At 38.3% G+C, this 65,786-nt stretch overlaps 2 protein-coding genes and 1 pseudogene across 2 annotated transcripts; all 3 read right to left on the bottom strand.

Annotated features, from left to right (window-relative positions):
* Positions 1-11,860: 11,860 nt before the first annotated feature.
* Positions 11,861-14,040, bottom strand: LOC132066674 (metalloendoproteinase 5-MMP-like). Its single transcript, XM_059459925.1, has 3 exons — positions 13,474-14,040; positions 12,781-12,858; positions 11,861-12,440 (listed from the first exon to the last, which is right to left on the bottom strand). The coding sequence occupies exons 1-3, from the start codon at positions 13,969-13,971 to the stop codon at positions 11,916-11,918; spliced, it is 1,101 nt and encodes a 366-aa protein (XP_059315908.1). The 5' UTR covers positions 13,972-14,040; the 3' UTR covers positions 11,861-11,915.
* A 1,620-nt stretch (positions 14,041-15,660) lies between these two features.
* LOC132066092 (metalloendoproteinase 3-MMP-like) lies at positions 15,661-16,256 on the bottom strand (annotated as a pseudogene).
* Positions 16,257-38,424: 22,168 nt separating this feature from the next.
* LOC132066091 (uncharacterized) lies at positions 38,425-39,009 on the bottom strand. Its single transcript, XM_059459478.1, has one exon. It carries the CDS (start codon positions 39,007-39,009, stop codon positions 38,425-38,427), a length of 585 nt encoding a protein of 194 aa, XP_059315461.1.
* Between the last annotated feature and the right edge of the window lie 26,777 nt (positions 39,010-65,786).

Raw genomic sequence — 65,786 nt, 5'->3', positions numbered from 1 at the left:
CCCTTCCCCAATATCTTTGTTTAAGGATAAATCGGTTTAACCGGAATTAGTTCTAGTTCCTTTCAAACTGGATCTTATTCTCTCAATTTGAGGTCGTGCCTTAAGAAATCTGCTAATGATTGGTCGTTTACGTTTTTTTGCTTTGATCCCGTAGTAATCCTTTGTTTCTAAAAATAGTGAATGGTTATTTTGTCCCTTTGTTATACGAAAATGATTAATTTTATCCGTTCTCCCCAATTTTATACGAAAAGGATAAACACCTTGGTGTTATTCATGTGACTCAAATATACCCCTCTCCGTTATATATATATTCAAGGTGGACATTCAATTTCATGTGCCACTGACATTTTGGTGAAATAAAACTTCCGTATCCTCAACGCTTCAACAAAAATATAGTTTATTTTCTATTATGTTTCTCCTGAAATTTAAGGCCAATAAACTAAATAGCTCAAATTTGCACGATTGCCGTTATTCAAGGGTGGTTTTTAATATTTGCCCCTCAAATTGCTGGTCTTTAATTTTTGATCTTCGCCTAATACCCCAAGTTATGGATTCAAACCCCGGATCAGTAAAAAAAAAAATCGCAAAGTAGAGTTTTGTATCAAAATTAGACTTATTCGGGCAAAAGTTAGGCCTTAAAGCAAAGGTTTGCCTTAAGACAAACTTTTGGCCAAAATTAGGCCTCGGCAGAGGTTAGGGCAATTCGCAGGAATGCCCCTTATTCGATGTGGTCTTTAATTTTTGTCCCTCAAATTGCTGGTCTTTAATTCTTGCCCTTCGCCTAGAATACCATGAGGTTTTGGGTTCGAACCCCGGCTCAGGCATAAAAAAAAAAAAAAATCTCAAGGCAAGACTTTTGGAAAAGTATGCCTTGTGCGGCATAGGTTGCCTTAAGGCATAAGTAAAGTTCTGCTGGATCCGGTAGAGGTTGCCTTATAAGGCAGACTTTTAGTTATGCCTTAAAGCAACCTTTGTCGGATGTCATACCCTATTTTAACCGGGGTCAAAATAGTTTATAACATCCGGGTAATTCCGGGGTTAATTAAAGTTAAGAGTCGCCACCTAATTAATTACGGTGAATTAGGGCACCTAAAGTTAATTACAATTATTATCTAAAGTTGATTTGTTTTAAAAGTCTACGAAACCAAAATTCTGAGTAAGGGTTCAACTAACCTAGAGGGAAGGTATTAGGCATCCTCAAGGTTCCATTAATAATGGTTAATCCGACCGGACTTAATAGTTAATTAGGCTAAAAGAATACAAATATAATATTTTAAGTGTTTGGAAGATAGTTTTGTAAATGTTGCTAAAGTTATAAATAGAAATATAATAATGCTGTTTAAAGTAGGATTTGTAGAAAAAAAAGATAGTAGTTTGTGTAAAAAGACATGAGTTATAAATAAACCAAGGAAAGTATGGATTTGTACAACATGTTATAAATATTTAGGGAAAGTAGGTTATGCCGACTAACAAATTTAAAAGCGTTATCGTAAGATTAATATCGGTAAAGTTTAAAGTTTTTTTATAGAAAAGACTATTAGTTTAATATAGATTATGTAAAGATTGTTTTGACAAATATATGTTTCAAATGTCGAAAAAGAGCTAAAGTGAAAGAATCATCCGTTAAACTAGTTTACCTTTTTATTTCTCAGAAATTTGTGATGTTTTAAATTTCTAAGACAGCGAGAGTGAAAAGGGATTCGTTTAACCCAAAAATATGTAGGCATACTATTTGAAAATCAATTACTCAAATAAAATATTGTAGATACTATAAATGGTTTAACATAAAAAGGAGGAGTGAAACCTATGAACTAATTGTTAGTTTCTCTTTTAAATTAACTACCCATCGTACTAAAACCAACCCATTACTCCCACTAAGGTTTATTCTAGCTAAGAAAGACAAACAAGCAAAGTACTAGTTGTATAATTTAAAGGCACAAAAGAAGGATCAAATATAATTAAATGGGCTAAACCCATTTCTGGAACTGCCACGATCTGTTCACTGTTGGGCTTCGGCCCAACAACTTTAATGTATTGCTTCGGGTGGCTGATGGGCTGACTCGAGAGAGATTTCGTTGGGCTTTGCCCAACACCGAATGCGGGAGATGACGAGTCCCTCGGACTCGTGTGCGGTGGTCATGCAAAAAGAAAAAGGATTAGTACATGATCAATGTATAAAATATAAACTCAAACAAATTAGCGGATCGTGTATATTCTATGTATATTTGAAGTATCTCTCATGTATACATAGGTATACAATCTCACTGCCTTAACAACATTAAAGCCTTTATAACGTACTGAGGCATACATATCTGCCCAGCAATGGCAGTGTACATTGCAAGAAAATTATATAATATGCTAAGGCAAACGGCATCGACACAGCGATAGCAATGAATATTGCAAGAAAACTGCCCAATACTAGCAGTAACAAAGGTCTGTAGATTTTGAGATGATTCACGATTCATATAATGCAACAACAGACAAGCGAGGCAGGATTCTAAATCCTTATGACAGCCAGCCGCACAAAGTTAGGCAAAGATGAAACTAAATTTTGTTCGTATGTGATAGAAAACAGTGAGTTTGATGTCTATGGGTTGGTACCTTAGTTATTTGACAGAAATCAAAGCAATAATAAAGTAGCAATCCGTTGGACCTTTTAATATCTCACTCAATTTTTTAACACAATCTGTTAGAGCACCACCTCCCAAAAACACATCAACTAACCTCTCAAAATGCCTCAGTTATTATATTCAAACAACAACTGAGCAACCAGCCAAATAGGGCAGTTTGAAGTTTTAAATAAAACAGCAATGTGGCAAAAATCGTTCTAAGAACACAGCTGGTTTTCTTGTTCCAAATTCATTCTAGGACCACAAACAGTAAAGCTAGCTTAAACAGCCTTAGTCACATGCAAGCAACACATTTTGCAATAAGGTATTTAACAACATTAATAAGCAAGAATTTGACCAAAACAGGATTTGAAGCTATTGCTACTGTACATTGTCATAACAGGAACTGATTCCTTAAACAGAATTGCAGAGAAGTGCCACCACACGTAGTTTGAGTTCAATATACACCAAAATAGGTTTTAGGCAGAGGGGAAATATACCAAACATAGAATGAATGAGAAAATGTTATTAAGAAGGTTTTAAAACAGATTTGAAAAGATCATATTAGCAACGACTATGTTATCGACCACTAAACTACAACATTTCACGGATCAAGGTAAGGCAGCAAACTGGCTAGAACGCAGCGGCGAGGTTGAACTAAAGCCAAGCCCATTCCTTTACTCGTCTAACATATAGGCCTTATGTGTTACTACTGGTTTTAACCATATATACAATATACCTAAGATATACACACCACGATGTGTATATCAGATGTATATCGACTGTATATACTATGTATATTCAGCTTTAAATAGGTTCTAGGTCCAGGAAATTCGGTCTACGCAGCCAAACCATAGTATACATTTATTCAAATTCGTCTTAGCAACCAGTAATCCATCCTAACAGCTAACTATCGCACAAATGAAGCACATCGACATATGAAACAAACAGGAAAGTACTTGAACTACTAATAAACAGATGATGAAGAGATATTTGCGGCTTCGTTTGTGGTAAAGGAAGCGATTTGCCGACGATCTCGGATCTACGCTCAAATTCGAACGAACCCGAACCCGATTAAAGTAACTAAAGTTTTAAAATCGGAAAGTAAAAATAGAGTAATATGTGACTGTTGTTTTTAGAGTGAGGGTATCCCTTTTTTGATCCTCCTCCCTTTCGGCTGAAGGTTTAAGATCCTATTTATAGGTAAAAGCTAGGGTTTTGATTTGGGCGGGACTTGAAGTTGAATTCAAATCGAGTCAAACGGACCGTTCAAATCCGAACGTTGAAAGTATTTTGGGCAGATTTCACGTGATTTGATTCGGGTATTACCAAAAATGGTTCGACCACACCTGAATCTTGAAGATCGATTCGTATTTGGAGCAAGAAAGGGAGAGTTTCTCCTGTCAACGACAGAAAGTTCAGTAAAAGCAAACATAGGGACAATTCGTGTATGGAAATGGGTAGACAAAGGCTCTCACGGCTGAAGGGTCACTGTGATTTCACTGAAAATGGAAGGGAGAGAGAGTGGGAACAGAGGGTGCGACAAGGAGAAGGCGTGAAGAGAGAGGATTGCACGAAAATGGGTCTTTAAGACCTGCCATTGTCGAAGGAAGGTCAGGGTTTTGCTACAAAAGGGGAGGGATGAGAGTGGAGAGAGTGAAGAGGGAGCGTAGAGAGAGACGAGAGAGAGGTGAGAGAAAGAAAAGAGAGAGGCGGCTGAAAGTTTTAGGGGTGGGATATTGGGCCGGTCGGGTCGGATCGGTTGAGTAGAAAAATATGGGCGATCTCTTAAGTGGGTAGTGTAGACTAATGGGCTGAATTTTGGTCCGAAAATGGCCGCATTGTTGAGTATTTTCTTCCCTATTTAATTATTTTGGGCTTCTAATTTGATAATTAGTACAAAATATATTATGATAATTAAAATATGTAGAAAATAAAGGACTTGATAAAGTATAATTAACTCAACGAAAATAAAGTAACGAAGAACCTTTTTGAAATTTGTGATGAAGTAATACTAGTAATGTTTATAGTAAAATAGTGAAAATGACAGTAATGACATTAATAGTAGTAGAAATAATAGTGAAAAATAAAATATTTAGGTTTAATTAATTTTAATAAGAAACCCAAGGAAATAAAGCGAAATAAAGGAGGGACAAAATTGGGTGTCAACATCGGAGACAACATAGGTTGTCTTAAGGCATAACTTTGCCGGATCCAGCATAGGTTGCCTTATAAGATAAACTTTTAATTATGTCTTAAGGCAACATATGCCAGATCCAGCGTAACTTTAGTTATGCCTTAATGCAACCTATGCCGTATAAGGCAGACTTTTCTTAAAGCCTTGCCTTGTGAAATTATTTTTATTTTTATGCCTGTGCGGGGATTCGAACCGTAACCTCGCATATTTTCGGCCACCTCTTCAAGCGAAGGGCAAAACTTAAAGACGACCAATTTGAGGGGCAAAATTTAAAGACCACCCCAAAGGAAGGGATATCCGCGAAAAAAAATATTTACCTTAAGACAAATTTTTGCCCAAAATTAGACCTTAAGGCAAACCTCTGCCTCAAGGTCTAACTTTTGCCCGAATAGGCCTAATTTTGGGTAAATGTTAGGCCTTAAGGCAGAGGTTTCGCGAAAGTCTTGCCTTGCGAATTTTTTTTTTTTTTATTTTTTATTTTTTTATTACTGAGCAGGGATTCGAACCCAAAACCTCGGGACATTTTCGGCCACTTTTTAAAACGAAAGGTAAAAATTAAAGACCAGCAATTTGAGCGGCAAAAATTAATGACCAGTGCGTTTGAAGGGCAATCCGCACAAAAAAAAAGCCTGCTGTAAGAATTCATGAAACGCGATAGCACTCTTGAAATCCATTTTCGTGGGTGTATAACGCAATCAAATCGTTGGCATTATAGTACCCTAGGGCCAATTTGCGTCAGAACTCCTCATGCACTAGTTAAAATCATAGGAACGAAATTCAAGTTTAAGTAAAGAGATATTGTAACTCGCCTTAAAACCATCTTTCTTTAATTCTATATTTCTGTCTTCGTCTATTAATTTCTTGAAATCACAATTTCATTCAAGATCATATCCGGGCCTAATTCTGCAGATTGTAAGTTTTAGGCTACCATTCTATTTCTTTGGCTTATTTCTTGCCAATGTGAAACTAATTTATGAGATCAAAACTGCTGGAACGCCATGCAGAACAAAAAAGAAAGACAAGCTTTCATCGTTCTATCGCTTCTTTCGTAGACTAACATTCAACCGTCCTCAATATAAGAGGAAAGAATCTTAATTTGCTCTATTTGGATCAAAAGCCAATGTACAGTGCATTACTTGAATTTCAATCTCACCATTGAGACAATTGACTACATACTATCATTAATAAAGTCGTATATATTATGACAGAGTCAGGTACCAGTTTAGTTAAGGAGAAATCACTAATTTCATATTTCAAATATTGAAGAAGGACTAGTCTACTAATCCAAAGAAACATTAACAAGTGTACATAATAAGGCTTTATTCAACTCTTAACTCATGTTATAATAATATATGTAGTAACCATAACAAGCTCCAAAATTTGGCTCGGATCGTAACTTGCATACATATAATGTGTTCCACCAGCATATGTATCTGAGTAGTTAGATAGAAGAACCCTTGCACAGCTGAAATCTGACCAACTTCCAGGTTTTATGGAAAAATTACTCGGCTGTATATTGTAAATTTAAATTTCGTCAACAGCGTTGTTGTTAAGCAAAAAATAAAATAATCAAATGTGTGTTCTAATTAAGCCAATAACTATTGGAACTACAAGCTAATTTGATGAGTGCCTTGTATTGTAGTTGTGGTTGATTCGAGGATCTCAAAGACTTTCAAGGCATAGCGACAATACATGTAACAGCTGCATTTATAATGCTTGGTGCATTTTCTTTTCGGGCCTTTCAGCTCGTCCAATAGGACCTACAAATTCATAAGTGCATGAACCTTCTAATAATGTGTACTCAAATACAGTTTCAAAGAACTCTTCAATTTCTAAACTGCTTTTGTAGAAATTAATTTAGAGTAATAGAAAAGAAACTTGGAAGGAGAGTGAATGATAAGACTCAAGGGACGAAGTAATATAGAAACTCCAAGTAATTTTGTAAATATATCAATGCGACCTTCTAACAAAAGATGTTATACAACTATTGGTACATTATTTCGAAAAAAAAAAATGTTATGCTGTTTCAAGTATATATAGGCACATTAATAAGTTTCAAATTACTCAAAGTAAACACCAACATAATTTTGATACCTTTAATTCAGCTGCATTGGTTGCCAAGGAGAAGGTCAAATTTTCAGCAAAAGTTCTCAACTGAAGCCTATCGGTTGCATGAACGTACTTCAATCCAATTTCAGTTTCCACTAGGCTTGAACCAACCATTGGACACGATTTTGGGACTTTTTTAGTATCTATTAGCTTGAATGAACATAATTTGGGAGTAACAATGATAGCATCATCCAAGTCAACCATGTTACTTAAGGTCAAATTCTCCAGTGCATGACTCAAAAGTTTGACTTTTTTAAATCTTTTGCATTAACGAAGAAACAAGGATTTAAGACACATGAATGCTGAGGAGATATCTTCAGGAAAACCGATGGGAACATATTCAGAATCTATTTTCAGGACTTGTAGCTTAGTACACGCGCACAAATTAAGTTTCAGTGCTGATGTTGAACTACACAACTGAAACACGTGCAGGTTTCGAGCTTGTATTTCTATTTTATCTATATCATTTGCCACAACTCACTTGAACCTTTTTCAGTTGATTCAGATGAGGCACTGAGATGGAATAAAGGTAGCAATAATTTATCAAAGTTAACTCAACAATAGAAGGGCTGTTGTTGATAAGGTTGGAGAAAGTTGTGGAAGTAATAGAAACATGATCAAAATAGATCTCTTTCAAACAAGGAAGTGTTGGGTTTAATTGATAGGTTGAATGGGAAATGGAGGGAAAAGAAGTGGAGGGAAAAATGAGTTGTTCCCTCTTGCTTTATGAAATAAGCATTTGTCCCTTATAGGTGGTGGAAAGAAAAGTTTTCCTACTTAAAAGTAGAAGCACTCCTTTGTGTTTCTAAAGGGTCAAGAAAAGGGTCTCCCCTCGCGCCGTTGTCGTCGCTCGGCTCGGCTCGGCTTTGGCTTTGGCTTTGGTCAAATGATCTGATTGATTGATAATCTTTTTAGAACAAATTTCATTTAATTAAATAATAATTAATTAATTAATTAAAGATCCTGACTTTTCTGACTTTCTTCTATTCTTCTACTCTCTTAAAAGTTTGCTTCTATTCTTCTACTCTCTTAAAAAAATTGGCCCATCATTTTATTCTAGTTGAGTGTACATTGAAAGACTCGTGGTGGTTCATTGTATCTTGAGATTAGGATATCACTTTGCGATTTCACGTTATAACGGAAATCTACTCCAAAAACAACACATTTTTTAGAGTGCATCATATAGGTTTTTTCACATCCTAAAATTTATCTTTTCTTTTATTATTAATTATTGCATCTTGCATGTTTGTGAAGTGTTTTCAAGTTTGTTCTTCCATCTTTGATATTTTCCCAGTAATTTCAGAGTATATGATTTTCCATTGAATTCCTTTCCAAGTTTGACAATACATGTTGAATATAATTTTTCATTGTCAATGAAGGAGGTGAAATTTCATGCGGGCAATCATGGAAGCAACGGCATTCGACCACTTTGTATCAACCACATAAATTTGGAAATACACTTTTCCTGGGTACCAAGATATGGATTTTTAATTGATGAATTGTTTAGTTACTTTCATCCACAGACCTTGCTCGTGAGAGTGAATTTAGATGCCTTAAAACAAAACTTTATACAGGTATTCTGCATATTATAACTTCATTCTTCAACTTAATATTTTCCCATCTTTACCTCACTTTCTCCCTTTTTCTCGTTGTACTCATAATGTTATAAATAAGTAGGTCCTATTGGATGAACTGAAAGGCCTAGGAAAATGCAGCAAGTGGTATAAATTCTTGAAAGGTTTGTAGGTCCTATTGGATGAACTGAAAGGCCTAGGAAAATGCAGCAAGTGGTATAAATTCTTGAAAGGTTTCAAGATCATCAAATCAACTACAAAACAAGATCAAATTAGCTTGGAGTTAGAATGGTAATTGCCTCATAGCACACATCTGGTTTTCTATATCTATTTAGCAAACAACTGTAATGAAATTAAAATTTACAATAAACAGTGTAGTATTTTCTTATAAAACCTTTATAAGTTGGGTCATAATTTTTCATAGTTGAAGTGATCAGTGAACTATAATTGTATTGCAGGTTTGAATGAATCAGACTCACAACTATTGAAGAGTACTTCTATTTTTCGACTCAAATACAAATGTTGATGGAACGTGGCAGTATTTAGGTGTGTAAGTTGCAAACTACACAAAATTTGGAGGGGGATCCCTTATTATTAATTTATAATTTCTTATTAACCAATGATAAGCCTTATTCTGTGCTTTTGTACACGTTTTTTCTGTTTCCTTGGATCAAATATTATGATGTACTACTTTGAATATCTGAAATTAGTGAATCTATTTAGTAATGGTTTATCATTCAATTTTTTCAATGGTGAAAACTGAAAATTAATTGATGCATTTTACTTTGGCTTTGTGCTAAAGAGAGCAATGGATTCTCTTCTTTGGATGGTATAATATGCTGAACTCAACTTAAATTTTTTGATAATTTTCGTTGTTACTTCCAAGTGATCTTAAATTATCAGGGGAGAAAGAAAATGAGACCGTCAATGTTGAATTTAGACCTATTCTAATACTCCCTCCGTCCCAAAAAGATTGTCCTCTTTTGACTTGACACAAAGTGATACGAATCGATTTGGGGATGAAGCCAAATCAATCCAAGAATGCGGAAAATTAAAGATAGGAAGAAAAGAGATGAGGAATAGAGATAAATACTTGACCCGAATGGTAGAATTCTATAAACAAACCTAGGTATACGAAACCTAAATCCTTCTAATATGAACTCGAATCCACAAGAACAAAAGCAATATGAATCAAGGCAAGAAGTTCACTTGAAATCCACAAATGAACAATCTTCATGAATTCATTGGAAATAAAAGGTTCACAAACCAACAATGGAATCCACCATCCTATGACTAAACTAACACTAGATTCTACCTAACAATCTATCACTCAAAATATGAGTATCTCTCAAATATTCATCATCAAAAACTAGGTAATGAAATGCAAGACGAGCTATATATATAAGCTAAGTAAAGAAGACTAATAGGCAATTACAATGCTACCCTTAATGAAGTAAGAGCCTTGTTTGGCTAGCTTTCTTATTGTAGTCTTCAATTCAAGAATTGACCTTCAATAGCTAAACACGCCCCTCCTTGCATAGATGGCCCTCTAATCAACCTTGCATGCATGGCCTTCTTGCAAGCATAACCTTCTTTGCACAAATAGCCAACTCCCGATCTTGTCCAAGTTTGCAAGTGTAGCCAATTTGCAGAAATATCCCTGTTTGCACGTTTGGTCACTTTGCGCATTTGGTCCCCTTTCTAGTAGCTTCTTCGTCAATCAACTCCCAAGCCACCTTCCACACATCACAAGCCATCTTGTGTGGCTTGTAGGACCCTCCAAAGGCCTCAAACGACTTCCTCATCTTTCATGTAGCTTGTAGAGCTTGAAGTCTCATATCTCGTCCTTGAATGTACATCTTGAAATGAAGTGTGCTAAGTAGGATCATATCACAAAGTTTAAGAAATAAAGGAAGACTTTTGAAATGTGTGGTCCAAAACAAGCCTTAGATATTTGTGTGGCTATAAATTATCTCATAAAGTTAAATTGTTTCTAAATATAAAAAGGGGACAATCTTTTTGGGATAGACTAAAAAGGAAAGGAGGACAATCTTTTTGGGACAGAGGGAGTAGTATATTTCTTTGTTTGTTCACCTAATTAGTTTAAGAAACAACTTAAATGTCTAGATAAAATTTTTTTGAGAAATAATGCAGAAATAATACGAACTAGTTATTAGTATTTCAAATCAGCAATCCGATGATTCTACTTGAGAGGAGGAATCTTAACTCATTTAGTCATTTCTGGCCTAGCTATTGAATTTCTTCGAGGGTTTGGCAAAAGTCTGTTGTACAAGACAAGTATTTTTGTTTATCTCTCTTGTTTGAATGGTGTTATTTTACATGGTTTATGTCCTAATTACAATTGTTTAGGGTACTTATATTAAATTACAAATTATAGCAAAATAATAGAAAAATTAAGGGGTTAGACTCCAATCTTCCCCATTTCAGGCTCTAATCTTCCCTCATTTTCTCTCCTCTCTCTTTCTCTCTTCCACTACACACTCAAAGCTGTAACTCTATTAATAGTCTCCATTGACTGCCATTAAAAAAATTTGAAGCTTTGAATTCAAAAATTGGGTTTTCCGAAATTATGATTTGTTTGGATTGGGTGTTGCAAACGATTGAGAATATCCTTTAGAGTTTATATGCCAATTTTGAGGCAGTTTGGTGAAGATTAGAGTTAGTTTTAGTTGGAAGTTTTAGATTGAAACTCAAAAAGGAAGAAGATAATAAACTGTTGTATTTTGTTGTCGGGTGTATGTTACTTGTATGTACAATGACATACATACGAAATATAAAATACATACGACAACATAATAGTAGGGGCGGAGCCAGTAATCCGAACGCCTTACGGTGAAAAAAAACTACACTGTATGTATGAGGTTAAAATTATTTTTTTATGTTTATATAGTAAATGTTGAGGCCCCTTGACTTCTTTGTGAGTTATTTCTTTATATTTTTGAACTCTCTTAGTAAAAATCCTGACTCGGCCATTGCATAATATTATGTCTTTTGTATGTCAATTATATATTTTTACCAAATAATATATATTTTGTAAAAAAAATTACTATTACTTTTTGAAAAATAGATTTATCTGCGAAACTGTGTTTTGGGCCTCGATTCATAGTCAACTTAGCTAAGCATATAGTGATGCAAATATAATCCTGGAGGTCGGTGATCGTGAACTTTAATTTGACCGTGCTTGCTCCATAGTCAAAACTTCAAGTTTAACAAATTTTAACTTTGACCTTGAAGTTTCCCCCTGAGTCAAGTGAGAATTAGAAGTTCAAAACCACCCATTTTGAAGATCATTGGATTTTTGCACAAAGAAGACATAACTCAAATATTGTATGGAGTGTATTATTCACCAATATTTCAAAAATAATCAAATCATACGACTAAAAATGATACATACTACAGCAAAATTCAAAGCACAAATGGTAAGAAGAATCCAATAATCCATGAAAACCAATGAGGGCACAATGAACCAAAAGTGGAAGCTCCACCGGTATCATTCTCTTGACTTGGTGTGTAAACAGTACTTGATCCATTATTATTATTCGGGTTTGACCCATATAACATTTGGACTCCCTTAATATCATCACTCGACAGTTCCACTTTCCTCACTCCAGCACCAAGTGTAGGAAACATAATTGCTTCATTTTTGGATGAATGATCCAAACCCAATAAATGCCCGATTTCATGAACTGCAACAGAGTCAAGATCCACTGCAGATATTCTCGACATCCCTTCTTTCAAATATTCGCCGTTGACCACCCAATTTTCGTCGCCGTCTAGGTGGAAAAATCCTATTGGCGGTGAAAACGCGTGTGCCAAAATCTTCATAGGTCCATCAAACGGGTTACCATCTCCATGGTCCCCTGCAAAAAACCCGATCCGAATATCCGCTGATCTATAAGAATCCGTCTCTGTGAAAGTTAACGGCGTTATCTGTTGGGATCGAAATAACGAGGAGTCACGCGGAAGCTAATAATTGTACCCCTTTAATGACAACAAATCAGAAAAAAAAAATAATATAATAAGCATAATATTTAATATGTTTTGGTCAAGTGACCTATGAAAAAACTAATATAAAAAATATAAAACCTACTTAGAGAATAATTTATCTCTACGACTTTAATGACCTATCTCATCTTTATTCTTTGAAAATTCGCTTCAAGAAAAATGATAGATATGAAAGAGTCCTTTTCAAAAAAAAAAAAAAAAAGCAAAACACAATTAAGTTAGAATCCAAATAATATAGGAAACTCACGATAGACCCTAACATTACCTCCCTCCACCTATCAAACGCCCGTCCAAACGCTACCTTAACAGAATCCGTTAATTGATTCTCCGGTAGAAATGCATAAATTTAGTCTTACTCGAAGATCAACGTGATTTGTCCTTCAAAGAACGAGAAATGAGCCACTATATGCATCGTCAGAGACTTCCGGAGTTCATACTAGTAGTGCCATTTACTATATCTGGATTTCAATCTCGGTTTCATCATATGTTGAAGGGTGAGCATGTCGAATTTTAGAGTACAAGGGCAAATCTGACCCTTTTCCGTAATATTTAATATGGTTTGGTCAAGTAGCCTACATATATATTGTAAAAACCTAATATAAAAAGCATAAAACCTATTTAGAGAAAAATCTCTCTCCAAATAAGACTATCTAATTACTACATTGTGAATGTTATTACATTGTGTATGAGAAGAAAAGATCTTCTATTTATAGAAGTTCAAAGTTTTTCCTCCAAGAAAATTATACATATGAAAGAATACTTTTCCAAAAAAAAAAGTCCAAGAAAACTTTTTTGAAGCAAAACAATTAAGATAGAATCCATATAATGTATGAAACTCAGGAAAACCCCCAACATTACCTCCGTCCACTTATCAAATGCCCGTCCAAACACGACCTTAACAGAATCCGTTAACTGATTCTCAGGTAGAAATGCGTATTTTAATTTAGTCTAATGCGTACTTTAATTTAGTCTTACTCGATTGCCAACGTGGCCGTCCTTCAAAAAAAGAGAAATGAGCCACCGTATGCATCGTCAGAGACTTGCCGGAGTTCCTACTAGTAGTGCCATTTACTATATCTGGATTTCCGCATCTCGGTTTCATCATATGTTGAAGAGTGAGCATGTCGAATTCTCCGGTGGTGTTAAGATTAAAGTTAAGCTGATAAGTCTTAAGAGCTGAAAAAAGAACATCATCAAATTCATCACTGAAATTTTTGCTTAAAGAATTAATATATCCAAAATGTTGGAAATACTGTTTGATTTTAGCCAAGCCTTTGATTCTTTGGCCAATGTGGCAACCCAAATATTTGTTGAAATGGTTCCATGTAGAATTAATAGGAATTAAAGAACGTGGAATTGTAGAAATATTATGGTAAAAATAAGCAGAAACAGGAACAGAAGCAGTAATGATTATTAAAGCAACAATATTAATGAGGCTGAATAAAAGAATTTTCATTTCGAGTTTTCTAAATGAGTAGGAATGAATTTTGTTGATGTTTTCTTTTGTGGAAAGGGGAAAGGAAAAATGTATTTATGTCTTGCCTTTAAACTCAATTAGAAGGTTTTCGTTACATGTATTTGTGGAGTTGTTTCTTTGAGGAAAACAAGAAATGCCGGCATCGCATCGTGTTGAGAACTTTGTAAAATCAGTTGGAATGGTTCTTTGTAAAATCACGCGGAAGCTAATAATTGCGAACTTTTAAGGACGATAAAAAAAAAAAAACTATAATATAAGGAGCATAATATTTACGAAAAAGGATTAGATTTGCCCCTGTACTCTCACAAATAAGCTATATTTGTTCTTTGTTGTACTTTTTTAATATATTGGTTTGTCATCCAACTTTCGGGCCATATTTTCCCTTATACTCTCAAAAAAGGTGATATTTATCCCTATTCCGTTAAATCTCCATTGTCGCACCTTAATTTTCTCTCATTGTTTGCTCAAATTCTCCAAGTTTTATTTTTTTATTTTTTTATTTTTTTTATCGTTATTCTGTATTTCTGTACAGTTTCATTTTGGTGACAATACATTTACCTACCAAGAAATAAAGTACTACTTATCATTTTTTTTTCTGTCCATACAGGATTGATTCTTCATCTATGTAAGAGTTCAGTAATTTCTCTCAATAAAGCCATTACAACAATTAGACATTGCAAATTTCCTGTTCATTGAAAACAAAATCCAACGGGAAATAAAAGAAGCAATTCTACCTTTTAATTGATGTTTCAGGCGTCTTTTTTCTATGGAAATCATATTTAGAGTAATTTTTTCCTGGTATTTTATTTGTTAATCACTCAATAAAATTTATCTTTTAGAGTAAGGTCAAATGTAACCCACCTGCTGTTCTCGGGGATTGTGTAGTAGTGATAATATAGCGCGGTTCAAGTTGCAGTGTCATTAATTTCTTAGTGGTCTGATAATACAATTTGAATCATGTGGTTCGAACAATTTAAAAAGGAAAAATGAAGACTGGAAGTGGACTGTGGACTAATAATAGCTCGGAGGTTGAGTTTTGGGGTGGGGTTGGTGGATCAAGAACATAGTCAAACTAGACTGTAATTAATAAAATGGATTAACCTCTCAGTATAAAATTTTGAGTTAAAAGTTAAAGAATCCTAATTTTATTATTACAGTGCAAAATCTGACATTAGGAAAATTAAGGTGGACGGGGGATTTAACGGAGTAGGGATAAATATGACCTTTTTAAAGAGCACAAGGGCACATATGACCTTAAAATTGGATGGTAAGGGCAAATATGTTGAAAAAGTATAACGAAAGATAAATATTGCATATTTTTTAGAGTACAAGGGCAAATCTGACCCTTTTCCGTAATATTTAATATGGGTTGGTCACAAGCCAACATATATATTGTAAAAACCTAATATAAAAAACATAAAACCTATTTAGAGAAAAATCTCTCTCCAAACAGAACTATTTAATTACTACATTGTAGATGTTATTGCATTGTGCATGAGAAGAAAAGATCTTCTATTTATAGAAATCCAAGTTTTTCCTCCAAGAAAATAATAGATATGAAACAATCCTTTTCCACAAAAAAAAAAAAAAAAAAAAAACCTTTTTCGACCGAGAAAACTTTTTTGAAGCAAAACACAATTAAGGTAGAATCCAGATAATGTATGAAACTCAGGACAACCCCAACATTACCTCCGTCCACTTATCAAACGCCCGTCCAAATGCTGCCTTAACAGAATCTGTTAACTGATTCTCCGGTAGAAATGCGTAGTTTAATTTAGTCTTACTTGATGGCCAACGTGGCTGTCCTTCAAAAAACGAGAAATGAGCCACCGTGTGCATTCCCGGGGACTTGCCGGAGTTCATACTAGTAGTGCCATTTACTATATCTGGATTTCCGCATCTCGGTTTCATCATATGTTGAAGAGTGAGCGTGTCAAATTCTCCGATTGGTGTTAAGATTAAAGTTAATTTGATAAGTCTTAAGTCCGAAAAAAGAACATCATCAAATTCATCACCGAAATTTTTGCTTAAAGAATTAATATATCCAAAATGTTGGAAATACTGTTTGATTTTAGCCAAGCCTTTGATTTTTTGGCCAATGTGGCAACCCAAATATTTGTTGAAATGGTTCCATGTAGAATTAATAGGAATTAAAGAACGTGGAATTTATCAATATTATGGTAAAAATGAGCAGAAACAGGAACAGAAGCAGTAATGATTATTAAAGCAACAATATTAATGAGGCTGAATAAAAGAATTTTCATTTCGAGTTTGCTAAATGAGTAGGAATGAATTTTGTTGATGTTTTCTTTTGTGGAAAGGGGAAAGGAAAAATGTATTTATGTCTTGCCCTTAAACTCAATTAGAAGGTTTTCGTTACATGTATTTGTGGAGTTGTTTCTTTGAGGCAAACAAGAAATGCCGGCATCGCATCGTCTTGAGAACTTCGTAAAATCAGTTGGAATGGTTCTTTGAGAGTTTTTTTAAGCAAAATTGAACCATTTAGTATTATTTAAAGTTTACTGATTTTTTTTTTTCAATCGAAGTTCACTGATTTGATTAGTTTATAAATTCGTATATACTGAAAAGGTAAAATACATCAGATTAAGAAGATCCTTACCCAATATCGTTGTTTAAGGATAAATCGGTTTAATCGGAATTAGTTCTAGTTCCTTTCAAACTGGATCTTATTCTCTCAATTTGAGGTCGTGCCTTAAGAAATCTGCCAATGATTGCTCGTTTACGTTTTTTTGCTTTGATCCCGTAGTAATCATTTGTTCCTAAAATAGTGAATGGTTATTTTGTCCCTTTGTTATACGAAAATAATCAATTTTATCCGTTCTCCCCAATTTTATACGAAAAGGATAAACACCTTGGTGTTATTCAAGTGACTCAAATATACCCCTCTCCGTTAGGGATATTCAAGGTGAACATTCAATTTCATGTGCCACTGACATTTTGGTGAAATAAAACTTCCGTATCCTCAACGCTTCAACAAAAATGTAGTTTATTTTCTATTATGTTTCTCCTGAAATTTAAGGCCAATAAACTAAATAGCTCAAATTTGCACGATTGCCATTATTCAGGGGTAGTGTTTAATATTTGCCCCTCAAATTCTTTGGTCTTTAATTTTTGCTCTTCGCCTAATACCCTAAGTTCTGGATACAAACCCCGGCTCAGTAAAAAAAAAAATCGCAAAGTAGAGTTTTGTAGCAAAATTAGACCTATTCGGGCAAAAGTTAGGCCTTAAAGCAGAGGTTTGCCTTAAGACAAACTTTTGGCCAAAATTAGGCCTATTCAGCCAAAAGTTAGGTCTTAAAGCAGAGGTTAGGGCAATTCGCAGGAATGCCCCTTATTCGGTGTGGTCTTTAATTTTTGTCTCTCAAATTCCTGGTCTTTAATTCTTGCCCTTCGCCTAGAATACCATGAGGTTTTCGGTTCGAACTCCGGCTCAGGCATAAAAATTAAAAAAAAAATCGCAAGGCAAGACTTTTGGAAAAGTATGCCTTGTGCGGCATAGGTTGCCTTAAGGCATAAGTAAAGTTCTGCTAGATCCGGTAGAGGTTGCCTTATAAGGCAGACTTTTAGTTATGCCTTAAGGCAACCTTTGTCGGAGACAACATAGGTTGTCTTAAGGCATAACTTTGCCGGATCCAGCATAGGTTGCCTTATAAGATAAACTTTTAGTTATGTCTTAAGGCAACATATGCCAGATCCAGCATAACTTTAGTTATGCCTTAATGCAACCTATGTCGCAATAAGTCAGACTTTTCTTAAAGCCTTGCCTTGTGAAATTATTTTTATTTTTATGCCTGTGCGGGGATTCGAACCCAGAACCTCGCATTTTATTTTCGGCCACCTTTTCAAGCGAAGGGCAAAACTTAAAGACCACCAATTTGAGGGGCAAAATTTAAAGACCACCCCAAAAGAAGGGATATCCGCGCAAAAAAATATTTACCTTAAGACAAATTTTTGCCCAAAATTAGGCCTTAAGGCAAACCTCTGCCTCAAGGTCTAACTTTTGCCCGAATAGGCCTAATTTTGGGCAGATGTTAGGCCTTAAGGCAGAGGTTTCGCGAAAGTCTTGCCTTGCGAATTTTTTTTTTTTTTTTTTTTTTTACTGAGCATGAATTCGAACCCAAAACCTCGGGGTATTTTCGGCCACTTTTTAAAACGAAAGGCAAAAATTAAAGACCATCAATTTGAGCGGCAAAAATTAATGACCAGTGCGTTTGAAGGGCAATCCGCACAAACAAAAAAGCCTGCTGTAAGAATTCATGAAACGCGATAGCACTCTTGAAATCCATTTTCGTGAGTGTATAACGCAATCAAATCGTTGGCATTATAGTACCCTAGGGTCAATTTGCATCAGAACTCCTTATGCACTAGTTAATATGATAGGAACGAAATTCAAGTTTAAGTAAAGAGATATTGTAACTCGCCTTAAAACCATGTTTCTTTAACATCTCTCCAACTTCTGAAGCTTTATGCCTTCATTACCACTCTCGCATAGAAAGAAGCTAATGGTGTGTGGATTCTCATATGGCTACTAGCCGTGGGCTAGTAATAGAAAGGCACGTAAATAACAAATGCTCGTGCTTCAGCTATGAATGGTTCCTCTAATTCTATATTTCTGTCTTCGTCTATTAATTTCTTGAAATCACAATTTCATTCAAGATCATATCCGGGCCTAATTCTGCAGATTGTAAGTTTTAGGCTACCAGCCTACCATTCTATTTCTTTGGCTTATTTCTTGCCAATGTGAAACTAATTTATGAGATCAAAACTGCTGGAACGCCATGCAGAACAAAAAAGAAAGACAAGCTTTCATCGTTCTATTGCTTCTTTCGTAGACTAACATTCAACCGTCCTCAATATAAGAGGAAAGAATCTTAATTTGCTCTATTTGGATCAAAAGCCAATGTACAGTGCATTACTTGAATTTCAATCTCACCATTGAGACAATGACTACATACTATCATTAATAAAGTATCGTATATATTATGACAGAGTCAGGTACCAGTTTAGTTAAGGAGAAATCACTAATTTCATATTTCAAATATTGAAGAAGGACTAATCTACTAATCCAAAGAAACATTAACAAGTGTACATAATAAGGCTTTATTCAACTCTTAACTCATGTTATAATAATATATGTAGTAACCATAACAAGCTCCAAAATTTGGCTCGGATCGTAACTTGCATACATATAATGTGTTCCACCAGCATATGTATCTGAGTAGTTAGATAGAAGAACCCTTGCACAGCTGAAATCTGACCAACTTCCAGGTTTTATGGAAAAATTACTAAGCTGTATATTGTAAATTTAAATTTCGTCAACAGCGTTGTTGTTAAGCAAAAAATAAAATGATCAAATGTGTGTTCTAATTAAGCCAATAACTATTGGAACTTCAAGCTAATTTGATGAGCGCCTTGTATTGTAGTTGCGGTTGATCCGAGGATCTCAAAGACTTTCAAGGCATAGCGACAATACATGTAACAGCTGCATTTATAATGCTTGGTGCATTTTCTTTTCGGGCCTTTCAGCTCGTCCAATAGGACCTACAAATTCATAAGTGCATGAACCTTCTAATAATGTGTACTCAAATACAGTTTCAAAGAACTCTTCAATTTCTAAACTGCTTTTGTAGAAATTAATTTAGAGTAATAGAAAAGAAACTTGGAAGGAGAGTGAATGATAAGACTCAAGGGACGAAGTAATATAGAAACTCCAAGTAATTTTGTAAATAAATCAATGCGACCTTCTAACAAAAGATGTTATACAACTATTGGTACATTATTTCGAAAAAAAAAAATGTTATGCTGTTTCAACTATATATAGGCACATTAATAAGTTTCAAATTACTCAAAGCAAACACCAACATAATTTTGATACCTTTAATTCAGCTGCATTGGTTGCCAAGGAGAAGGTCAAATTTTCAGCAAAAGTTCTCAACTGAAGCCTATCGGTTGCATGAACGTACTTCAATCCAATTTCAGTTTCCACTAGGCTCGAACCAACCATTGGACACGATTTTGGGACTTTTTTAGTATCTATTAGCTTGAATGAACGTAATTTGGGAGTAACAATGATAGCATCATCCAAGTCAACCATGTTACTTAAGGTCAAATTCTCCAGTGCCTGACTCAAAAGTTTGACTTTTTTAAATCTTTTGCATTAACGAAGAAACAAGGATTTAAGACACGGGAATGCTGAGGAGATATCTTCAGGAAAACCGATGGGAACATATTCAGAATCTATTTTCAGGATTTGTAGCTTAGTACAGGCGCACATATTAAGTTTCAGTGCTGATGTTGAACTACACAACTGAAACACGTGCAGGTTTCGAGCTTGTATTTCTATTTTGTCTATATCATTTGCCACAACTCACTTGAACCTTTTTCAGTTGATTCAGATGAGGCACTGAGATGGAATAAAGGTAGCAACAATTTATCAAAGTTAAATCAACAATAGAAGGGCTGTTGTTGATAAGGTTGGAGAAAGTTGTGGAAGTAATAGAAACATGATCAAAATAGATCTCTTTCAAACAAGGAAGCTCCTTAAAGTTTTTTTCATCAATTTGGCAATTTTTTAACTGCAGAACAGTTAACAATCTCTACTCGAAAATTGCGGGGCTAAATATGAAGAAAGCCTCTGAACGTGGTACAAACAAATAGAATTCCGTTAAAGTAGTGTTGTCCGCAGCAAGTTTGATGACAGGGAGGAGGGTAGAGCAGTTTCTACATATGTATGGGAGCTTGTATTGATTGCAGTATTCACAGTACACGTTTGTAGGATGTTTTTGTACAAATTTGTGGTCGTCCAATGATGTTATCATGTGACGCCACTTCCTGGAAACAAGGGAACCTATTGCTCTTTGTTTCAGAGTTAGAGAACAGAGGATTTTCTGGCGGATATCATCTGGTAAGACAGAAAATAAATCAACAATAGAGGCCATGAATTTGTGCTAATATCAAACTCTGTTGAGTTTTATTTGATGTTTGTAGGGTTGGCCGTATATATAAGGATTTCTTTCCTAACCAATTAAGAATAGCAATTTCTACAATTTATATAGGGAAAATTTCATAAATATACAATTTGCTCACTTACATTGCAAAAAAATAGCTCAAAACTTATATTGCAAATCTTTAACCCACACCTATATACATATACACGTATATACACCCATATACAATATTATAATATATATCCATATATACCCATATACAATATTATAACATATATTCATATACACCTATATACAATATTATAACATATATCTATATACACCCATATACAATCCTACACAATGTTATACAATATTATACACCCATAATATTATAAAATAGTATACACCCATATACAATATTGTACGCCCATGTACAATATTATACATCCATATACAACAACCACAACGCCGCCGCCACTGCTCCATCTCCGGCCAAACGACCTGGACCAAACACAACGTCGGCGGAATAGATCTAGGGTTCGGTAGCAGTAGGAGGCGGGGGAGAGAGAGGCGAACTAGATCTAGGGTTTCGCCGGCATTTTTGGCCACCGCCGCGAACTAGATCTAGGGTTTTATGGAGGAGAGAGAGCGAGAGAGAAGGATTTCCATGGCAGCGGTTGCGATGTGTAGTGGCCACCGCCTCGAGCTAGATCTAGGGTTTGGGGAGGAGAGAGAGCGAGAGAAAAGGACTTCTTCGGCACCGGCGCCGACGGCGATTTGCAGTGGTGGGTGGCAGCGCCGGAGGTAGAGAGAGGGGAGAAGAGAGAGAAGGCTGGGTCATTTTTTGACAAGTAATTTTTGTTTAAACTGAAGATGGGCTACTGTGGGCAAGAAACTCAAATATGGGCTAAATTTGGTAGCATTGGTACCCCAATTGATACTGAGTGAAATTATCCCATTTATATATCTCTAATTCTGATTTTCTATTATTTTGTAGGGAAATAAACAAATTTTAGTCCTTGCATATTGCATTATTCCAATTATAGTCCTTGTATTATTCAGGGTAGAAAATTTTACCTTCAATTAAATCATATGTGCGAGTTAATCCTAAAGCTAACTGAAGTTATATGGTTATTGACAATTACTCCCTCCGTCACAATTTATATTAGAGTTTTACTATTTGGGGAGTCAAATAGCTCTTTCTTTTACTACGATTTTTTCTCCAACTCTTTCATATATTATGAATTACTAATTATGCAGATAGTACTTTATGTAGTTTTCAAATATGTTAATTTTAATTATAAAATACTCAAAAAATCTATGTTTGAAATTGAGTCAGATTAACTGCATTGACCCTTGTACTCCGAACCCCCTCATATAAATTGGGACAGAGGCGGTAGAAAAGTATCCACTACAAAGTACAATCCCATGTTTATTTGGTTTAAAAATGGAAAACAAATTTGAAATTTCTTAAAAAACAACAACTAAAAAGACCTAAACGGCAAACCATCATGTTGCTCTTTCCACAACCATTACCCAACTCACGGCCTCACCTGCATTTAAGAAAGGACCATGCCTCCAGCTTTCCCCTCTAAGAAATTCTCTTCTCTCCCTCTCGTCTTTCTCTTCTACCATTGCTTTACTTGATAATCATTTAGCTTCTTTGCTATTTGACAATAAGAGTCTTGGCGTAACTGGTAAAGTTATTGTCATGTGATCAGGAGGTCACTGTGGAAACAACCACTTGCAGAAATACAGGGTAAGACTGCGTACAATAGACCTAGCGGGAGTTTAGTGCACCGGGCTGCCCTTTTTTGCTATTTGACAATAAGACCTTATGTATCTCTTTCACAAAACTGATAGAAACTAAGAGTCCACCAAAAGTACAGATAAGGGACCAGGTTCCTTATCTGTTCCCTCAAGCAAAAACATAAAGTAAATGAGACACAATATTTATGTGAAAAACTCCTTGCTCAAGGGATTAAAAACTACAAACTACACCAGTAGGGTTTTCAACTTCACTAACTGAGCAATGTTTTTAGATTACAAGCCTTTTGCAACCAAAGAATTAGCCCACTAATCCTTCCGCTTATAATAACTCTATTGCAAGCACTCTCTTGACTAACTCTAGCCAAGAACCAACTGATTCAACTAAACCTAGCTGAACCTCAACTCACTATAACTAACTATAGTCAGGCGTTCACACAAAAAGCTTAATAAACCAAACACCTACAAAAACCCTTCTTAAAAGAGGTGTAGGTTTACAATATTTAGACCAAGAAGACAAAAACTAAACAACCTAGGACTTAAGATATCTTCAGTCTTGGGATCTGGTCTTTGGAGTTATTTAGTCTTGATCTTGTAAGCTAGAGAAAACAATGGCAGCTGCTCTTTTCAACAATGAGAATAACATGATTTGAAGTGCTAGGTTAAACAAATGCCAACATGTTATTTATATAGGGAACCAATGAGAGCATGTGAGGTTCATGCATGTGAGTGGCATGAGATATAGATAGAGACGTTACAATGATCCTTGTCTTTTAGCCGACATGCAGCTACTGTTCCGCTGTGGCTCTGCAAGTCAGAACAGTGCCACAGCTTTACAGCTGTCACGTTCGTACAGTGCCCAAGGGACCTGATCAAGGACCTGGTCCTTGGTGTATATGTTGATCATCAAAACTATGAAATTTCATAACTCATCAATTTCCCCCTTTTTAATGATGACAAACTCGTAAGTGATGTTCCCCCTGAGGACCAGGTTCCCTCTGCAGATTTGACCTCAACAATATGTAGCATATAACATTCTAATTTTCATTCAAATAACCTGTTTCCTCTTGCGAATCTTTCCCTCAGCAACATGCTAACATTTTCCATCTTACCACACCTGTGCAACATTACTTAAGGATAAACACTTGTTAAAGAAAAAGAATCAGACCACTACACTTCCCCCTTTTGGCATCATTGAAAAGAGACATTAGTTGGCACAAGCTTTAAGAAGTTCAGAAATATTAACTCAAGCCACTTGGGCAACTCAGCATGAGTACCAACAGAAGCAACAAAGCAGCATGAAGGAAAACATATGCAGAAATCAGAGAAATTTCCAATCAGAATAATATTTTAGTACAAAAACATAGTAATCAATTCAACACAAACATACTAAATTAATTGTCAAAATTCCAATATCACCAATAGAGAAAAACAACAAAGAAAAACTAAGGACAGGTTTTAAGAATCGGGCTAAAAGAAAGGTCAGGGTTTAGCAGGGTTGGATAGGTTGACAGGATTGAAAGCTTTGAACATCATGTCCAGTCTAGCATCTGCAGCTTTATGATTAGCCAAGATTTGCTCCTGGAGCTTTGCAATTTTCTGTGTGAGACTAGAATTCTCCTCTCTCAACTTTGCTATTTCATTCGCTGTATCACCACTGGGACCACGTCCCTCCACTTTCAGTCTGGTGATTTCAGCCTTTAGCAATGTGTTCTCAACTTGCAACCTCTCAACTTTAGCCAAGATTTTCTCATTTGCCTCAATCAGACTCGAGATAGTAGATGTGGTTCCTGCTCCTCCCTTCTTTGGAACAAATTCACACTCCTTCAGTGTGGACATAGAGAACATTCGCTTCTTGGTCCCTTTGGAGGCTTTTCCAGTAGGTACTTTGAAATGCTCAAACACTTTGGTAAGGAGAAAGCCATAGGGAAGACCATGCTTACCATCGTTGACATCCTCCACCTTTATCACGTGTTGCAACATTATGCCAGGCAGACTAATCAAGTGTCCACCATCCAGAATTTCCTTAAGGACCAAGTTCGTCTTGGAAGCAATATACCTTTTCTCAGTCCGAGGGAGTATGACCTTGTTTACAAACTCAAAGAGCAACTGTTACGAGACTTCATTTGTTTCTTACAGATAGTCTCAGTGGTCACTTGCTCTCCTCTTTTTACTATATGAAGCTTGAAGTCTGTAGTAGCCTTGTCTCCTTCCTCTAATCTACTTACTCCATTAGTTGGAACACCAAGAAATGTTCCCAACTGCTCTTCGTCAAGGTTGAACTCCATTGTACCAACTTTGCAAACCAATTAGTGATCATCAGTGTACCTAAGGTTTACAAAGAAGTCGGCTACTTCTTTATCATAAGCCATTGCAAAACCTTCCATCTAGTGCTCCCATTTTTTAGATTTGAGCACTTCTATTAATTCCTCCAACGCTTTGTGCCCAACAATCTCTGGGTCAATCACTCTACCCAGCAAAACCTTCTGCCCTTTTAGATTATTTTGTCTTTCCTCCTCCAGTTCTTGCTTTCCTTTCTTTGGGGAACCAGGTCCCTCTGTACTAACTCTTCTTCTTTTGAAGGAACCTACCTCCTCACTAATTGCGCTTTTTCTCTTCTCAGGGGATTTTGACACCTTCTTCCCCTTTGCCACTGCTTCTTCATTTTTACCTTCTTTATCATTTTCACTATCACCTTCTTCATCCATAATTCGGTCCTCAACAGCCATGGACTTTTCTCTTGTTTTGGAATTTTTTCTGACCAGGGTGACTTGCTTCTCCTCTTCTTCTTTATCAGACACAACAATCTCCTCTTTCTTTTCATCTCTCAACTTACTCAAATTTTTAAAATTTACTTGCCTCCGCTTCTTACCAGTAGTCTTTTCTTTGTTAACCTGTAAGGCAGAGGCTAATCTTGCCTGAGACTTCTGCCTAGTGGTAGGAGGTCTCTTTCTTTGTTTATGAGCAGGTTTCCTATTTGCAAAATATTTTCTTCTGCTTTCCCCCTTTTTCATCTTCTTAGCACCCCCAGACCTCTGCTTATATATAGTTCTCAATACAATATCATCATCGGAATTTATCTCATTACCTTCAGAGTTAACCTTCTCAGAGTAGCCAGATAAACCATGTTCCTCCTCTGAAGAGGATTTCCTTTTAGGTGAAGGTTCTTTCTAAGGAACTACGATTGTAGACACTGGTTTGGAGGCAGACACTGTCTCAGAAGGACCAGGTCTCTCTGTCAGCACAGTATGTCCTAAACTACCTTGTTCCCCCTGAGTTTGAGCACTCACTTCCTCAGTCTCCATCTCCCCACTGTTACTAAGTAAAGTATCAACAATATTATCTACCCTATCCTTCATAGTTTCATCACCAGTTACCACACATTTGTCCAAAACACCAAAAACATCCATATTTTCAAGAGAAGTTGGGTTACCTGAGCCTTGAGGGACTTCTCTTAAGTTCCTCTCTCTAGTTGTACATACAGTCTCTATTTTAACTCCTTGACTTGTCACTTCCATACCGTTATCCTTCTCAGCAATTCCCGTAGAAGCCTCACAAATTTGAGAAGTTGTCATAGTATGAGTGCTTTCTTCCAAATTGGGTTTCTCAGAGGAAGGGGAAGAAGGTGCGAACTTCTTTGATATTTGGTTTTTATGAGTTCTAGAGGGACCAGCAACAGGTTTTGGTGAGGACAATTTAGGGTTTTGGTCTTTTGGAACAGGGACTGTTTGAGACGACAAACTTGTCTGAGGGTTGGGTGAAATAGGCTTTTTAGGAGACGAGTGAGAGGGATTGGCTTCCGAGGCAATAAGGGACGAGATTTCTTTATTTGACATGATCCATTTTAGAGTAAAGAAAAGTGGGAAGTTATGAACGATGAAGGCTTGAATGTTTGAGAGTAAAGTGAGAGAGAGAATCTTTACGGTTTGGTCTTTTAAAAATGGGTGAAGGAACCGGTTCCCATTGGCAGAACAAAACGTTTCATTTAATTCGGAACTTGTCATTTAATTAGGGTCGATTCTAAAGATTTGTGATGATTCAACTTTAGCATTTTGTGAAGGAAGCGGGAACAATTGATGACATGGCACTCAACAATCCAAAAGTATGTAAGTACTGAATAGACTACTAACCTGAGTCAGAGTGACCAGGTCCCTTTACTATTTTCGATAAGGCTTAGGCAATAACTCTGAAATATGCAATATTTCCAGTGCTAGTATTGTTCTGAGAGTGCCATGTGAGCATACTTGTAACACTATAAGAGTGAGTTAGACATTTTCAAAAAACACTTTAAGCATTGTACCTTTTCTCTTGACATAGCCAATCATTGAGGGACAATTAGTTGAGCTTGATTAAGCCCAACTCCAGGCGATTCCTTTCAAAGTGTTCTCTGCTCAGTGCTTTGGTGAAGATGTTTGCAATCTGATCTTCTGTGTTGCAGAACTTCATGCAAATCAAACCCTTCTCCACATTATCCCTTAGGAAATGATGTCTCACATCAATGTTCTTGGTTCTTTTATGGTGCACTGGATTTTTTGCCCTATTAAGTGCATTGGTATTGTCACACATTATAGGCACACAATCAGTGAAGACACCAAAATCCTCAAGTTGTTGTTTGATCCACAGCAACTTAGCACAGCAAGAGGCAGCAGCCACATACTCAGCCTCAGCAGTAGAAAGAGTCGTAGAGTTCTGTTTCCTTGTACCCCATGAGATCAAGCATGACCCCAGAAAATATGTCATTCTAGAGGTACTCTTTCTATCCACCAAGTAACTAGGCATAACCAACCAAGTCAAAATTGTCTCCAGAGGGATAGAAGAGGACCAGGTCCTGTGAACCTTTAAGATACCTCATTATTCTTTGAGCAGCTTTCAAATGAGACTCTTTAGGACTTGATTGGAACCTAGCACACAATCCTACACTGAACAAAATATCAGGCCTGCTAGCAGTTAGGTAAAGCAGTGAACCAATAATACCTCTATACATGGTTTCATTTACAAACGGACCAGGTTCATCTATGTCCAGCTTAGTAGCAGTTCCTATAGGGGTATCAATAGGCTTTGAATTTTCAATTTCAAATCTTTTAAGCAGCTCTTTGATGTACTTTTGTTGACTGATCATGGTGCCCTTTTGAGATTGCTTGACTTGTAGTCCCAAAAAGAAGTTTAGCTTACCTATCATACTCATTTCAAATTCACTTCCCATGAGCTTAGCAAACTCTTCACATAGGGAATCAAGAGTGGCACCAAAGATAATGTCATCAACATATACTTACACAATCAGCAGATTTTTCCCTCTTTTCTTTAGAAATAGAGTGTTGTCAATTCTACCTCTTGTGAACCCATTTTCCAGAAGAAACTTTCACAATCTTTCATACCATGCTCGAGGAGCCTGCTTTAAACCATAGAGAGCTTTCTAATGCTTGAAAACATGCTTTGGATGATCATGACTTTCAAAGCCAGGGGGTTGCTTGACAAAGACCTCTTCTTTCAAGTATCTATTGAGAAATGCACTTTTGACATCCATTTGGAACAATTTGAATTCCATATGAGATGCAAGAACAATTAGAATCCTAATTGCCTCCATCCTTTCCATTGGTGCAAAGGTCTCATCATAGTCAATACCCTCTTCTTGATTATACCCTTGAACTACCAGTCTTGCCTTGTTTCTTGTAGTGTTTCCAAACTCATCAAGCTTGTTGCGAAACACTCATCTGGTCCCAATTACTATTATGTCTGTTGGTCTAGGGACCAGGTGCCACACCTTGTTCCTTGCAAATTGATGAAGCTCTTCTTGCATAGCACTAATCCAGTCAGCATCTTTTAATGCCTCCTTGATATTCTTGGGCTCAATTTGAGAAATGAAGGCAGTAGGCAAACATGTTTCTTACCTTAGACCTGGTTTGGATGCCAGAGTAAAAGGGAGTGATTACTTCGAACTTGTTGGTGCTCTTTTAGACTTTATTTTAAAAGATTCACCACCTAATTTTCAGGAAATTAGAAAAATCAGTTTCAAAGGATTTATTCATATACAGTGAAAAAGCCTTCGTAATAAAAAATTCTAGGTAAGGATTCTGGTAATCCCCTAGGGAATATGTTAGGCACCCTAGTATTAAGGATTCGTACTATACGGTGGACCTCCGAAATCCAGTGTATGATTATTTGCTTTAATTATTTATTTAGTGTTTACTTCCAGCATTTATAAAATATGTCATCGTTGATATCATTTAGTTTTCAAAAAATATATTCCCCTTATATATGGGTTTTTTTTTGTTCGGATTTATAATATCCGGATAAGATTAGTTTCCTTGTATATATAAGGATAATGTATTTTATCTCGCAAAGTGTAAAAATGTTTTTGGCTTTTTGAAAAATGTATATGTATGTGTAAGTATATATATTCTTGTTTTAATCACACACTTCACCATGGGTCAATCCGCATAATGCGTTGGAACGTCTTATCCTAAAATTTTGTATTATAAATGCGTGTCACTTATTTGAATAAGTCCGATTTTGCAAAAGTGGCTTTAGTTTTTATCTTTGTTAATCGGTTTTCTCGTATTGCAAAAGATGATTTTTTTTATTTTTGGGCTTGGGCCGAAGGTGTTTACTTTAAAGAAGGGTTATGGTGAGCTTTCTCCTAAAAACGTAAGGCGGCTTTCTCCTAAAAACATATGCCTTATTTCTCTCTTTTAAAGTTAGTGGGCCTTAGCCTTAAATTCTGTATTTTTCTGTTTTTGAAAAGATTTAAAAAAAAGGGGGGCCTTGGCCCAAAACATGTTCTATTCTAGTTGGTGGGCTTTGACCCAAATCTTTATTTTCCTGTTCTTGCCCAAAACGTTTTGCTGGGCTTGGCCCAAAATTCTGGGTTTGAACTTGATTTTTTTTATAAAAAAAAATAAATAAATAAATAAAAGAGAGAGAGAGAGAGAGAACTGTTTTTGATTTTTTGTAAAGAAAACGTAGTCCTGCTTTTATTTTGAAACTCCTTTTTAACCTTATTTATTTAATTTATGCCACAAATCAGTTTTTCGTTATTATTTTTTAGACACTTGAAAACGTTATACCTTAAACCGGGTTTTCGAAATTCGTTTGGGGGACCTAAAGTCGACTAAACGGCGTAAGTATCGTTGTCCTAAGACATCTAATTCTAATCATAAATTATTCCAATATAACGTGAGTTTTTTACAAGTTTACAAATACAATTACAACAAAATTATAAACAATAGGAAAACACAAATAACTAAATAAAAGGGAGGGGAAGGCTAGGGGCATACCAAGCCCCTAGTTAGCCATTTTCACCCATGGCTAGGTCTTCTACGTGTTCTCTTTTGATAATAGCTTCCCTTTTTATTTTCTCGAACTCGATAAGTATGAAGGAATTGCCTGTTGATGAAGGGATTGCCTGTTGGGCCTTGGCCGAACAGGTTAGCTTCAGACCCGGCCCAAGTGGTCATGTGGTAGATGAGGGAGGAGAAACAAAAACAAAGGACCCTGATTAGTTTCAATCTACTGAACTTATCACACGTATATATACACACACATAATAACATATATAGGAAGAAACAATACACATATATCACATATTGTCAAGTCCTTAGGCGTAATAGCCCAAGATTATATTTAAGATAATTACCCGAACTCCCCAATTTATTTTAGGCTAAGTCCTAGTTGATTCCTCCCTTTGAAATGGGCCAGGCCCAACTGCTTCCTAAGTTTGAATTTGGGCTAAATATTAAAGCCTAAGTGAAGTCTGTCCCTTCATACTTGTCTTTATAATGCCTATTTTATTTAAATATGCCCCCTATATACTATGATATACACACCTGATATGAATATCAAGTATATAATTATGTAAACTTTTCTCCCCTATCACACATTGTACATTATATCCTAGTCACAGGTCTCAAACAAAGCCCTCAAACCCATGATCATATTCACTTAATCAATTAGTAGTATTCAAGCCTAAACTAGAGTAGATATTTAACTAATCCAGTAATTATTGACCAAAAGAAAACCAAAAGGATGCTTATGCAAGGATCCGATCAGCCATGATCCAGAAGAGAATGATCAAGTGCAGGCAAGGCTCATATATTCCATTGGTAAACTGAGCATGAAACAGAGTAGCAGCACAATGTAAAATAGTCAAGGCTCACACCAAGGCATAGGTGTAACACCTCGTAGCTTTGGGCTAAGGTTTGACTCGTAAGCCGATAATACAATGAAACAAATATGAGGATTTAATAAAGTGTTTTGAAACTAATCAAGTCATAAGAATAGTCTTTGGACAAAGCAAAGTCAAAAGCTTTTCTACGGAGGATGTTTTCAAGTGAGTTTGTAGAAGGTCTTACTTCCAACGACAATAAACCCTTTATTATTTGGGAATTTGGAAAAATGTCCTAGATGAAAGTTGTAGCCCTTTGAAATATCTTTCCAATGGTATATTATGAGTCTTGAACAGAGCTATGTACAAGAAGTTATGCCTATTTTACCGAACACTGTGCAGAACCGACACATGTCGCTTGTGAGGGCGCGTGCGGTAGTGCCGCGTCGCGGGCCGATCGAACAAAAACACCCTCTCTGAATATTGACCTGCATGGGGTAGCGCGATGCACGTGCAGTGCGGAACCAATGCATAAAAGGTCGGGTTTCAGGTCAAAAGTCGGGTTTACGCGTTTTAAGTTATATTTAAGATTTGCGGTTTATTTTCCCAACACCCCATTCACGAAGAATCACCCTAAATTCATAGAGAATAATTCCCAAATTTCAAGAACCTTCGAAGGTAAGTTTTATCATGATTCTAGGTTGAATTCAAGTTCCTAATCCCTTTCTAACTTGAGTAAACCCTTCTAATCCATAGAGTTATGATTGGAACATTATTGTTGGATGTGGAAACCCTAGAACCCGAATTCAAGAGGATTGGACTTCAAAAAGGTAATGTTCCTACTCTCTAATAATTTGTAGTTGTGAATTGATGAGTTCTTGGGAGAATAGTAAATGGATTTGATAAAGAGAATTATATGAACTATGCTAGAGTTTTTGGATTGTTGACTTGGGATTGTTGTATTCATGTGGGTGATGAAGAATGATGTTAATTACATCTAATTGAAATTGTAGAATCCGCTAGAAGTAATAGAGTGGAGATTGGGTGAAGAAAACACCATTAATGAAGGTTGTGGAGCTTCATGCCCACCAAGTGTTTGATAAAATGCTTAGATGATCAAAGCATGGATATTGTTGCTAATACAGAATCCCTATGACCTGTATTGCTATAGATTAAAGTTGAAGGGATTGAAGGATATTGTGATACGCTCAAAAGCAGGAAGTCAAGGTATGTAGACACTATCCACGTGTGGGAACATGCTTGTTCTTTCCCATGTTTCAGTATTCCATGATTACACACCAAGTTTTAGGATTCTAGGTATATCACGATAAACCCTAGACACTTGAACCATGATGTATATTATATGGTCAATTACAATTCCGTTTGATTAGTCTTAATTTACTGTTTTGGTGATTGAGACCCAGTCCGTAATCTATGAAAACCCATAACTTGCATCCCATGGATTCTATAACACAAGGTATGAGATATTTTGCTTATTCTAGAAAAGCTCGTATATATGCATTTATTGTCATGTCTTCATGTACCCATGTTCATGTCAAGACTCAGAAATCATGTCTTCAGTTATTTTTATGTTCGGGAGTTGTATTAATACCGAGAAGGCTCAGATAGCCTGAAACTACGTATGCCAATGTAGGATAAGGATCGCTCCGCCCAGTTAGGATGATTCCTTCATGTTTTCCCCATTGAGGAATTTTGGATCCATTCATGTCATGTTCATGTCTCGTGCCCCGGCAAGGTACGAGATGGATTAGCTGATCGAGCCGAGACCAGACTCCACGTTTCTCCCCGTGGTGGTTCATGTCGGTATTACAGATTATTTCATGCTTACAGTACTCATGTTTATGTTCAGTTTCAGTATTCAGTTTCAGTTTCAATTTCAATTTCATGTTTATGTATCATGTGCCTGTTTATTCTCTCAAGTGTTTACATACCAGTATATTCAAAGTACTGACGTCCCCTTTTTATTGCCTTGGGGGCCTGCATTTCACGATGCAGGTACTGACTTACAGGACGACGCATCTGCTCAGTAGGATAGCTCTCGTATCAGCTTTTGGGTGAGCCCCATTCTCTTCGGGGTTTAGTCAGTTGTTCACTTTATGTCATTGATGCATTAAAGGTATCTTTGGGGGCCTTGTCCCAGCAAGTATGTTTTATATTCAGACTCATGCTAGAGGTTTCATAGACTAGACAAGTCAGTTGGGTCATGTTAGACTTTCAGAGTCTGATTGCCATTTTGGTTCAGTTATGGTATTATCCGCGCTCTTGTTTTTAAACAAGTATTTTATAATTACTATGACTTCATATGTTTTCTTAAAGCCCATTATGTTTCATATTATATTTCTGCCCATGTATGCCTCATGATGATTCAGCAAGCCATGTGGTTCGCTCGGTCACATGCAGTCAGGCACCGAGTACCGTGTTATGCCCAGGCCATGGTTCGGGGCGTGACAATAGGAACAAAGGAGGTGCTACACACACCAATTCAGGAAAAAAAAAAGCCAAATTCAAGCATGGTTCTATTAGCTCCTCAAAGGCCAAGGTGAAGTGTCGCCAGTTCAAGATACTCAAACACAAGCAAAACTGGGTACATCCAAGTAATGTAAAGGTTATCCAAATTTAGACAAGTTTTCGAAAAAAGGAGCAAAGGGGAAGGGGGAACACTTTGGACCTCACTAGTTCAATTAACTAATCAACAAGAACACACAAGACAATGATAAGAGACAAAATTTGCAAACTAAGTAGGATCTTTGTGAGGTTTAAACAACACCAGACTAGTTACAAAGTTTTAATGTTCATTTTAGAAAACAATAGTCTTGACTATTCTAAGTTTTACTTCATTAAATCCAAGTTCAAAGAAAACCATTCGCTCTACACAGAAAATTGCCACCCTTTATCTTATCAGATTATTTGACAGAGAAACAGACTAAAATCACCCTTTCCTTTAGTCCAATGGCAGAGTCATAGAGCTAAATACATTTTGGTAGCATGCACACACCCCATGAACTATGAGAGTAACCATGACACTCCTTATTTGGAGGAGAGGTACAACAAGCCAAGTTGAACTTGGCTTTTTCCCCATCCTCTCCTTGAAGTGTCTTTAAAAGGCTACTTCTTGTGTCAACTGGTTTTAGTGCTTGATACTTAACACCCATGGCTCCAGAACACTGCTATTTGGACTAATTTCAATCTAACACTTGATGATTAATGACACGGATTAGAATCAAATCCCAAAATTCTAATATGGTATGACTCTGACCCCATTCTTTTACTTTAACTTGGTTTAAAACAGCATAAAATCTCAATAGGGTCCTCCTAGATATGGTTAAAATTTTCTAACCAACATGAGACCTTTGTGTGTCCCATAGCCATGAAAAATGAGATTCAGAAGACAAGAAGAGCCTCAGGGTCCTTAAGTCAGTGTACTTAGATCAATGATTCTAAATCAATTCACATGAGGTGTCCCAATTTTGTCTATATTAAACCATCGGGGTCCTATGATCAAGTTACAGGTACATTCAGGATTCAAAACAAGGTCGAATAACATCACTAGAGATTACCTAAGTCACTAAGTCTCACATATAAGTGTTATCACATTAAGAGGGTAGATGATCAACTTAATAAGTTAGTTAGCATTTCACAGTGCATCTAGGTCCAAGGCAGCCTTATCAACACAACATATAAATCAAAACAGCGCTTAAACAATCACACAATGCTATACTGATCATCTAGGAAATTTAGGCAGCGATCAATTCAAGTACACATGTCCAGGATAGGTCATTTTAATCCTCAATGAACTCAGACATGTACCAAGACCAAACAATACAGAATTGTAAACAAAATTTTAGGACAAACATATATAAATTAAATTTAAACTAGGCATTTAACAATGACATACCACATTAAAGCTAAACTAACTAACAAAATAACAACGAGAGAGAGTGTTACCTTTTTTGGGCGCAACCTTGTCAAGAATGGATTTTTAAGCATTTATGCTTCCAAATCTCCAACTCGAGCCACACAGAAAAGAAAGAGAAAACACAAATCTTTTAGAACTAAAGAAGACTCGAACCCTAAAAAGGCTAAGTCTTTAAAATTTTACTGTAAGCCTAAATTTCGAGTTTAAATACTCAAATTAAGGCTCAAAGGTTGTGAAAACTTATCTCAATGGTAAGGTAGAACCCCAAAATTCATTCAAAGGCTAAAACTACCGATGTGGTACAAACATTATTTTTTAGAACTAAACCTTCAATACCCAAAATCAACGATCAAGATCTAAAGACAACAAACATATATGGTCAGATCTGACCCATTTTAGGTCGATCCGAACCAAACCCTTATGAACCAATAAGAATCGAGTTCGTAAATTCACAAATAAACAACAAAAAATGTAAAAATCGTGTTTTGATTCAGAAAACAAAAGGGAAAAGTAAAAGAAAAGGTGATTACCGCTATGTTTAGATGAATTTGAGTGAAAAACAAAGCTAAACATTAATTGTTGTATGTAAATGGTCGTGCAAAGACTGCAAAAGGTCTCCAATCTCTGCTTCTTTGCCATTTTTGGGATGAGAGAGAAGAAATCAAGAGCTGCGTTCTAGGATTTTCACAGAAGAGGAAAGGGGAAGAGAGAGGAATAGTTTAGGGGTTGTTTGGTGTGAGCAAATGGGATAATGGGGAGGGGGTGGGGTATTATCCCTCTTTGATTTGTGTACGTTTTGGACAGGGTCGGTCCAGCTTGGACTAGGCCTGGTCCGTGTTTTAAAAATAAAGGAGAGGGGGGCCTCATATACTATGTATATTAGTTATGTATACATACGTATATTTAGTGTATATACGTATATAAAGGGAAAAAATAGGTAAAACAAAAGATGGGTAAAAATTAAAACAATGACTGTTGACCATAATATTTTAATTATAACCAATTTGGGACGTAATTAACCTACTAATTAACTTAAAATAAGCTTAAATATGTAAATGGGCTTAATTTCCAAATACCGGCTTAATCATAATTAAATACCTGAAATAATTATGGTTAATTTTAAAGAGAATAATATATTTGCTAATTTGATTTTTTGACAACATAGACAATTAAGTAATAATTATTTGAAATTGCTTTTTTTTTTTTTTGTTAAATTTGGCAAATAGCTCATAATTGTCACAAAATGTACCAATTAATTCCTAAATGATTTATAATATTATATAAATTATTATGCCAATTAGGAATGGTAAAATATTGACCTAAACAATTTTATAAAATCATTTCGACCTCTAAAAATGCATGGTTCACTTTGTTTATCATCCAAGGACCCTGAGTAATTCAAATAACTTACGGAAGGTCAAAAATTAGGTGTCAACAACTGTCCCTTCGGTGTTTGGGGATGGCGGGACCATCCCTGAGCAACAAATTTGACCAACCCTAATTTTTGACTGACCCGACTCATTCTACCTCTCATTTTATGCAATTTTCAAACATGTGTGGCTGGACCCTGATTTCTAGGTTTCCTACATATCTCGGGCTATACGAAAATTTAGGCCACTTGTAGTTCGATTCAACTAAGGACTTTAAAGTGATTTGGAAGGGAAGTCCTGAGATTCTCAGTGTTGTGATCGGGGTTTCTCTGAACGGCTGTTGGAATGTGACCGACTCTCTGGTCTTGAGCCCGCCTACATATCCCTGATCTCTGGGAATCAGGTCACATGTAGTTCGACTCGCTGGAGAAGAGTATATCCCTTTTGTGGGAATACCTTTGGATTTCTTGGCGTGCATCAGACCGGTCGCGATTTTAGTAAAGAAAATAAAGACAGACAAGATTGTGGCTGAGTTTGAGATTGGATGTCTTCCAAATCCTGACCGAAGAGCTTGACTCTCATAGGCACCCTATCTTGACCGGCTGCGTAAGAAAAAGCTCCACGTTTGCTTCGCAATTTGTCTGGATCTGGTTCAGCAAGCTGGCTCCTTTCTGGCGACTGTGTGCCTGTTTTCGGGACTTGACAATATTGCAGATATTATCCGTGGAAGTTTAGATGAATGGTTCTCTCGGCTATTTGCATGAATGGCCCTCTCGGCAGTTTTGATATGAATGGCCCTTTTGGCTATTTGAATGAATGGCCATCTCGGCAATTTAATATGAATAGCCTTTTTGGCTATTTGAATGAATGTCCCTCTTGGCTATTTGTATGTATGGCCCTCTCGGCAGTCTGTATGAATGACCCTCTCGGCAGTCTGTATGAATGGCCCTCTCAGCAAATTAAATAAATGAACGGCCCTCTCGGCATACAGATGACAAATATGGCCCTTGTGGCTGGATAATCTTTCTTTCATCCATTGTATTGGTTATTGACCCTTGTGGTCGGATATGCCCTTTTGTCTTTGTCATGACCCTTTTGGCCATACGTATTTTTATGCTCATACATTGTGACCCTCTTGGTCTGATATATCTTTGTCATTCACTCTTTGTGTGACCTTTTTGGTCAGATTTGTCTTTACGCTCATTCATTCTTTACATGACCCTTTTGGTCGAATATGTCTTTACGCTCATTTGTTTTGCGACTTTCGTGGTCAGATATGTCTTTATCACCCATTCTTTGTTATGACCTCCTGGTCCTTTGACGTCTGGCTGAGTTTGCTTTTCGCATTTGGTGGCATATCTAGTGTCCTATTTAAAACCTGCATCCACAGAAAAATTGTGAGTTTCCTAAGGCCGATTAGCGTCGTTGTCTCCTCCCGTCCGCATCTCCTCCCCGACGCTCCTTTGAGCCCTCTGGGGCTCGGTATTTCGAGAGATGGTTTTAGGATGTACTTATGCTAGTTTTGAAGATCTAGAGTAAAATTTATAAAATCCGCATTGTTTTTCCTTAAAAGAAATAATTATTTCATTTTTGTGTCATGACGTGTGTTTTTTTTCGAACGAGGTCTTCTGATTCTTCCAGGAGATGCGATTGTTGAGCTCTGAACTGGTAGAATTTTTGAGATCCTTCTCAAAATTTCTGCCCCAGTTTCAGGTCTTGCTCTGAGTGACCCTTGCATTGTCTTGATATGCACGAATTTTGAGGTTCCCTAAAAAATTCTGCCCCAGTGTATGGCTTTGTTTTGCCATCTTCTTGTCGATCGTTTTCGGTAGGAATTTTTAGGCTCCCTAAAAAACTCGCCGCGTGTAGGTTGACGCCGGTCGATTCTTGTGCCGACCCTTATAGCATGATCTTGTTGATCTCTCCTGCTTTAGTGTCTCTGAGGTTTTCTAAGGGTTTCTTGGGTTTTTCTTTTGTGACGACCGAGCTCGAAAGCTCTTACGTATCCTGTCGCAGTAGGAATTCAGGTCGAACGTAGTTCGAAATAAAGTAACTGAGTTTGGTTTTTTACTAATAATGCGACCAGGTCCGATATGGACTGCGTACGTATCCCACTGTGGGGAAGTCAGGTCATTGCCTAATTCATTACTTAGATGATTTATTTTTTCCTATTCTATTACAAAAGTACGATTACAAGAAAATAATAATAATGCGAATACAAGCAAATGGAATCCTAAACATAATATATCTTGAGAGCGTCTGCGTTAATAGCCTTTTGCCACTCTTGTCCGTCCATCTCGGCTAGGACTAAGACTCCTCCTGAAAGCACTTTCCTGACCATGTACTGTCCTTGCCAATTCGGCGCGAATTTTCCTTTGTATTCTTCTTGGTTGGAGAAGATTCGTTTGAGCACAAGTTGCCCAATTTGGAAAAGTCGGGCTCTGACCCGCTTGTTGAAGGCTCGAGACATTCTTTGTCTGTACAGCTGTCCGCCACCATTCTTTTTTTATCTATCATAGCTAATTTCTCATAGCGATTTTTGACCCATTCTGCATCATTCAGCTCTGCCTCTTGGATGATCCTGAGTGAAGGGATCTCCACTTCTACGGGTATGACCGCTTCTGTACCGTAGACAAGGAGGTACGGGGTTGCCCCGGTGGAAGTTCGGGTTGTTGTCCTGTACCCCAACAAAGCATAAGGCAACTGCTCGTGCCAATTCTTATAATTGTCGATCGTCTTTCTCAAGATCCTCTTGATGTTCTTAATGGCAGCCTCTATAGCTCCATTCACTTGTGGCTGGTAGGCGGTAGAGTTTTTGTGGGTTATCTTGAATTGCTCACAGATGTCCTTCATCAAATGGTTGTTCAAATTGGCACCATTATCTATGATCATGGATTCAGGTACACCGAAGCGACATATTATTGTTGACACCCAATTTCGTCCCTCCTTTATTCTAATTTATTTCCTCGGGCTTCTAAATTTATTGACGAGCTAAACACTTTATTTTCACTATTATTAATTTTCACTATCAACGTTGCTAGCGTTATCTTATCACAAATTTCAAAACGGTTCGTCGTCATTTTATTTTCGAATTTTGTGCTCGTTAAACTAATTATACTTTATCAAGTCTTTATTTTCTACATATTAATTTCACATAGTATATATTGTACTAGTTGTTAAATTAGAAGCCTAGGAATAATTAAAATGAAGGAGGAATGGCCACAATTTCAGCCCAATTAATTTCCCCATTGCCACCCAAAACACATCAGCCCATCATTTGAGAACCCAAAGGATCAGTCCAATTAGCATATCTCCATGCCCACAATATCAGCCCAAATTAATTACCCAATCTGCTGAGCAAGCCCAAATTCATCCAGCCCATATCCATTTTCTTATGCTACAGCCCTAATGTAAGTTAGGTTTCTTATTTTTCTTGCTATTACTCAAGGCGCCGCACCCCCCTTTCTTCTTCAAGAAAACATTCAAATGGATTCAACATTGACAGATTTGTGCTACTCCATTTTAGTGCAAGGCTCTTTTCGTTTGCCAGACGATCCTCTCTTCCTATTGGCTTAATATTTTGTCTCGCTAATACCATTGAAAAGAGATTCGTTCGAGATATATTTATGGGAAGAAGCCAAATCGTTTTTTTTTTTGAAAGGTCTGATTTGCTGAGCAAAAGGAGATCGATCACAGGTCTAGTTCAAATGGCTCTATTCACTTTGAATCCCGCCTAAAAAAAAAAGAAAATAAAAAAACCTAGCTTCCTCCTCCATCTATAAATACTCTGTTGATGCTCCAGCCGAGGGGACGGCCTCTGGACCTGAAAACTTGACCAACAGTTTTTTTTTTCTGAGTGTCGAGCCACCCATTTTACCTCCTAAACCGTTGCTACACCTCGAAAGCTACTGTTCTGTCCTAATACTACGATTCGAAACACTTTCGACTTTATAATCTTTTCAATCTTTGTTTGTTCTTAGTTGGGTACAGCCTTTTTTTTATTTTTCTGGTCGTGTGGATTAGAGTAAACGAGACCGACGCCCTAGTTCGCTGCACCCACAAAAGGTAATATCTAAGACCATTGTATTTTAGTTCCTGAAATATGTAGTAGTAATGTATATTTGACTTGTGGGAAGCCATGTTTAAAATTTTGTTTCATCACGTTTAGGTTTGCCCAGTTCTCTGCTTTGTTGTAGCCTATCGCTTATGTCAAAATATCTTGTCGAAGTTCTGGTTCAGAGTCTGTTTCATATAATCTCGACATTAAGATCTAAGAAATAGTCTGTCGGATATCATTAGAATTATCTTCTATATTAGTTTAAGGAATGCTATGTTTTGAGACTCCTGATATTTCATCTTAAGCTGAGTTTTAAATTGTTTAAGTATGCTAGTTGATTAGACAGCTAGACGCTAAGTGTACCAATTTCTAGACCTATATGTCGTTAATTGCCAGTATCCTAAATAAAAAATATACTAGATTCAATACATTAGACTTTTTGTTTGATTGTTACCAAAGAAAAAAAGGGAAAAGAAAAGAGCATCTCTTTAAACTTCGTAGAAGCTATGGTTTGGGATTTTCTTTGCCATGAAGACAGATTGTGTGACCTGTATTAAATGATTTCCATTTGAAGAATGTACATTTATGGGAGTCGTTGCGAGCTGCTGCATTTTAATGTCCATTGCTGCTGTTTTGATTAACATGCTACCTTGTTATGAGAATGGCTACTACTATAGTTTGTTGCTATAAGTTTCCTGCACCTGAGTAGATTTAAACCTTCTGCTGTTTCATTTTTGGTGGCTGCTATGTTGTCGAGTGAATCACTATTATGATCAAGACGCTATCATTTATTGTTACATGTTGCTACATCTTAAAGCGACCACCGCCTGCATCATTCGGCTATTCATCGCCGCATCTTTGGCCATTTGCTGTTACATTTTGGCCAATAGTTGGCTGTACCTTTAGTTGCTATGTTTTCAATGAATCTCTTATTGCATTTTGCTGGAATTTATTGCTGCTAAAGTTGAGTTTCTATTGTACTTCGGAATGGAGGAGTATTGCCATTTATTGCCACACTTGTTGTCGCTTGCGGCTGCCTACAGTGTCTGTGTTGTTACTTGGTCTTTGTATTTCCCCTCTATCATTATGCTAACAAGTAAGAAGTTCACTTTGTGCAGATGTTGAAATACCATATTTTAAAGAGTCTTGTGGGATTAATCTTTTTTTTTTATGTTTGAGTACTGTTTGATTTGGAATGTGTTTTTACACTATCTTAAAGTAATGTATGTAGTATTTTAAATACATAAAGCATATATCGTGATTAACTGAAGCATACAACTTACTGATCTACTTGGGCTTATATCTTACGTGTCTAATCTTATTCATTGATTATATACTAATCCTTTTTCTTTTGTTTTGTGCATGACCATCTCGCACACAAGTCTGAGGGACTCGTCATCTTCCTCATTCGGTGTTGGGCCAAAGCCCAACGAAATCTTCTTCTCGAGTCAGCCCCAACCCGCAGTGTATAAAGGATTCTTGGGCCAAAGCCTATGTGACGAAAGAAAATTGGCTGCCGTGCTTAAATGGGCTAAGCCCATTTAGTTATATTTGCTCTTTTACTCTATTGTGTGTGTTTGATTTGTATTATACGACTAACATTTTATCTTTTTGACTTAGACGGGTCTTGGCGGGGTTTGTAGGAATTCTAGTTTTTTTTTGGAAGATTAAATAGGATCGTTTAAGACTTAGAATGAATTTGAATGTTAGTATCTACAACATTTTGGATTACATGAAGATGATTTCCTAAAGGACGCCAAAGGTTAAATAATAACCATGCCTTTCAAATAAATCATGATGACTTCATAATATTTCTTTTTTAATAGTAAAGGCTTGGATCATTTTTAGACATTAAAATCCCCTCAGATTTCTGACTATTTCGCCATACTTTAATATCGTAAAATTTTAAATCTTACTAATATTAATCGTATAATGACTCTCTTAATTTTTTATATGGTATGATTTATTTTCCTCAAATATATATAAATGTTGTACAATTGTACACCTTTTTCAGTTTATTTACGACTAAACTCTCTTACGCAAAAAATTATAATTTTCACAAATCTTATTTTTAATAGCATCACTATATTTCTATTTATAATCTTAACAATATTTACAAACTATTTTATTTTCTATAATATTACATTTACCCTTAGCCTAACTAATCATAAGTCCGGTCGGATTAACCATTATTAATGGAACTTAGAGGATGCCTAATACCTTCCCTCTAGGTTAGTTGAACCCTTACTTAGAATTTTGGTTTCGTAGACTTTGAAAAAAAAAATCAACTTTAGATAATTATTTTAATTTACTTTAGGTGCCCTAATTCACCATAAATAATTAGGTGGCGACTCTTAACTTTAAATAACCCCGGAATTACCCGGATGTTGTAAACTATTTGGACTTCGGTCAAAATAGGGTATAACAATTATATTGTTCTTGACAAAGTCAGCCACGACTTTCTTAGTCACCGACTTGTGAGAAGTTGCCTCCACTCATTTAGTGAACTAGTCGATGGTGACTAAAATCCATGGTCATCCAATAGTATATAAGTGTGTAGGCTCGCGCAAACGGACAGGTCGTGTGTCCTTTTTGATCTCGAAAATTTCCCTTAGTATATAAGTGGTTTAGATAAGCAAGGAGTAGTGATTGATAGTCCTAATTAAGATTCCAAAGGCACCCGAGTTGAAGCAAGAAAGTTGTTAAGGAAGGCAAGTTATGAGTCGAGTGTACCGGATATGAATTACGAGTATGGAGTTGATGATGTATGAATAATGCCCTAAGAAAGAGTTATAACGTCCCTTAGAATGGTATTGAAGTGATGAGCAAGTGTTAAGAAGGTTCCATGAGGATCGGAGATCAAACGAGTCGACGAAGCAACTTCCGAAAAACTGGGCAAACATACGGCCAGACATACTGGCCGTATAAAATCTACTGGCCGTATGTCCAGCCGTAGATTTAGCCCGTAATGCCATGATTCACCGGACCAAATATACGGTCCAACATACGGTCGTAGATTTTATACGGACCGTATGTTGGTCCATATATTTCCATCGGGATCGAAATGTATTTTTATATAGGGATCATTTCATTTCATTTTCATTCCATCTCCCACTCCTCCACACCTCAAGACCTCTCTAGAATATTCCATACCTTTCATCCATGAGAAAATAAGAGAAATCAAGGATCAATAACAAGAAATCAAGAGAATCAAGCTTAAGAAACTCCATTAAAGCTACCAAAGTCAAGGAATTCCAAGCAAGGAGAAATAGGGTTTTGTGCTAGAAGGTGTATTATCATTCAAGGTTTATTCCTCTACCATTTGAGGTGAGTTTCATGAACTTTACATGTTGTTTGAAGTATTGTTAAGATGAAACACTTAGATTATGAAAGAGTATGGAAAATGGGTCATAAATGGGTGATAATGCCATTGTTGAATAGTAGTTGAGGTGAATCATGAAGATGGTTATGTTGAGATTGTGAATGTGTTATAAATGATATTTAGAGCATGGAATGAGTATTGTAAGTGAACAAACGTGACAATGAACCTTAGTCATGAATATGGAGAATTTAGGTGAAATTATGAAATGCGAATCATGGAAATGAATGACGATTGTTGTTAGCGATATTGTGATGGTTATTATGAATGTTGGGAGTTGATATGGAATAGGGCGGAAAGTAGTATAAACAAAGGAAATGCTGCCCAAATTTCTATAGCTTTAATGAGTATGCTTTTGTGACGATATAGCTAATGTCGATACGAACTCTCTTGAAGGTAAAGACGAGGACGTCAAAGGAGAACGAGCAAGCTATAAAGTAGTTAACGACAAAAGGTATGTGAGGCATTACCCTTCCTCCCAAGGCATGAATCCTATGCATGATTTTTCTCTTCTTCCATAAATCTCCTATGCTTCTAGAGATGAAAGTCTAAGTTCATGAATGACGAGACGGGACAAGAAATACGCTATGAATACGATAACGACCCTAGAGACCACGATATGATGTTCTTACGAAATCAATAATGATGGTCACGATCCATTGACATTCCTTCTTATATGTACTCACCTTAAATTGTAAATCCCTCCAAGGTGAGATATGATGCTTATGCTTATTCCATAACATGACCGGGGGTTTACGACCTTATGTCACCCCGACATAAACATAGCTACCCTTAAGCGTAATGTGTGTATATGTAACTAAGGATGTTAAATCATGGTAAGATTATGATAAGCCACGATATGTCTATGAATTGAATGTTAATGATGACAAGTGTATGAAATGCATGGTATGTGTGATAATGTGATTCCACCGCGCCTAATTGGCCGGACATGTCACCGCTACGGCGGGCTGCTATGATTCCACCGCCTAATTAACGTCACCGAGGAAAGGGCGGACATGATCACCAGGAAAGGGTGACATGATCACTGCGCTTATGGGGGGTTACCGGACGCGGGTAACGATATGATGATGTATGATTGATGTGACGATGCTTGCATGCTATGATAATGTATGTGATTTATTTATGTATGACGTATGCACATGAAACTGGTTCATATGTAAGAAAGTGTACAGGTTGTATTCTCGTCTCATGACTTATGGTTTCCCGATTATGCTCATTACATTTCTGCCTTACATACTCAGTACAACGTTCGTACTGACGTCCTTTTCTTTGGACGCTGTGTTCATGCCCACAGGTAGGCAGGGAGACGGTGCTGATCCCTAGGAGCCAGTAGCTGATTTGTGAGCACTCCATCGTCCGGAGGTGCTATTGATTATTCTTTTGGTACATATTTGCATATTCATATTTTGGGCACGACGGGGTCCTGTCCCGTCCATATGTCTAGTATTCCATTAGAGGCTCGTAGATACGCATGTGTGGGAAGTATGGTCCCATGGTCTCCATGTATATGTATGTATATGTATATATATCTTTTGTTAGCCGAAAGGCTTATGTTTATAAAAGTGATTATGTTTTAAATGATGAGATATTTTTATGAAATTGGACAAGCATTATGAATGAGAGCATATAGATAATAGCATGAGCGGTGTTCGGTGGTTAGCCCCGGATGCCCGTCGCGGCCCGTAGTTCGGGTCGTGACAGAAGTGGTATCAGAGCGGTTCAGTCCTAGGAAGTGTCTACGAGCCGTGTCTAGTAGAGTCTTGTTTATGGTGTGTTGCGCGCCACGCTAATAAACAAGAGGCTACAGGGCATTTAGGAAAAATGACCATCCTTCTTTATATGAGATCGTGCGATAGAGCCGTGTATAAGATATACTCCTTCCTAACGAATGTGCTATGATTTCAGAAATGCCGCCAAAAGCTAAAGCCGCCCAGAAGGGCAAGACTACGGCAAAGAGGCGGGCGGAAAGAGAGCCGCCTATGAATATAGATGAAGGGGAATCACATCACGAGGCTTTATCTAATGCCTCCACTACTCCTCCTATCACAGAAGGACAAGAAGGGGCTTCTGTTCCAGCTCCTATCCCTCCAGTTCCTCCACCGGCTGCTTCGGGCCAACAAGTAGCCGAGGCTATTAATTTATTGACACAGTTGGTTGCTGCTCAGGCACAGAGGCAAAATGCGGGCCCAAGTGATCGTTCAACTAGTACTAGAGCCCGTGACTTCATGAGCCTAAATCCTCCGGAATTCTTTGGGTCAAAGCCGGATGAGGACCCACAAGGCTTCATTGATGAAATGCTGAGGACATTGCGGATTATTCATGCTTCCGAGACTGAATCAGTGGAGTTGGCATCATATAGACTCCGAGATGTAGCAGTTTTATGGTACAACAATTGGATAGCGTCGAGGCAGGAGAATGCGCCTCCTCCCGTGTGGCAAGAATTTGTTGATGCTTTCATTCGCCACTACTTACCTCCCGAGGTCCGCCGAGCTAGAGCGGACAGATTTCTGAATTTAAAGCAAGGGAATATGAGCGCCCGGGAATACAGCCTCCAATTTAATTCCTTGGCTAGATATGCTTCTACAATGGTAGCCGATATGGGCGACAGGGTATACAGGTTTGTGAGTGGCTTAGGGCCACATCTATTTAAGGATTGCTTGACGGCCTCGTTGCAGGACGGGATGGACATTTCCCGTATTCAAGCTCATGCCCAAAATTTAGAGGGGCAGCAACCTCCGCAGAGGGGTGATCGCGACACTGATAGAGGGCAAGGCAAACGGGCAAGATCTACGGGCGCAGGAGGTGATTATAGAGGTGGATCAAGGCAGACATATTCCGGACACTCAGGCCAGTCAGTGACGAGTGCACCTCCCCAGTTTACAGGCAGGAGATCTGATCGTTCCTATCGATCCGGACAGGGTCAGAGTTCGAGGGCCCCAGGTTCTCAGTTTGGGGGAGATTACAGCCAGGGGAGACCGCCAGTTCCTCGATGCAGCCAGTGCAGAAAATTGCACTCAGGGCCATGTCGCCAGGGTACAGATGCATGTTATAATTGTGGGCAGGTAGGACACTTGGTGCGAGACTGTCCCTCGAGATATGGCAGAGGTGGGGCTCAAACCACAGGGTCGGCAGCAGGTTCTTCTTCCGTACGCCCGACGGGGCAGACTCCCCAGATTTCATCAGGCCGAGGTAGAGGCCGAGGGGGAGCATCTACATCAGGTGCCACACAGCCCCGATTATATGCCTTAGCCGGACGGCAGGATCTCGAGTCGTCCCCAGATGTGGTTACAGGTATATTGTCTGTATTCTCTCATGATGTGTATGCATTGATAGATCCCGGGTCCACGCTATCTTATATTACTCCATATGTTGCTAATCGTATTGGGGTGAAGCCCGAGCCGATTAAACCTTTTGAGGTATCTACCCCGGTTGGTGATCCCGTGATAGCTAAACAAGTGTATAAAGATTGTATAGTTGTGGTATGTGATCGCCAAACCAAGGTTGATTTAGTTGAGCTTGAAATGTTAGACTTTGATGTAATTATGGGTATGGATTGGTTGGCCTCATGCTATGCTAATGTTGATTGCCGAATGAAATTAGTTCGATTCCAATTTTCGGGAGAGCCCGTGCTTGAATGGAAAGGTAATACGGCAACTCCAAGGGGTAGGTTTATTTCCTACCTTAAGGCAAGAAAGATGATAGCTAAAGGCTATATTTACCATCTAGTCCGCGTTCACGATACGGAAGCAAAGTCACCAACTCTCCAAATGTCTCGGTGGTAAATGAGTTTCCGGACGTATTCCCAGATGAGCTCCCAGGCCTTCCTCCGGAAAGAGAAATTGAGTTCACTATTGATGTGTTGCCGGATACTGAGCCTATTTCTATTCCTCCTTATCGAATGGCTCCGGCGGAACTGAAAGAATTAAAGGCCCAGTTGAAAGATTTGCTCGAGAAGGGGTTTATTAGACCCAGTTCCTCTCCGTGGGGAGCACCAGTTTTATTTGTGAGAAAGAAAGATGGCTCCCTACGGATGTGTATTGATTATAGGCAGCTGAATAAAGTGACGATAAAGAATAAGTATCCTCTTCCGAGAATTGATGATTTGTTCGATCAGCTACAAGGTGCCAAGTGGTTTTCTAAAATAGACTTGAGGTCCGGATATCATCAAGTGAGGGTCAGAGAAGAAGATATTCCCAAGACAGCTTTTAGAACAAGATATGGCCATTACGAATTCCGAGTGATGTCGTTTGGGCTAACTAACGCTCCGGCGGTATTCATGAATTTAATGAACAATGTATTCAGGCCTCTCTTAGATCTATTTGTGATAGTATTCATTGATGATATTTTGGTGTATTCTCGCACGGAATCAGAACATGCAGATCATTTACGTATTGTTCTTGGCATTCTTCGGGCTCGAGAACTGTATGCAAAATTTTCAAAGTGCGAGTTCTGGCTAAACTCTGTGACATTCTTGGGCCATGTGATTTCAAATAATGGCATTAGAGTTGATACTCAGAAAATAGAGGCCGTGAAAAATTGGCCAAGGCCTACGACGCCTACAGAAGTTCGTAGTTTTCTGGGTTTGGCAGGTTATTATAGAAGATTCGTAGAGGGCTTTTCATCTATTTCAGCTCCATTGACGAAGCTAACTCAGAAATCAGCAAAATTTCAGTGGAATGACGCTTGTGAGCGTAGCTTCCAAGAGTTGAAAGACAGATTAACCTCAGCTCCAGTTTTAACACTCCCAGAAGGGCCGGATGGCTATGTTGTATATTGTGATGCTTCCGGTGCGGGGCTGGGATGTGTATTAATGCAGCACGGAAAAGTCATTGCTTATGCTTCCAGGCAGCTGCGAAAACATGAAAAGAATTACCCAACTCATGATCTCGAATTGGCCGCAGTTATTCATGCCTTGAAAATGTGGAGACATTACTTGTATGGCGTACATGTTGATATCTATACAGATCATAAGAGTCTTCAATATATTTTCAAACAGAAGGAGTTAAATCTGCGACAGAGGCGGTGGTTAGAATTATTGAAAGATTATGATGTGAATATTTTATACCACCCCGGAAAAGCCAATGTAGTGGCCGATGCACTTAGCCGCCGATCAATGGGCAGCTCATGTGAAGTTCCCCGGAAAGAAAGAGCTGATCCATGAACTCCATCAATTAGCAAATCTTGGAGTGCGTATAATCGACTCAGGTGATGCAGGAGAATTAGTGTTAATGATCCTACAGCTTCATCCTTGAATATGGAAATAAAAGAGCGACAATGCGAGGATTCCAAATTGGAATATTATAAAGGTGTGAAATTTCCAAGAGAAAAGTCACCATTTGAAGTTTCGGCAGATGGGGTTCTTAGATATCAAGGCAGGCTATGTGTGCCAAATGTGGCAGAATTACGTCGTCGAGTCCTAGAAGAAGCTCACTATTCTCGGTACTCTATTCATCCAGGAACGACAAAAATGTATCATGATCTTAAATTGATGTATTGGTGGAATGGCATGAAAAGAGACATAGCAGAATTTGTGGCCAAATGTCCAAATTGCCAGCAAGTAAAGGTAGAACACCAGAAGCCAGGGGGATTATTGCAAGCGATGGAAATTCCTACATGGAAATGGGAAGTGATTAATATGGATTTCATTGTAGGATTGCCCCGTTCCCGAGGCAAGTATGATTCGATATGGGTGATCGTGGACAGATTGACAAAAGCAGCTCATTTTCTCCCAGTCAGAACTACATATTCAGCCGAAGATTATGCAAGGTTATATATCAAGGAAATTGTGAGGCTTCATGGGGTCCCGATATCTATCATTACCGACAGAGGAGCACAATTTACAGCTAAGTTCTGGAAATCCTTCCAAGAAGGTCTAGGTACTCAAGTGAGACTCAGCACGGCATTTCATCCGCAGACTGACGGACAAGCCGAGCGCACTATACAGACCTTGGAGGATATGTTAAGGGCATGTGTTTTAGATTTTGGTGGTAGTTGGGATGACCATTTACCCCTAATCGAATTTGCCTATAACAATAGCTACCATTCCAGTATCCAAATGGCTCCGTATGAAGCTTTATATGGAAGGAAATGTAGATCTCCAATTGGATGGTTTGACGTCGGAGAAGTACAGTTGATAGGCCCCGAATTAATTCAACAAGCGGTAGAAAAAGTCAAGGTGATCCGAGATCGATTATTGACAGCCCAAAGTCGCCAAAAGTCTTATGCGGATAATCGCCGATGAGATTTAGAATTTCAAGTTAATGATTGGGTGTTCTTGAAAGTATCACCGATGAAAGGAGTGATGAGATTCGGTAAGAAAGGAAAGTTAAGTCCTCGATATATTGGACCCTACAAAATCATCCGCAAGGTGGGTCAAGTAGCGTATGAATTAGACTTGCCTTCAGAGCTTGAATTAGTTCATCCAGTATTTCATGTCTCAATGCTCCGCAAATGTGTTGGAGATCCCACAAAGATTGTGTCAGTAGATGATGTTCAGATTACAGAAAAACTAGCTTATGAAGAAGTGCCTATTGCCATATTAGACAGGCAAGTACGAAGGTTACGAAATAAAGAAATAGCTTCAGTCAAAGTCTTATGGTGAAATAACAATCGGGAAGAGGTGACATGGGAAGCGGAAGAAAAGATGAGATCCACATATCCGCACTTATTTCAGCCCCCAGAAGAGATATATGATGAGACATCGAGGTTATAAGGTATGTACGCTTTATTTTTATGTATATGGGTCGTGTGTGGCCAATTTATATTGCTGTTGTGTTGTAGCCCTGTGAGGCAATGATATTATGGGTTGTTGTGACAGGATGGTATCGCCATATTACAGGGGAAACTCTGGCAAAATTTTTCTAGAATCCTCAATGACTTAACATTCGAGGACGAATGTTCCAAAAGGGGGGAAGAATGTTACACCTCGAAAATTTCCCCTTAGTATATAAGTGTGTAGGCTCGCGAAGGACATGACGCATATAAGGTTTAGATAAGCAAGGAGTAGTGATTGATAGTCCTAATTAAGATTCCAAAGGCATTAGAGTTGAAGCAAGAAAGTTGTTAAGGAAGGCAAGTTATGAGTCGAGTGTACCGGATATGAATTACGAGTATGGAGTTGATGATGTATGAATAATGCCCTAAGAAAGAGTTATAACATCCCTTATAATGATATTGAAGTGTTGAACAAGTGTTAAGAAGGTTCCATGAGGATCGGAGATCAAATGAGTCGACGAAGCAACTTCCGAAAAACTGGGCAAACATACGGCCAGACATACTGGCCGTATAAATCTACGACCGTATGTCCAGCCGTAGATTTAGCCCGAATGCCATGATTCATCGGACCAAATATACGGTCCAACATACGGTCAGTAGATTTTATACGGACCGTATGTTGGTCCGTATATTTCCATCGGGACTGAAATGTATTTTTATATAAGGGATCATTTCATTTCATTTTCATTCCATCTCCCACTCCTCCACACCTCAAGACCTCTCTAGAATATTCCAAATACCTTTCATCCATGAGAAAATAATAGAAATCAAGGATCAATAACAAGAAATCAAGAGAATCAAGCTTAAGAAACTCCATTAAAGCTACCAAAGTCAAGGAATTCCAAGAAAGGAGAAATAGGGTTTTGTGCTAGAAGGTGTATTATCATTCAAGGTTTATTCCTCTACCATTTGAGGTGAGTTTCATGAACTTTACATGTTGTTTGAAGTATTGTTAAGATGAAACACTTAGATTATGAAAGAGTATGGAAAATGGGTCATAAATGGGTGAATAATTCCATTGTTGAGTAGTAGTTGAGGTGAATCATGAAGATGGTTATGTTGAGATTGTGAATGTGTTATAAATGATATTTAGAGCATGGAATGAGTATTATAAGTGAATAAACGTGACAATGAACCTTAGTCATGAATATGGAGAATTTAGGTGAAATTATGAAATGCGAATCATGGAAATGAATGACGATTGTTGTTAGCTATATTGTGATGGTTATTATGAATGTGGGGAGTTGATATGGAATACGGAAAGTAGTATAAACAAAGGAAATGCCCAAATTTCTATAGCTTTAATGAGTATGCTTTTGTGACGATATAGCTAATGTCGATACGAACTCTCTTGAAGGTAAAGACGAGGACGTCAAAGGAGAACGAGCAAGCTATAAAGTAGTTAACGACAAAAGGTATGTGAGGCACTACCCTTCCTCCCAAGGCATGAATCCTATGCATGATTTTCCTCTTCTTCCATAAATCTCCTATGCTTCTAGAGATGAAAGTCTAAGTTCATGAATGATGAGACGGGACAAGAAATACGCTATGAATACTATAACGACTCTAGAGACCACGATATGATGTTCTTACGAAATCAATAATGATGATCACGATCCATTGGCATTCCTTCTTATATGTACTCACCTTAAATTGTAAATCCCTCCAAGGTGAGATATGATGCTTATGCTTATTCCATAACATGACCGGGGGTTTACGACCTTATGTCACCCCGACATAAACATAGCTACCCTTAAGCGTAATGTGTGTATATGTAACTAAGGATGTTAAATCATGGTAAGATTATGATAAGCCACGATATGTCTATGAATTGAATGTTAATGATGACAAGTGTATGAAATGCATGGTATGTGTGATAATGTGATTCCACCGCGCCTAATTGGCCGGACATGTCACCGCTACGGCGGGCCTATGATTCCACCGCACCAATTGGTCGGACATGATCACCACTACGGCGGGGCTATGATTCCACCGCACCGAGATAAAGTATGGCGGACATGATCACCACTAGTGGGGCTGCGGTTCATATGTAAGGGGTTACCCGGACGCGGGTAACGATATGATGATGTATGATTGATGTGACGATGCTTGCATGCTATGATAATGTATGTGATATATTTATGTATGATGTACGCACATGAAACTGGTTCATATATAAAGAGTGTACAGGTTATATTCTCATCTCATGACTTATGTTTTCCTGATTATGCTCATTTCACTTCTAGATCCTTACATACTCATGGTCTCCATGTATACAATGTTCGTACGACGTCCTTTCTTTGGACGCCGTGTTCATGCCCACATTGTGAATGAGAGGGAGACGGTGTTGATCCCTAGGAGCCAGTAGCGGCCCGATTTGTGAGCACTCCATCGTCCGGAGGTGCTATTGATTATTCTTTTGGTACATATTTGTATATTCATATTTTGGGCACGACGGGGTCCTGTCCCCGTCCATATGTCTAGTATTCCATTCATAGTGAGGCTCGTAGATACGCATGTGTGGGTAGTATGGTCCCATTGATCTCCATGTATATGTAGATCACATATAGTATATATATCTTTTTGTTAGCCAAAGGCTTATGTTTATAAAAGTGATTATGTTTTAAACGATGAGATATTTTCATGAAATCGACAAGCATTATGAATGAGAGCATATAGATCTAGTGATGTCGAATTTTCTTCCATAAAGCGGGAAGAAAGTCCGTAATTCTGGCCATTTAGCCAATTTTCCTATGGGCATTGATGTCGTCGAAAATGTATCTCAATGGATCCATTCGGGATATGAAAGTAGAAAAGAACACCGATAGGTAGTGCCTCGCCTTTTGGATAATCCCGCCGTAAAGCACAATGTTTTTTCTACGAGTGTATACTATGCCTCGCAGGATGTGAACTTCTTGCTCAAATAGTAGATGGTATGTTCTTTTTGCCCTCTTCATTATGCTGGGCGAGCATGCACCTGAAAGAATTTTCTGATACTGATAGGTACAGTAATAGAGGACTCCCTTGCCTGGGTGGTACTAGGACGGAAGGATTGAAAAGATATCTCTTAATTTTGTCGAATGCCTCTTGGTATTTTCTCGTCCAATTTGTGGGAGCGTCTTTCTTGAGTAATTTAGGATTGGCTCCACAATCACAGTTGACTGGGCTATGAACCGCCCAATGTAGTTGTTCCTTCCCAAGAAGCTCATGACTTCCTTCGTAGTCTTGGGAAGTGGTGGCTCCTGGATTGCCTTGATCTTGGTAGGGTCCAATTCTATGCCCCTACGATTGACTATGAATCCTAGTAACTTACATGCAGGCACTCCAAATGCACACTTGCAGGGTTCAGCTTTAGATTGAACTTGCGAATTCTGTCAAAAACTTGCGCAAGTGTGTGGTATGTTCTGAGGTTTTCCTTGATTTTATGATGACATCGTCCACATAAACTTTGATTTCTCGATGCATCATATCATGGAACAGGGTAGTCATGGCTCTCATATGTGTGGCGCTGGTGTTCTTGAGGCTGAACGACATTACCCCATAATGCTAGACTCCCTAAGGGATGATGAAAGCTGTTTTTTCTGCATCTTCTTCGTTCATAAGTATCTGATGGTACCCGGCGAAACAATCCACTAATGGCTGCAGCTCGTGCTTGGCGCAGTTGTCTATTAGAATGTGGATGTTTGGGAGAGGAACGTTGTCTTTTGGACTGGCCCGGTTGAGATCTCGGTAGTCCACACAGATTCGAATCTTTCCATCCTTCTTGGGTACTAGCACTATGTTGGCTACCTAGGTGGGATAGGATGTTACCTCTATTACTCCAGACTTGATCTGTTTCTCTACTTCGTCCTTTATCCTGAACTCATGTCTAGCTTAAATGTTCGCGTCTTTTGTTTGACCAGGGCAATACCCTCCTTGATGGGTAATATGTGGGCCACTATTTCAATGCTCAACCCTGGCATATCTGCGTATGACCAGGCAAAGACTTCCACATATTCCTTCAACAGAACTATGAGCTCTTCTTTCTGTGGAGCCCCTAGATGAGGACTGATTCGCGTTTCTTTAACATCTTCCTCGTCACCAAGATTGATTAAATTGGTTTCACCCATATTTGGCTTCTTCTTATCTTCTAATTCTTCCAACTCTTCTACCAGTCCCTCTGGCATCATTGTCTCTTCGTCGTACTCCTCGTACTCCTGCTAACTATTTTTCTCGTTCGTTTCACGACATGTCATGACATTTTCGGTTGTTTTATTATGGTTACTGCTGAAAAGGCGAGGCAAAGTAGATTTAGGTTTTTATTGTTCGTTATGCGTGGTTAGTTAAAAAACTTTCATTATTATTATCTGATAAGAATGGTGGTTTTATGTAGATCGAGGCTTTTATTTAATTCAAAAGTAATTGGTTACAAACTGTGGTCCTTGTTCGGAACAACATCGGACCATTTCTATTTTTAAACATCATGAAGTAATTTAGAAAAGGCGATTATTCGGGCCTCGACCGATGTCGCTGCTTTTTTAGCAAAAGATTTTAAGGAAAACCCATCTCTCTACCGAGGAGCTAAGAGGGGAGTAGATTTCCAATTTTTCAAGCACTCTCCTGGCCTCAGACTACGTATGATGAGCGTCTCCTGGCTTTCCTCAATGATCACGTAGCATCCCTCTTCTCGAAAAACAGCCCGAGACCCCATCGCCCTTCTTCTTCCTCTATTCTCGTACTTCCGCATCTTTCTAGAAAATGACTAGGTGGGTTTTTGGGATAGGCTGAGGTAAATTCCTCATCCTTTATTTACTTTGGATGGCTTTCGTGAGCTCGTCCTTACTAGGGATATAGCCGAGGCCAAAATGGTAGTTTTTCTTTGGGATTAGCATTGGTTCAATTATGCCCTTTGAATCTTTTCCCAAACCTTTCCCTATCTCAAAACCACTCCTCAGCATTGTGGAGGCAATTATTTTGTATACTGATGGCATTGGTTGGTCAACCTCCCCTTTTGAATGGGTGGCCCCGACATATTCCACCACATGGAAGTCTGATCTGTTAGGGCTTCCTTCGATCACGAGTATGATGTTATAAGGATACTTTTGTGTATCTTTTTTGGCTGTGACCACAATTTCTTAGCCCTGCCATTCAAAATTTATGGCCTGGTGCAGGATTAAAGGTACCGCACCAGTAGATTGTATCCAGGGTCTTCCCAAAAGCATATTGTAGTTGGTAATGATCGCCATGACTTGGAATTCTGCTGTGAAGGAGGCAGGCCCAACTTCGATCTGTAGGTCTAGTTCCACCAGGGAATCACTTTGGTACCCATCAAATCCCCTGATATTTCTCCCGCTCTGGCGGATTTTGCCCATGTCATAGCCGAGCTTTGTTAATATGGTGATCGGGCAGATGTTGAGGCCTGATCCATTGTCCACAAGCACTCTCCCTATTGCCTTGCCACGACACTCCACAGTGATGTTGAGAGCTCTGTTGTGGGAGGTTCCTTCCATTGGCAGTTCTTCTTTAGAGAAACAGATTTTATGTTCTCCAATCATATGGGCTACCAACCCAACCAAGTCTTCGCTGCTAGTACCAGCTGGTACGTGTGCGTCATCCTACACTCTCATGAGGGCCTGTTTGTGTGATAGGGAGTTGGCCAATAATAATAACACCGATAGTTGTGCTGGTGTTTTCTTCAAATGCTCAACGATGGAGTAGTCTTTTAGTTGCATACGCTGCCAGAAATCTTCAGCTTCTCTTTCGGTTATTGCTCTCTTTTTTGTGTTTTCTTTCCTTGCGGCATTCTGAGCCAACTCTTCAGCGGTATAGCATTTTCCTGAACGGGTCATGCCCTGAGCCATGGCTGCTTGTACAGTGATTGGCTCCTTAGGAGCGGGTACAATTTGTTGAGCTGTCTGGGCTAACACGGGCACTGGGACCAAAGTTTTGAATCTTGGTATAGCTTTTGGGGCTCCCAGTGCTGGGATCAAAACTTTGAAATTGGGGTGCTCTTGGAGTGTGAGGGAAGCCACTGTTTGTTCGAGGAATTTAATTGCTCTGAGGACTAACGCTCTGTAGGCTTTCCAGTTCTCGTCTCTTTCAATCATATGGACCTCGTTGTTCCCATGGTTGGGTAACAGATTTGTGTTCACATTGGGAGCCGCGATCTCTAAGATGATTTCTCTTTTGTCGTTCAGATCCTAGATTTTATATTTGAGATTTATACAGTCTTCTGTGCTGTGCCCATTTCCTCCTGAATGGTAGGCACAAGTCCGTCGCAAACAGTAGAATCGTTCTTACCGTGTCGGTTTTGGGGGAACTATCTAGATTAGGCCTGCGGCCAATAGCCTGTAGAAGAGCTGAGCTCTTGGCTCGAGGATTTCTGTGAACTCTCTCGTTAGATTTCTCTCGAAAGCAGGACGTGGAGCATTATATGCTGGAGGTAGTGGTTGATTTGGGTAGTTTTGATGTTGTTGATATGCTTGTGGTGGGTTATTTTGTGGTGCGCGATAGTTTTGTTGAGGTGGTTGATATGTTTGTTGTGGTGGGATTTGGTAAGCAAGAGTGGATACACGGACATTGGGCAGAGCCGTGTAGGCTGGTACAGTAGTGGTGAAGCTTGGTTGTGCGTAATATACAGGTGCTGAGTTGTAGGCAGGTGTGGAGTAATTTATGAGAGGCGGAGTTATGTGGGAGGATTGTGGTTCTTTTAGGCTTGGGTTTGGAATGTGGGATATGCTCGCCACGTCCTTTTTTTTTCTTGTGGAAGATTCCTGTGGTAGCTCGTCCAGAGGTCTTATTGAAGACACTTACGATTTTCCCAGATTTGAGACCATCTTCTATGGCCTCTCCCATTTTGACCAATTTAGCAAATGGCCTTCCAACCATGGATAACATTTTGTCGTAGAAATCAAGCTCATGAGAGTGGATGAACACGGAGACCAGCTCTCCTCACACATTGGTGGTTGCACACGGGCTACCTCGGCCCTCCATCTATTGTCGAATTCCTTATAATTCTCTGTCAACTTCTGTTTGACTTTCTCGAGGTAGCAGCGATCGGGTACCGTTTCGATATTAAAGCGAAATCTCTCCATGAAGGATTCTGCCATGTCCTCCCAAGTGAGCCATTGGTACGTGTCTTGGGTTGCGAACCACTCAGCGGTTTCGCCAGTTAGACTACGACTGAATAGTCGCATGATCAGAGGTTCATTCTTCTTAACCCCAACTAATTGGTCACAGTAAGAGCGGAGGTGCGCTTTGGGATTCCCTGTCCCATTGAACATTTCAAATTTTAGAATTTTGAACCTTTCTGGTTGGTCCAAAATCCGGATGCGAGCACAGGTCATCATATCTGAGGCCCATAGCCTTTCTTGCGGACTTGTTGGATCTTTCTAGTAACTCCTCCATCTTCTTTTCCATATCTCTCTCACGTTTATCCTGTTCGGCCCTCCAGGCCTTCTCTATTTTCTCAAAATGGTCTAGCTTTTTATGCCCTGGGGAAGATTCATTTGGGATATTAGGAGTGAAGAAAGATAATTGATGAGTGGGATGGTTGAGCGGGGCAGTGGTGGTTTGCCCAGTTGGTGGGGCTAGAACACGTACTTAGTTTGACGTGGTCCCTAGGATTTGGATGTATTTTGTTAGTAGTGGAGTGCGGCAAGAAGTACCAACGTGATTCGGGTCAGTTGGATTTAATGGAGGTGGGATGGTTCCTGGTGGGTAGATGGGGAAGTGATCAGGCATTAGAAAGCTTAGTGAAGGAAAGGGAGGAGGAGGCCTTTTTTCTCCAATTGGGGCACCTTTTTTAGCATTAGCTGCCTCATTCCTAGCCACCTTTTCTTGGAGGACTGTGATGGCAGTCAGTAATGTCACGATCACATCTTCTTGAGATGATACTTTCTGTGGTTCTTGGGTATCTCCCTCGCGGAGAACGAGCTCATTTCCACCATTATCCGGTGTACTAGTCATTTTCTTTTTTTCCTTTATCTTCTTTCGAGAGGGATGCTAACGCGGCCTTTGATCTTGTGAAGTGTGCCAGCTTCCGATACTAAATTAATCGGCCTCGTTTTGTAAGATAAGAATAACTCAACGGTAGACAAAGTTAGTTACTTAACATAAACTATAAAGGCAAGATATCACATATTGATATTTAAAGCGCACATAGCACATAAAAGTCATATATTAAAGCATGAATATTTTTTTATCGTTTGTTCTAAAGGTTCGGACATTATGGGCTTTTACGTTTTGGTTGGATCTTGGTTCAATGTGCTTCATGGCTGACTTACTATGGCAACCCATCAACCTGTTACAAAAATTAAAACAAATGGGAAGGGGGGGGGGGATTATAATTTATATTATATAGGGGCCAAGTCTTACGTGGACTGCCTACGTATCCCACCTGGGGAAATCAGGCCCTATCATAGTTCGTTTTACAAAAGAAGGATATTTAATTTTCCTAGATATCCTTTGGGCTAACCTTAACTAAAGATATTCCGTGCTAGGCCCAACTAGGGCTTCTCACGTATCCCTCCATAGGGACGTCAGGTCGGCATGGTTCCTTACAATATTTATGGGGGGGGTGACTTTTTTATATGCAAAAAAGGGGGGGACACCTAATATCTACCCAAAAATATAGCTCTGCGAGTCGCTGTCCTTACGAACTCGCTCTCTCATCTTTCCTTTCTTCTCAGTACTGTGGCAGGAGGATGACCAAAATCTCTGCCGTACTGATCTTGTGCTCGAGCTCGAGCTTGAACGCGTAACACTCTTCTATGTCACGTCCCATTGCTCTAGTATGGTACAAGCAAAATTTGATCCTATTGTGGGTCCTAATGGCGCAGGCTCGTAGACAGGCTCCACGGGTCTGATCTTTCTTAAGGTAGCCAGAGTTGAGAAGATGCGGGCGTACGATTCCTCAAAGACCTTGAAATCATATCTCCAAATCTCGGTTTCAGCGGTGACCCCTTCTCCTGGGATAATAGGGTTATGGATAGTAGGGTGTGTGGTCCCCACAAAGTCCCGATGATCCTATCATCGATCAAGCTGTAAATTCTCTTTCTTAATCCCAGACACTAGTTCAAGGTATGACCCACCTGATTGCGGTGAAATGGGCACCTTTTGTCACACACGAACTCGGGCGGTGGCAATCTGGCCCTAGTGGTGCAAGACATTCCCGTGGCTATCATCCTTTCGAACACATCCTTACAGGTGACGGGCCGAGGGGCTACCCTGAATGGGAAAGAATAGGCTTTGAAGACTATCCCCCAGCAAGCAGGCAGGGGAGGCTCTGCTCTCCCAAAATTCTCTGACGCCATAGTAGAGGCCGCAGGTACTAGCACTGGTGAGGGTGGATAGAAGTCAGACTCCTCGTTGGTTGGGGCATAATAGTCAGATTCATCATTCATATCATTCTCTTCTTCTTAAAACTCGGGAAACATCTCAAATGGTTCCTTTTCTTCCTCGACCTCTATGTCGATAGGCTCCAATTCTTCTTCCTCCATATCTTGAGGCTCTTCTTCTTCCTCTTCTAGCTCTTTCTCCTCTATGGGTTCTTCCTTTTGAATGGGTTCAGAGGCTTCTTGTTGAGGCTCCGACTCTTCTTGTGGGTCTGATTCTATCACCCACGAGTCTAACCTAGCCCTTTGGTCTTCATTCACTCCTTCTGGAGTCCCTTCTCTAGGCGTCACAAGCCTTCGCTCTAAGGGTATATAATTTATCACCAATTCTCTCACTTCTTCGGGGATATTCCCATAGTATTGCTTTTGGGATATGCCTTCTGGCGGATTCCTAACCATATCCAGCAACCTGTCTACCTCCTCGATTTTCTTTCCTATTTCTTGGAGGTGCTTTTCCATCTGTAGCACCTTATCCCGCAGCATCTCAGCTGTCTCTCCTAAAGCCCGCGCTTCCTGCTCTCCTTGATTTGCCATTGTAAGTCAACCTTTAGTGGAGATAAATTCGGGTAAGTTTTAAGTCTCATGGTTTTTCTTTTGGGTGTGTAGTTTAGATCATCGGACTAATTGTACTCAAGCTTTAATGACAAAACCCATAGCAAGTAAGCATGTGAAACACTTAGCAAGCAATCATGTAATTTACAACTATTTATACTACTCGCGTTCCTAAGGCCTTTTTGAGCTAAGGCTTTCTTAATCGTTTGAAACATGCAAGTGCCATTTGTGAAGATGAACCATCGCCTCGAAAATCATCATTAGTTAATAAATAATAAAAATATCTTTCCCGAAGGGATTAAAAAGATGATGAAGCCGACATGGGGCTTATAATAAAGCAATAAATTAGCAGGGTCCTCCTCCAGCGGCTGATGTCGAGGCTTGGCTTATCTTGGCCTTCTTGAGCCTCCGAAGGGTGGTCTGAATACGAAGGCGTGTCTGATACAGCTCCATTCTGACTATCACTGGATCTGTTTCTTCCAAAATCTTGGCCAAGTGCTCATCTGTGTTTTCCAGACATTCTTTAAAATGTTCCTCTTCTCGGGCATCATGATAAGGTGTAGACCCTGGGGCGGATGCACGAGCCAAGTGTCCCTGTAACCACTCATAATACCCTGGGTCACACCCTGCTTTGAACTTGTCTGGAGCTAAAGTATCTGGACCCCAACTCACACAACCATTCCTTTCGAGGATTGTACCAAAGATTCTTAATTTTTACGTTCGATATGCTCGATAATAAATTTTTTGGGGTTCCCCATTTGGGGTATCACATGCCTTCTATCAAATTGCCTTAAAACCCGAGATGGATAATAAGAACGGATTCCTCGAACCCCGACTAATGGCACAAATGGGCAATTTTTGCCCCGAACCACTATGCTCTCAGAAATGAAGTCAGGGAACATCCACCGAATCCTATCTTCAGTCAACTCTGCAAAGAAGCGGGCCCATGCCCCTTTTAGACATGTGACTAAGGTTCAGACAATAATTTGTGAGGCGGTCTATCCTGTTGTTATTGCTCAGATACTTGACTCCTTCAGCCATGCTGATGTGTTTGATAATCCACCATTGTAGCAACATGTTACACCCTTGGAAGTATCGAAAATGACTCCAGCATTTGTCTAAAGCCCGGAAAATGTCCGCCAGGATGATGGGTTCCAGGTCGAAATACTTGGTTTCCTGATCCTTGGTTATGCCATAGAAGATAGCATGGGCCAAGTAGATCACTCGGGTGTCTATGGCCAGTGACTCATCCTTCGGGAATACTATAATGCCCAGTAGGGCTATGGCAAACGCCAAAGGTCTAACAGCTTCCTATTATTCTCTATTCTTGAACTCCCCCTGATATAGATTATACCCGGTGACGTCCCGAAACCTCCGGTACAGATCCCTAAAGGCTACAGTGGGTCCTTGTGCCCAAGGCGCCTCAGTTAAGGCAAGAAACTTCATGATTTGTCCAACAATCGGCCTCTGAGGAAACAACAAATTATGGTTCGACTTGTGTCGCCTTCTTAGACAGGTTTCATTACTGTCTATGGCGTCCCTAATCTCTTTTAGAGGTGGAGTCATCTCAATATTTTCGAAACGGAACAACATTTTCTTGTCGTCCTAGTACCCGGCTAATACCTCCATTAGCTCCGACAGACTCTTCATTGTCATGATGGAAGGTAAATGACCTAGAGTACGCTGACTAATTGTCCTTCGGCGAGTATCATCCAACGATTCCTACCAAGTTCTCAATAATTCCAGAGCCTCGGTAACTATGTAGAAATGGATTTTGCGTTCCATCTACAAAACAAAACACGGTTAAGATTCCCCCATCCCCATAGGATCAATGGTTCATCACATAGCCACAAACATGCTTCCACATAGCACATAAATGAAATACGGTGTTTTTCGGGTCATAGACCGTCCGAACACAAGGTAGTCTCTCTTAATGAGCCTTAGGTAGGTCTGAGATACCCAAGGCTCGTCTAAGTATGAATGCTCTAGTTTAGTAGGGATTTGGCTTAGCTCTATCCTAATTTTCACTAGAGTGGGCCTTTCACAAAAGACCGAAAACCCGAGCGGACAACTGGAGCTGAACCGTTAGGGCTGTTGGATGATCGCGAACCAACCCCACCTCATAACGGTTCCAAAAGAAATGTTTTGGTTTTATACTGAAGGAACGACCGCGACCTCCGCGAAGTCGCCTTTGGAACAAAGTGTAAAATAAATGTCAGGAGTGGAAGAGTTATGATATGCATGCAATGACAGTAAACACATAAACAGTTAAAGCAAATATACTCATATTATATTGGAATCCTTATGGTTAGAACCTTTAAGTCCCCAGCGGAGTCGCCATCTGTTACGGTTCGCATTTCGCAGGCGGGGTTAGCGCTCGGAAAGCTACTTCAAACTTGTTGGTGCTCTTTCGGACTTTGTTTTAAAAGAGTCGCCACCTAATTTTTAGGAAATTAGGAAAACCAGTTTCGAAGGATTTATTCATATACAGTGAAAAAGCCTTCGTAATCCAAAGTTCTAGGTAAGGGTTCTGGTGATCCCCTAGGGAAGGTGTTAGGCACCCTAGTATTAAGGATCTGTACTATACGGTTAACCTTCGAATTCCAGTGTATGATTATTTGTTTTAATTTTTTATTTAGTGTTTACTTCCCGCATTTATAAAATCTATCATCGTTGCATATCATTTAGTTTTGGAAAAATATATTCCCCTTATATATGGGTATTTTTAGGTTCGGATTTATAATATCCGGATAAGAGTAGTTTCCTTTTATATATAAGGATAATGTATGTTATCTCGCAAAGTGTAAAAATGTTTTTGGCTTTTTGAAAAATGTATATGTATGTGTAAGTATACATATTCCTGTTTTAATCACACACTTCACCCTTCGGTCAATCCACATAATGCGTTGGAACGTCTTATCCTAAAACTTTGTATTATAAATGCGTGTCACTTATTTGAATACGTCCGGTTTGCAAAAGTGGCTTTAGTTTTTATCTTCGTAAATCGGTTTTCTCGTATTGCAAAAGATGATTTTTTGTTTTTGGGCTTGGACCAAGGTGTTTATTTTAAAGAAGGGTTATAGGGGGCTTTCTCCTAAAAACGGATGTCTTATTTCTCTCTTTTAAAGTTAGTGGGCCTTAGCCCAAAATTCTGTGTTTTTCTATTTTTGAAAAGATTGAAAAAAAAAGGGGCGCCTTGGCCTAAACCGTTTTCTATTCTAACTCTTTGGGCTTTGACCTAAATATTTATTTTCCTGTTGTTGCCCAAAAAGTTTTGCTGGGCTTGGCCCAAAATTCTGGGTTTGAACTTGATTTGTTTTATTTGAAAAAAAAAAAAACAAAAGAGAGAGAGAGAGAGAACTGTTTTTGATTTTTTGTAAAGAAAACGTGGTCCTGCTTTTATTTTGAAACTCCCTTTTAACCTTATTTATTTAATTTGTGCCACAAATCAGTTTTTCGTTATTATTTTTTAGACACATGAAAACGTTATACCTTAAACCGGATTTTGGAAATTCGTTTGGGGGACCTAAAGTCGACTAAACTGCGTAAGTATCGTTGTCCTAAGACATCTAATTCTAATCATAAATGATTCCAATATAACGTGAGTTTTTTACAAGTTTACAAATACAGTTACAACAAAATTATAAACAAAAGGAAAACACAAATAATTAAATAAAAGGAAGGGGAAGGCTAGGGGCGTACCAAGCCCCTAGTTAGCCATTTTCACCCATGGCTGGGCCTTCTACGTGTTCTCTTTTGATAATAGCTTCCCTTTTTATTTTCTCGGACTCGATAAGTATGAAGGAATTGCCTGTTAGGCCTTGGCCGAGCAGGTTGGCTTCAGACCTGGCCCAAGTGGCCATGTGGTAGAGGAGGGAGGAGAAACAAAAACAAAGAACCCCGATTAGTTTCAATCCGCTGAACTTATCACACGTATATATATATACACACATAATCCCATATATAGGAACAACCACTTGACATAATCTTGGGAGTTTTCTATAGAGCATGAACAGTCACTTCAATTGCAATTGGAATTTTGCAACCTAAATTATGGTAGGTGTTACTATCACAATTCCAGGGGCCATATAGAGGGTTCGTCTCTTTCAAATAAATGACCCTTTCCCTTTTCCAAACAAGAAGAAGATATTTTTCTATTACGCTATGTGTTTAATTATATTGACATAAAATAATTTCAAACTATTAACTTAAGTTAGAAGTCAATTATAATCATTTAAACGTATATAGTGGCATGGGATGGATAAAACCCCTTCATTCTTAACCAAATGTATCTGATTTGAGTCATTCTAATGAAGCAACCCTAGTAAGGAGAGCTTCTCCATTTATTAAATACTACGCAATGCAAATCTAGATTAATCGAGTCAGTAGTTTCCAGAACAACCGCCTATTGTGAATTTGTTTTTGTAATCTAATTTGAAAAAAAAAAAAAAAGTAAGTAATATGTTACAATCCAGTCAAACAAATCACTATTTAATTATAACTTGAATGCATACACACAATACGAACAAGAAATTCCATCTTTTTTGGTGTAGAAAGAAACAACACAATCATTGCCATTAATAGTGGAACGAGCGTAGCAACTATCAGCTCATCATCGGATGGATGGAAGATCATCATCGTTATTTAATTAAATATTTCAAGTTCGAGCCCCATTAATGATAGACGGTATTTTTCTTTTTACTAGGTCTCCCACGATGTAAATTTGAATTAATCGGGCCAATAAATTTTGAAACAACTGTCTATTACGAGTTTGTTTTCGTAATCTAAAGAATAGAAAAAAGTACGTTAAAGTAATTAAGTAATATGTTATAACCAGGCAGACAAATCACTATTTAAACTTGAAATCATACACACAATATACAAAAGAAAATCCATATTTTTTTTATGGCGTTTGTCATGAAGAAAAAAATAACGACACAATCGTTGTCATTAAAATTGGAAAACAGCGTAGCAATTATGAGCCTCATCATGTGAAGGCCCTGATCAACCAAGCATATTATGATTGCCACTTTTTCAAAGGATTGTTTTCAGGAAATCAAATAAGAAACCCTGAAAAAGACACAATAACAGTAAAAAATTTAATGAAATTTGATATTGACATATACTCAACAGTGGCTAATAACAAAAAAAATTGGTCAAAAGCTTTCGAAGATTTGATTTTAATTTCAGTGGTCCAGGTTAGAATGAAACTTGAAAGCCACTGGCAAAGAAATTCTATTTTTATTGGTTAGTTATGAAGTGGGGCGGCTCTATTTCCCCTTTTTTTTTTTTTTTTTTTTTTTTTTTGAGTTCAAGTTAAAAACGTAGGTTTGGGAAGAATATTTTGGAATCACTTATAGTGCCAAATGCAATAAACAAAATCACATCTTTCAATGAAAGCATTATGATTTTAGAGGATACGTTTTCTAATTAGTTGAATAGACTTGAGATGTTTATCCAAATATTATTACTATTCCTTTACTTTCTGGTTTAATCATTCGATTCTTGAAAC

The sequence above is a fragment of the Lycium ferocissimum genome, chromosome 8, assembly GCF_029784015.1.
Source record: "Lycium ferocissimum isolate CSIRO_LF1 chromosome 8, AGI_CSIRO_Lferr_CH_V1, whole genome shotgun sequence".
NCBI classification, from domain to species: domain Eukaryota; kingdom Viridiplantae; phylum Streptophyta; class Magnoliopsida; order Solanales; family Solanaceae; genus Lycium; species Lycium ferocissimum.
Note: the sequence above shows the minus strand (reverse complement) of the source record. Positions and strands in the feature narration are given on the sequence as shown.

Bases quoted from the DNA above. Each gene is read 5' to 3' on its own strand.
- LOC132066674 (XM_059459925.1), bottom strand. From the start codon at position 13,971: ATGAAAATTCTTTTATTCAGCCTCATTAATATTGTTGCTTTAATAATC. The intron at 12,859-13,473 runs TACGCATTAGAC...TAAGACTAAATT, and splicing joins CGAGTAAGACTAAATTAAAG to TATGCATTTCTACCGGAGAA. The intron at 12,441-12,780 runs GTAATGTTAGGG...CGATCCCAACAG, and splicing joins CGTTTGATAGGTGGAGGGAG to ATAACGCCGTTAACTTTCAC.
- LOC132066091 (XM_059459478.1), bottom strand. From the start codon at position 39,009: ATGATCATAGATAATGGTGCCAATTTGAACAACCATTTGATGAAGGAC.